The 60948-nt window shown below is 45.9% G+C and overlaps 3 protein-coding genes across 3 annotated transcripts; 2 read left to right on the top strand and 1 right to left on the bottom strand.

Moving 5' to 3' along the window:
- Positions 1 to 3713: 3713 nt before the first annotated feature.
- Positions 3714 to 6709, top strand: LOC133901225 (cyclin-D4-1-like). The gene is made up of 6 exons (XM_062342515.1): positions 3714 to 4168; positions 4261 to 4347; positions 4460 to 4558; positions 4680 to 4881; positions 4982 to 5097; positions 5344 to 6709. Exons 1-6 carry the CDS (start codon positions 3884 to 3886, stop codon positions 5608 to 5610), a joined length of 1056 nt encoding a protein of 351 aa, XP_062198499.1. The 5' UTR covers positions 3714 to 3883; the 3' UTR covers positions 5611 to 6709.
- A 5948-nt stretch (positions 6710 to 12657) lies between these two features.
- LOC133901824 (GLABRA2 expression modulator-like) lies at positions 12658 to 14153 on the top strand. Its single transcript, XM_062343335.1, has 4 exons — positions 12658 to 12919; positions 13026 to 13127; positions 13235 to 13512; positions 13601 to 14153. Exons 1-4 carry the CDS (start codon positions 12658 to 12660, stop codon positions 13787 to 13789), a joined length of 831 nt encoding a protein of 276 aa, XP_062199319.1. The 3' UTR covers positions 13790 to 14153.
- Positions 14154 to 36691: 22538 nt separating this feature from the next.
- Positions 36692 to 38174, bottom strand: LOC133901230 (zinc-finger homeodomain protein 1-like). Its single transcript, XM_062342519.1, has 2 exons — positions 38004 to 38174; positions 36692 to 37908 (listed from the first exon to the last, which is right to left on the bottom strand). The coding sequence occupies exon 2, from the start codon at positions 37857 to 37859 to the stop codon at positions 37020 to 37022; it is 840 nt and encodes a 279-aa protein (XP_062198503.1). The 5' UTR covers positions 37860 to 37908; positions 38004 to 38174; the 3' UTR covers positions 36692 to 37019.
- Between the last annotated feature and the right edge of the window lie 22774 nt (positions 38175 to 60948).

The raw sequence follows: 60948 nt of genomic DNA, 5'->3' as shown, positions 1-60948 counted from the left end.
CGTTCTGCTTACTGGGGATCTGTGATTATACAGGGCCTGGCATTTCAAGTCAAAGCACGAAGCATCCTAGTATCCTTACTATCCTAGCATCGATCGCATCCGCACCTGCTTTAGAAGCAGTTCTGTCTTGTAACATGTGGCAATCGCATGCTCCTCTGGTCAGCTATACTGACATATGGGCCATACAAAACTCGTGAAGGAGTATCAGTTATACTTTCTTCAGCTACTATACTTGCTCCTACGATGTAAGTGAACGGCCATGATGGAGAGAGACATGGGCCGTACGTTGGGTCTGTCAAAGAACTCTATCTGGATACCGATCTACTTTTGCAGCCGCAGCCGCAGCCTTGCGGAACCGATAGAAATAGCGTGAACCGACCACCATGGCAGGACCTGCACGGATTGCAGCCCGAGTCGTCGTCACTGGCCGGCACATCAGCAGCGCCACTGTTTTGGACTTGCTAGCTTTCTGCGTACACACTGCGTACACGCTGTAGGAATGAGATTGAAGAAGGAGAATAAGTTATTTAATAATTTTTTTACAAAATCAATGTAATTCTTCTATTTAGATCAGCTAGTGCGTTTAAAACTTAAGCGGAAATAAAAATAAAAAGTTTTAACAAGAGAAAATCGAGACAACACAACTCTACGAATATTATATGAATCATATGTTACATTTAAGATCAATCCATATGTTTTAGCACTTAAAAGATCATAACTTGCAAAGAAATAAGAAAAGATAAATACCGAACAACGAAATTCTCTAAGTTGATTATCTAGAGTAAAGAGAATTCAAGCCCCCATCACACAAGTGTGCGTATGTGAATTTTATACCTCTAACAATAAGAAGAATGACCTCATAAGGTGCTAAAATTTTAACCAAAAAATTCAAAACGAAAATCAAAACCAGAAATCGAAAAACTTGTAAATTTGAAGGAAACCAATAGGGAGAAACTAGAATGAAGGGAATTTAAATATATGCAAAAATATAAACTTCATTAATAAAAAAAATCAGCTCTATTTTAATCGGATTACAAAGATTTATCTTTCAAAACTCTCATATATTATATAGGCTAAGCATTTATACTTCTCTCCTCTAAAACACTAGCTCTAACATTTTAAATAGGTGGCACAAGGAGGCTCAAGTGACTGGTTCAAACTCTTTCACAGCTCTATCCCTCTATTTATAGGTATAGGAAACTTGACCTTTAAGATTCCTAGTTTTTTTTACAAAATACCCTATCTTGCAGTACACTTATACTTAAGGATATTTTGGTCTATTTTTTCTTCATTCATCGAACAGTTGCGACGCCTCCATGAGACCATGACTTAGATTCGTCTCGACGCAAACTTCACGATGGTGGCACGTACTCCTCCAGTCATCTCACGATTTTGATGCCAAACTGCAAAACCGCATACACGCTTCTCAAAACGTGACTCATCGCCTTGCTTACACCTTAAACAAACACTTCAATGTTGACGCATGTACTCTATCATACGATATTGACCGCCAGTAAATTTCTCACGCTTCTGATCCCTCGAACCGCCTTGTCACTTACAACGACATCCCCTTCGCTTGACTTTGTCAACATACCGTTTACATCCGCCTTTCATGCTCTGCATGACCTCCATGTGTTCAGCTAGAACCACTCTTGACTCCGCTCGACCTCCTTGATCGTCCGACACCAAACACTCCGCTGAACTCCGATCATCCTGCATATCATAAGACAAACGAACATATATCTTCAACTTTAATTCTAATTACTACATAATCAATATGCTAAAATAAAATCTCAAATCAATTTAAATCACATCAACACTCATGTAAAATCGAAGATCATCAAACCAAATAAATACTAATATCAATAACTCATCATATGTAAATTAAAATATATTTCAACTTAATTTTTCACCCACGTATATACATGGCGGCGCCGTATTACAAGCATCTGCATCAAGCTAGCGCATGCCGTGAGTGGTCACCGCCGACCCCAACCCGGCCGGGCGATAAACAGCGTGCTGGCAAAAGGCGTCCCTCGAACCGTCAAGCGGCCGTTTCGAGAGCTCGGATCTCAAGCCGCTGACGTGGTCTCCGTCATGGACCATCTTCGCAGCGACTCATGAGCAAAGTGTGTGTGGTCGGGAGGACCTCCGGGAGGGACATGATCACTGTGGTCACCTACTCGTGGACCAGGCGTCCAGTGAGACAGATCGATTTGACCGTGAGAACACACATCGACGTCAGTACGGATACACAGGTCAGTAGTCCTGCGGTCCTGCCCCGGTCGGCAGCTCACTGCCTTGCTCTTGCCGTGACTCCCTTCAATACGTACACCTGGACCAGTGCACGTCGAACATGTCAGTAGGTTGACACAACAATGGCCACAAATGCCGCTCCGGCAAGACGTGTCCGTTATAGGACGCGCCACGCGGAGCCCGATCAATAGCACTACGCCCTCTGCCGTGCTAGCCGAATGGGCTAAAGGTGAAGGCTGTCGCGTGCGTGCGTGAGCGATCGATCGAGCGGGAAGTCGGCGAGGGCTCGCCGGAACGGCGGAACCCGAGACGGGAGGGGAGACGGCGACGCGGAAGCGTACGCGCACATAACACTTTGCAGCCAGCGCGATGCCTTTGGGACGACGAGTGAACAGTGCAGTAGCCAGCGCAGGGGATCGATATCGCAGCACGTACAGCGTCGGCGAACTGCACGGAGATGCCGACAGAGGTTGGTCCGAGCTTAGTAGGTCGACGAAGAACAGGCTAATTTATGTCTGCAAAGACAGATTGAATGCTCGTGGTGTCTCATGCGTGAAGCGCACCTACGACGCTGTTAGATGGCACTCAGATCCTCTACATTAAAGAAACTAATGAAGAGGAGGAACCATCATCTACATTAGCTCCAATTTGAAGCGTCCATTTCACGATCGATAGGTCAGATCAGTTACTACATTAATGCTATAGTATCAAATCGGGTATACAGTAAACTGGAGAACGGTTTTCACAGTAAAACGATTAATTAATACAAAATAATATAGCATCAGACTTCTTATTTCACTGTATAAACAACGATCCTGCATTAATCCACTGTTAATACAGAGGAGGATGGTATTATCTCAATTTTTATTTACTTGCCATCAGTTTTTTACTATAATAATTTTAATCTTATATTTTTTTATGAAAAATTTATAAAATTACAAGTATATAGTACTAATGAAGTAGATTTAATGACGAATCTAATGATAAATTTTTTTAAATATCTATAATTTTTTCATCGAAAGAACGTAAGGTTAAAATTGTTACAATAAAAAACTAGTGACAAATAAACGAGAAAAAACGTAGTATAATTTTTAGTGATAATAAGAATTAAAATTTCACCCTGAAAGTAGTACATAGATAGCGCCATGTTTCTTCAACGCTGAGATCACTCGTTTCTACTGATAAGGTAACTGAACTACCAAAGTCAAAAGGGGGGAAAGCAAAAAGATAAAAAATAGAACACGAAGAACCCTAAAAACCATGTAATAAAAGGTCTAGAAAAGTACTTCTCCTCAAAGTACAGACTACAAAAGAAATGAAAACGAAAGTGTCCTGGAAAAAAATAGCGTGCATTTTTCTAAGCACCATCATCTTCCTTCCTTCCCGCTTCCCTTGTCTTCGCTTTTGCTTCGTCAGCTCTTTGCCGAAAATGCCCTCCCCGGTCTGCACGCTGCTCTGCATACAAAGAGTCCTCATGGAGCCCCTTCCTCACTTGGCCCTCCTCCTCTCCCGCTCCTCGCTAGCAGAGAAAGAACAAGCTCAGCAAGAGGACGAAGAGGAGGAGGAGACCAATAAACCAAGGCCCAAGCCAATAGTACCAGATCATAGTACCACAGAGAATTAGGCAATGGCTCCAAGCAGCTACGACATGGCAGCCTCCATCTTGCTCTGCGCCGAGGACCGCAGCAGCATTCTGGGCCTTGGAGCGGAGGAGGAGGAGGAGGACGTGGTCGTGGGGAGGACGAGGAGCGGGGAGGCCGCCATGGATTTCCCCGTGCCGTCGGAGGAATGCGTCGCCCTCTTGGTAGAGACGGAGACGGAGCACATGCCCAGGGAGGACTACGCCGAGAGGCTGCGCGATGGGGTCTTGGATCTCCGCGTCCGGATGGACGCCATCGATTGGATTTGGAAGGTGCGTTCTTGATCAATGCAAGCTATATTCTCTCTATCTTAGTTCCGTTCTCATCGATCCAGTGACGAATCTGGCTGTTAATCTCTCGTCAGGTTCACACGTACTACAATTTTAGCCCCCTCACTGTTTGTTTGGCCGTCAACTACTTGGACCGCTTCCTCTCGCTCTACCAGCTTCCGGTAAGAGTCGATCCTACGAACTGAAGCAGTACCACCCTTTGTTCTTGACAGATAATGGCAAGCCATTTCAGTGTTCCAGTGCCAGTAATCATGTGTGTCTCGTCATTTTCAGGAAGGCAAGGCTTGGATGACACAGCTGCTGTCCGTGGCGTGCTTGTCCCTGGCTGCCAAGATGGAGGAGATCTCTGTTCCTCTGTCTCTTGACCTTCAGGTGAGAGACAGTGAGATCGATGCAGAGATTACATACACGTTTCAGTGCGCCCGGATCGTATCGCGTTACGTCCATCAGATCCGAAACTTTGTTCTGACCACTGTTGGATCCTGTCGATCAGGTCGGGGAGGCACGGTACGTGTTCGAGGCGAAGACGATCCAGAGGATGGAGCTCCTGGTCCTGAGCACGCTCAACTGGAGGATGCGAGCGGTCACTCCTTTCTCGTACATTGACTACTTCCTCCACAGGCTCAACGGCGGCGATGCACCGCCCAGACACTCCGTCCTGCGATCTGCAGAGCTCATCCTGTGCATTGCTAGAGGTGAGCAAGCAGGAAATTTCGGGTCAGAGTTCTATCAGAGAAGCTTTGATATCGCTCTGTATCGATCTGACATCTTTCTTGATGTATGTACGCATGGCAGGGACGCAGTGCTTAGATTTCAGGCCCTCGGAGATCGCCGAGGCCGTGGCCGCCGCCGTGGCCGGAGAAGAGCACGCTGTAGATATCGACGAGGCTTGCGCCCACCGTGTACATAAGGTACGGTACGCGTGTGACTGAGCCATGCGATGTTCTTGCAACTTTTGTCGTAGGCTAACAACAACCGTAGTTTGGACACCTGTACGTTACGTGCATCAGAGTCTACGTAGGCTGCAACCGTACTTGTCCAGACACTGCGACGAACTGAAGAGATGCGTGAACCGCATTTATATCTGCGCGCGAGCAACTACTCGTAAACTTGGCGCGCGATTAATGCTTTGTTGCTTTCTGCTGCTGTGGTTGCAGGAGAGGGTGTCGCGATGCCTTGAAGCGATCCAGGCCATGGCCCTGCCGGGCACCGTGCTGCTGGCACCTAAGCCTGAAGGCCCAAGCACGAGCAGAGCCTCTTCCTCCGTGCCACAGAGCCCTACCGGGGTGCTGGACGCCGGCTGCAGCCTGAGCTACAGAAGCGGTGACACGACTGTTGCCGCCTCACATGCAAGCTGCTGCCGTGATGAGGACGAGAGCTGCCCGGTTGTTGTTAGCAGCAAGAGGAGGAAGATTAGCATATGATTAGCCCGATGATGGACACAAGTCTGTTCTGATCACCATCTCCTTCATAAAAGTCGAGTGGTTTTGATCGCACTGACTGTGGTGGGAGCTTTCGACGCCAAAGAGCCTGAAAAGCAACCAAAAGCAGGGCATATTGGATATGACGATTGAGCAAAGGCGCTGACGAATAAAGAGGGTCGATCTGAGGTAGAGAAATGTGCCGATTCATGTGCAAGAGCAAAGGTTCTGCAGATTGACAAAGCAGGCAGATAAGGTGATGGTGACACAAGGCAAGAACTAGGCACTGACCTGCGTTTGTGTTTTAGCTCTGCTTAGTTTGCTTTGTTCTGTAATTTGCAACCAAATTTCCTTTGTGAAGAAAAGTCCAAGAGAGAAACAAACAAGCAATTCTTGCGTGGAAATAATCGTTACCCGATTTAACTCCAAGAAGAAGTTTCTTCAGAAAAAAATCCAAGAAGAATCAAATCAAAGAAATAAAGACAGAACCCATAAGAACTGGAAGTGGGTTTCCTTCAGGGGTTATGAACTATCAACGTCGCCAATTATCGGTTTCTTTTTCTTTGTATTCACTATTAGTACTTCGCTGCCACCAAACATTGTTTGACCGCTTGTCTGCTGCATATATCATGAAATTCGCCCCCTTTTAGAAAATAATAAAATAGAGGTGACATTGTCTGAAGAAACCTCGGGAACACAAGCATAGATAAAAGCAGTGCTAGTGCCATACAAGGAGTGCTTGAGAATCTGCCCCAAAAAAATTATCTGTTGATGCAAGCTTATGGGCCTTTCTTAATTTGGAGTAGTTATGAAAGGACAAGCAGGATTATTCCTTGATGAGTTGGATTTCTTTTCAGGTGACAAAGCATTTGTTTAATCCTGTCTTGTTCAGTCATATATTCATATGTTGCAAGCAAGGACACCTAACTACTGATAATGCAATACTTGCAGACAGGCATCACTGTTGGACAACAATAAGCTACTGTTCAATGCCCACTTGAAGCGGGAAAGACGCAGTTTGAGTGTTTGACATTTCTTATCCGGAATTTAGAGCGTATAGTTTGTGTATTTATAACTGAAAAAACGCTCATCTGAGTATCTGACCTGCAAAAATCTGAATTTATAGCTATATTTGTACGCAATTTGATCTTCTGGTTTTGGCACGATTGGCAGATTCATATAAACAAGAATTCACCAAGATCCACTTAGGGGCCATCACATGCGTATATTTATGGCCTTGGTCGGCATTGCATAAGGCTGTGATCTACGGTTCATACCACCTAATCCTTGGTCAAGCCTTGGATGAATACACAAATCAAATGGTCCATCAGGCTGATAAGTTTTCCTATCTCTGGCGTTCCAACAAAGCTGAGTGCTTAAACTATATCCACCGTATCCACAGACAGTCACACAGGACAAGGTCACAAGGACATGCATTTCTCTTCGCTGCAACCAGTTGCATCGCGTATAGAGATACGAAATGTTACCATTTCTTTTTGTTTACCTTCTTGTTTCAGAAGCTTCGCTGCTACAAAAATTGATCGAATCGGTGGTTCCATCGGTGGATGCACGTCTGCCCCCACGAGACCCATGGCCATGGGCATCACAGTTATTCTGTCTGGAGATGCGAGCCAACTGCGACAGTTCATCCGCTTTGGCGGTAAATTCAGCAGCCAAAACCCCCACTCCATGGACAAATCAACAACCGAACAAGACATATGCAAGCACACCACGGAACAGACCAAAGCGCGAGAATTTCCCAGCTCGCGCGGCAAAAGCATATGCCAACACCAAGTTGCTTCCCGATCGATTTATCTTTTCCTGCCGAGTGGCCAGGGAATAAACTCACGCCGCGCCATGACGCGCCAGCTCGAAGCTACGTACTCCGTCCCCAGCCCAACTGTAGGAAACGTTTCATCTCCTGCAGAGTGCACCAGACTGCAGCGTAGCAGTGGCGGCAGTGCAATAATCGGGTAGCCCGGTAGCCGCGCTCGGCCAAAGATTCCAGCGAAACTTTCAGGCCGAGATGGGATCGCGCGCCGAGACTGGTCGTTTGTCGGTGCGGCGACGCCCCATACCCTCGCTTTGGACGAGTCGTCCCCGCCGCGGCTGACGGCACAAGCGCACAGCAGATGGTGGGTCTGGTATCTTCAGTTGTCAGTGTGGTCAAATGCCGGGGGTACCAGTGGCTGATAGGCCACAGTAGTAGGTCCATTGTTAAGCTCTAGCCAGAATGAAATCGACAAAACAAAATGATGGATGGCACATTTCACATTGTTTGATCATCATGGGACGCTGGGACCTGAAAGTTTGGATCCATTGGGACCGAGCCTGGGTCTGGTGGACCTTAAAAAACTCGAAAGATGCGGCAATTTCGTGAACAATAGTGGTCGAATGGTCTGTTCTTTTTATGACGCCGGAGACGCTGACAAATGACTGACGATGGATTGAATTGTGCAGATAGGCTTCTGATCGCCTGTATTGATTCGACAAGAGCTAGCAGATTTCACGCTAAGGTGAAAATTGGTTTTAGAGTTTTTGGCATGTATACCACACTAGTGACTTGTAATTTTGTATGGTACTGCAAGCTATCTAGCTTGCCACTGGAACTGCTAGAGTGCTTACACTGTTTATTTTAACCGTTTGGCGCATCGAAAGGGCTATATCTATAAAAGCATCTCCAGCGGAGAAACTATCACACTCGTCATCACCATCCTCCTCGCCATGTGAAAAAACAAGCCTCCAGCAATCTCGCTAGCAGCCTCGCTAATACTATAAACTCAAAATCACGGTTCCCTGGATCGGCAAATGTAGCTGGTCGCAGTTGTAGGGATCGGTCACGTCTAAGAGGAGATGAATTATGACACTTAAAACTATTTCGGCTCTAAAAATATCACAATATAAATCTATATCAAATTTTATCTAAATATGTTCTAAATTTATCTAGTGTGTCTATTCTATCGATTAAACTTGCAAGCTATCTAAGAAGGTAAATTGCAAGTAAGTAAATACGAAAGCGTAAATAAGGTAGAGAGAGCAAACTTGGTACAAGAATTTTTTTCCTATAGTATCGATGGCATGAATGCCACCCCTAATCCACGTTGGAACTCCACAAAGGATATACTTTCGGTCGGCACCTAGTCACGACCTTTGAGCTATGAAGTTAAAAAGAAAAGACATTCACCTGGATGAGCCACCAAGCTATCAATGCAAGGTCTCACCACTAGCCTCTCTTCCGGTTCCTCGCCATCGTAATCCCTTCAAAGTTTGAGCTACAAAGGCAAGTGTCCCCGTGTCCCCGCACAAGGGCAAAGGCCTTGTCGCCATTCCACATCAAGTCGGAGGGTCAACAAGCTTGCTGACGAGGCACCAAGATTCCAATGTGCCTACGTACCAAGAGGTATACGGTTAGATCACTCCTTGATGCACTCTCTAGGTAGCAATTACCTAACAACTCACTCTCTATACCTATAAGCACTAATCACTCATTAATCTTGTGCTTAATCGCCTTGTATGATCACTTTAAGTACTTTATTGGCTTGGATGTCTTTTAGGTGTACATGAATTTCTCTGGACTCCAGCACCCTCAAATAACTGAGTGAAGGGGTATTTATAGCCTCAAACCCACACACTAGCCGTTTACCCAACGACTCTAAAAAGCTGTTAACACCGGATGATCCAGTGAGAACAATAGTATAAGCACCGGATCATCCGGTGAGTACTTCCTCAGAAACTAGCCGCTGAAACCTCACTCAAGCCTCTGTGAATACCGGATACTCCGGTGTATACTTCATCTTCATCACCGGACTTTCCGGTGAGTATACCTTAACCATTTGAGCCAACATTTTCTCTGTGTAAATTGCTTTGTTACCTTCTCCAGTGCTTGTCACATCATCACTGGACTATCCGATGAGGTCACTGCATTCTCCCCTTTTTCAACAATGCTCTAGTGCTTTCCTCCGATGTGTTCAAATCAATCACCGAACTATCCGGTAGGGTCTTCTGCTTCTTTTCCATCTTTGCACTGTTTATTGTTCGGTGTATTGTCCGATGTTGCCTACACTCGATCATCAGACTATCTAGTGAGGCTTTCATGCCTCTGCCCCCCTTTGACAGAGATGCTCCGGTGAGTGCAAATACCTTGAGCACCGGACCATCCGGTGTAGTCATTTCTCCTAGGACTTGTTACAATTCAACCAAACTTTATCCCGACTTCAGTGACTTCTTTATGTATTACATCCATTAGACCTACTAATATATATTTTTAACAAACATGTTAGTCCCAATAATTATGTTGTCATTAATCACTAAAATCACAACCATAGCCTAATAGGATCATTTTTGCTACAGCAACGCCTCACTATCTCAACCTCCAAGCGCGCCCACCCTCCGTTAGAGCAACTTGAGGTGTTTTGCTTCAAAAATACATTTCTTCTCCCCATTTTCATAAATTCAAAATGTGACTTTATAGAGCTCCTAAAAGTATGCCCATTTTTTTGCTAATAGAATAAATAACAAAGAAACCATTTTAACTAGATTTAACTAAAAATCTCTTACAAATATTAAATGAAAATTCCGCAATTTAACAGTTAAATTCAAATAAGTTAAATCCAAAAATAAGGAAAAAACATATCAATTCATGTTAACTAAAGCACTAATATACAAAATTAATTTCCACCCTAAGTTATATAAGGAAATTGAAAGTTCCTTAAAAATGCACCATTTTGACTTATTTAAAGAATTCAAATTTGAACGCAATTTCCTTTATCCTGTGCACAACAATCTCAGAAATGGTGCACATGAAGCTCATGAGTGCTTAATGACATGCATGCTGAATTTGAGATGTTACAACAGCCGTTACAAATAAATTGGATACCAATAAAATATAGGTAAATGAGATATGAAGTGTGAGATTTGACTGTTGTAGTGAAAAAAACATAGAGATGTAATCTTTTAAAGTGGATAGTCAAATGAAGATATAAATGATAAAATTTAACAGTGTGTTGGAGATGCTCTAACTGTCTCACTTGTAAGTGTAATGTGTAAATAGATGCGTTAGAGTATCTAAGGGACTTAGCAACACAATTTTGTCTCAAGGCCACGGTGATCAACTGGTTTTCAAGCCTTCTCAGCTAATGGTCCGTGTGGAAAGCCGCCCACTGGCCAGGTGGGCTTCATGTACATGTTCGAACGGTATTCTTCGTGTTCTTCTTTCAAAACCAAAGACCACTTTATGTAGCAGTTGTAATTAGGGATGATAATGGGTAAAATACCTACGGGTAGATGATATCCAGATCCGTATCCGTGAGTGAATTTCTAAATCCGTGTCCACGCCTCGGGTAAGAGATGTTACCTGTGCCCGCCACCCGCGGGCATCTCATACCCGCAGGTGCATCCGTATACCCGCCTGCTAGGATAATTGGAGCGGGTTTATGAGTAATTAGAGTGTATGGGTAATTAGAGCAGGTTTATATACCTAGTGATGGCTTGGGCCTACATATAAAATGATTGGAGTGGGTTTACGGGCACGGGTATGTATTTTTCTTACCCGTGACCTTTTGCCCATCAAATTTATGATCAAACCTGTACCCGCAGAAAAACGTTGAAACCCAAACCCGTACCCGTCCGGTTTCTTATCCACGGGCACACAAATAATTCCTACCCATTGCCATCCCTAGTTGTAATAATTATCTCTGTATATATTCCATTAACCTACACAACTGTAATCTGGCGTCCACCAAAATAAGTGTTGCAGATGATTTCTAGTGAAGTTTCAACCAAGTTCCGAAGCAATAATGTAGGCTCAGGTAGTTTCAACAAGTGAACTTGCAAAGTTGTTCATGTTATTAGCGTGACTATACTTAATACAATATTTTATTATGATAATATTTGATTAATTGTATTTTATAGGTATTTGATTTTTTAATAATTTGATTTTTCTAAGTCTATTTGATATTGAATATTCTTTTTTTATTCCAACCTTAATTTTAATTATTATGAATTTTATTTTATTTAGACTTTTTATTTATATATTTTGCTTCTCAACCCATATGAAAATTGAACGGTTAATTTTCTATAAATTTTAATTCCGAATTTAGCTATTTATTAATCGTATTTTATATGAGCTTTTCGGTTTAATCTAGATCGATAGATGTTTATCGTAATGAATGATTTAGATTTTTTCAATTAATGTGATGATTTTGTGATTTTAAGAGCAAACTTAATGACTTCTTTTAATACTCAAATAATAATATAATAGATTTCACTTTAAAGCTTCAAGTTTTAGAAACCAACGCTGGATTGCTAAACCACAAGTAATCACTAATCAGTATATATGTAATCCAACGAAAACCATCAGAAAAAAACAAGTCAGATGGGATCCATATGCTTGTCTTGCACAACAGGATGGTAAAGAGATTGGCCCATGAAGCCGAAGCGAGACTTTCTTACAGACGGTGGTTTTAGCTGCTTAGCTAAAAAACTGAATGTTGTTGTTGAATTTTGATTATTGATTTTTATAATAATTTTTTAGCTTCTTAAGATATAAAAAGTTAGAAAACCTCATTTTAATTTCTTAGCTTCTAATTTATTTTAACCACAATCACTTCCTTAATTAGCTAAAACCACCGAAACCAGGACAAAAAGCTAAAAAAACACCTATCCAATGTGGTGGCGCTGTCCACGCTCCGCACCGTTGCATTCGTCTCGGCCGGCGCCGATCCTTTTTTAAACGAGGAGCCGTGCCGTTCCGGCCCGGGCCGGGCCGGTGCAGCTGCGCCCGTCACGTGGTATCGTACGCTTCGGTCTTCACTCCCTGCCCCTCCCCGCTCCTGTCCGAACGGCTCCGTGCCAGTACGTCCCTCCGCTCCGGCCGGTACGGGCTCCCACTCCGACCAGAAACGAACAACTCATGTAATCGCCCCCTCTTTCGCTGACACCGGGGCCCAGTACCACGCGCAATTATCGGAGTCGGTGCAACCGAAACGTTGCGAGGAGACGGGCAGGTGGGTGACTCGTCGCGCTCAGTGATAGGAGTACGAGCATCCTACTATGCTGACCGACCAATGCGACCAGCTGAGCTGTTGCCGTCGAGCAGAAGCAATCGGCCCTTTTCGATACTCGCGAGGGACGAGAAGTCGGCAGACAAGAAGGGAACATTCCATCTCCCGTCCTAGAAGCACGGCGCATTCTGAGCTTTCCGAAAGCTCAGTTAATTTGGCGATGCAGCCGGCCGCGAGAGCTTGGTCGCCGCCGGCGGCAACGGAGGCCAACCCTTACGCGACGCCTTCTCCGGTGCAACCGTCATCCAAGAGTGCGTTCGCTGTGGCGTACTGGCGCCACGAGTTGCTTCAATTGGAGGTCTCGCTGTTCGGTGCTTCTTAGTAGTTCTTGTATGAGTTGTGTTGTTCCGCGCGCAGGCACGAAGGAGACGGTGAAGAATGCGCTGTCGCGGTGGGGGCGGAAGGTCGGGGAGGCGACCAGGAAGGCTGAGGATCTGTCGCGCAACACATGGCAGCACTGTGGGTGCTTCTTCGTCCACTCTCTAATCATCGCTATTACCAAGCTTCAATTTTCATGAATTTCCGCTGTGAGGTATGGACTTAATTCCTGCTGATTTGCTGGCCAGTGAGGACGGCGCCTAGCATCACGGAGGCGGCCGTGGGGAGGATCGCGCAGGGGACCAAAATCCTGGCGGAAGGCGGGCACGACAAGATATTCCGGCAGGCTTTCAGCGCCCCGCCGGACGAGCAGCTGCGCAAGTCCTACGCGTGCTACCTCTCGACGGCCGCCGGCCCGGTGATGGGCATCCTGTATCTCTCCACGGCCAGGGTCGCCTTCTGCAGCGACAGCCCACTCTCCTACGAGGCAGGCGGCGGTGACAGGACGGAATGGAGCTACTACAAGGTATGACTGTCCTGTCCTGTCCTGTCGCATGTAACTGCGTGTGAGGTAGCTCGGCGCGATGTTTTCGCTGAGACGGTGGAGGATGCAGGTGTCGATCCCTCTTCACCGGCTGAGGGCGGCGAGCCCGTCGGAGAGCAAGCTGAAGCCCGCGGAGAAGTTCATCCAGCTCGTGTCGGTGGACAAGCACGAGTTCTGGTTCATGGGGTTCGTGAACTACGGCAGCGCGGTCAATCACCTGCAGGAAGCCCTGACCGGCTTCCACAACTTGCAGGCGTGAAGACGGCAGCGCATGAGCGATTGCACTTGCTCGTCAGGCGTCAGGAGCGGATCTCCTGCTGTGTTTGTGTTGCCGTACTAGTATTTGCAGCGTGTTGTTTTAGTGGTGCTCACCGTCGGTATGCAAATATTTGTCCGGAAATACACGGTATCCTTTGATTTGGTTGCTGATTAGCGAGAGAATGATGAGGGTCCTTCGATTCGGAGGAGAGATCATGATTCATGAAGAAAATTTGCATGGTTACGGAATAGCTAACTTATGGTCTTCATGTTTCTTGCTTGAAGTGATTAGGAGGACTTGGTATGAGGTGCTCATTTTCCAACAGAAAATAGAGTGCCAAATGCGGAGGTATGTTTGAAGCTTGTTCCTGACCCTGCTTCACCTTAATTGTTATTTGAACAAAAAGATCACAATAGATCAACTAATGCAAGTTGCGAAGAGCAACCTCACAAATCACAGATGGCTTCTTGATTTGGGCCAAATCAATTCATTGTTCTGATCGATCGAAGTTGGGCTATCTATTTTGCTGCCTTGTTCCGTCCAAGGCCCAACATGTCGTTGCAAGTCAAAGAAAAGGTGGGCTATGTTGTGTTCATTCAGTCCGATACTCTTGCGCTGGCCACAATACTAAATCGATTATTCAGCCTGATTACACCCCATAGGTCGGCGGCCTTCGTGATCTTGGAGCCTGGGCTGCATCTCTGCCTGCCTCCCTATTACAGAAAGCCCACCAGAAAGAATGAAAAATATTCTATCAACGAGGCGTCTTCCGCTCACACACGGTGGCACTACCAAACTCTGGACTCTGGTACGTACTGGTCGCCCACGGTTGCGTCGGCAACCAGTACGTACCAGAGTACCAGGCGGGCCACGAATCCATGATGGCTACTACATAAAGCCCTGACACGCACGGCCGGTCCACATGCGATCAAGGGCCAAGCAAAAGCTGGCGGCAGACAGAGCGTAGAGGAAGCGGCAAGCAAGCAACCAGCAACCCAACGTCGGGCTCGGCAAAGCCGGATCGCAAGGCCGGGTTGCATGTGACGCCCCGCGGCCCCTGGCTCGGCCTCTCTCCCTCTCCCCGCGATCGCGCCGCGCCGCGCCGCAGCCGATCGAGCACGGCGCGTCGTTTTGTCCCGTCCACGCGCGCCTTTCCGCGCCCCACGATACGTCCCGATCAGAACCCACCCCGCGGGGCCGCCCCCCGGACCCTCGCCCGATCGCACCACCTCCGCGCGGCGGATCGTACATGCCCGGTCGCGCGGCGGGCTCTTCGGTTCTTTCCTTCCTGGCCGCTTTCCGCTTTCGGGAGGGGAGGGCACTGTGCGGCGTGGGTGGGTGTGCCCGTTCGGTCCCGTCCAGCCCGTCTCGCATGTGTTGCTGCTGGCTGCGATCCTGGCTTTGCCGCGGTGGGGCGCCGTGCTTCTCTGGCCGACGACGGATCGTGATCATGAGAGGCCGCAACCGGGAAAAGATGGATTATTTGGCCTGCCACCGACAGATCTTACCGACTCCGGTCAATCGGCACGGTCAAGGGCTCGCAGGATTGGGAGGTTGACGCATACCCGATCCGGTGTACCGACCTTGATATAGGATTGGGTGGTTGACGCATGCCGATCTCACATGGGGATACTTCTCCGCCGTAGTGCCATGCCGACAAATGGGGCTAGCCGTGCATGATCGTCGGCAGGGCACGCTCTCGCAACGCGGCATCTCTTGAAGGCCGGATGCTAAAGCTGCCTTATTTGCCAAAAATCTTAACCGGACAACAATAAGATCTATGGAGATGAAGCCTTGTTGAAACATGCCACATATTATTATAAAAGACCTTTTTGGTATTTCTTCTAGCAATATGCTTTCTTTGAATCCCTCTTTATGGTCGGATATGAAAAAATTAAATAATGGTGATAATGATCAGTTAGACATGCCTTTATCTGAATATGCAATAAAAGAGCTCCTTTTCAAATGGAGGTTAACAAAGCAGCTAGCCCTGATGGTTTTCTCACTGAGTTCTTCCAGCATTGCTAGCATATAATCAAAACATACTACTACCAGCTATTTCATGATTTCTATGAAGATTTCCTGGGTGTCAAAAGATTCAATTATGGAGTTATTACCCTTCTTCCAAAAATAAAAAAGGCTGAAAGGATCCAACAATTTTGCCTTATTTGTTTGCTTAATTGTTCCTATAAATGGATCACTAAAGTCTTAAACAATAGGCTAGAACCTTTTATGGATAAGCTTATTAGTCCTTGTCAGAATATCTTTATTAAAAATAGAAACATTATAGATGGAGTTATGTCCTTACATAGAATTCTACATGAAACTAAAAGAAAAAAGTAAATTGGTGTGATTTTTTTTTAAAAAAAACTTGTGATAAAATCTGCTGGAACTTCGTTTTCCATTGTCTTGATACGAGAGGGTTTAGCCTTAGATGGAAAATATGGATAAAAAAAGTAGTATGTGATGGAACTTTGAATGTCAAACTGAATAATCTCATAGACCTTATTTTACGAGCCATACAATGGGTTAGATAAGGTGACCATTTATCTCGCTTTCTTTTAAACCTCGTGGCCGATTGTGTGGCTCTGCTGATCAAATCTATACAAAATAAAGGCCAAGTGACTGGCTTGATATCATATTTATTTGATGGAGGGATTGTTATCCTACAATATACTGATGATACAATCCTATGACTCCAGCATGATTTTGAAAAAGCAAATAACCTTAAATTGCTTCTAGATATGTATGAGATAATGTATGACCTTAAAATTAATTCCCAGAAGAGTGAGGTTATAATTTTGGGTGTGTGTGTGTGTGTGTGGGGGGGGGGGGGGTGATCATGACCTTACTGTCAAATATGCTGATATCTTTCATTGTCAAATTGGGTTATTTCCTATTAAATATCTTGATGTTCCTGTTAGCACTAGTAGGCCACATCTTATAGATTGGATAAAAGTGGAAGAAAAAGTGTTCAAGAAGCTGGATATTTGAAAAGGTAACCTACTCATTTTGGGTGGTAGGCTTATCCTTATCAATGCTAGCCTTTTCAATGTCCATATATATCAAATGTTGATGTTCTTACTCCCTAAAATAGTCCTTAAAATAATTAACTTTGCTAGAAGGAAATTTTTTGGCAAGATGGTGGCACCAAGAAAAAGTACCATTTAATTCGATAGGAAAAAATATGTTTACCTAACGAAAAGGGTGGTCTTGGCATCAAGGACTTGAGCAAATTGAGCATTTCACTTATGCACAAATGGTGGCGCAAAATTGAAACTTATGGCATGTGGTAATCTATTGTCCATAAGAAATATCTGCAACATGCCTCAGTAGCCACTGCCAAGCATAAATATAATGACTCTCCTTACTGGACTGACATGCTTAAAATTAGAAGCTTTTATCTTCAAGGGAGATTTTTTTTGATTGGTAATGGCAACATGGCCAAATTTTAGGAAGATGTGTGGATCTCTTCTAGCCCTCTTTCCTTGACGTTCCCAACTCTTTATTCTATTTGATAACAAGAATATATCTATATATGACTTTCATCTCAGTTGCATTGGGATCTTACCGAGATGGCTAACTAATGATCTCCGGATGCAATGGTCCTTGATACAGGGTTGGTTGGTGAGTGTTCAACTGGGTGCTACTAATGATGTGGGTTCTTGGTCCTTTGAAAAGAAGGTACATTCAGTGTAAAATCGATGCATAATTGGCTGGTGAGAGATGACCCCTACTAGACATATAAGCATATATGGAAAGCCAAAATCACTTTGAAGATTAAAATCTTCCTTTGGTTAATGGAACAGAACTTCATTCTCACGAAGGACAATTTGATCAAAAGATGATATAGTGGATACCCCTCCTGCTACTTTTGCACCTAAAATGAGACATGTCAACATCTCTTCTTGATCTGCTCTATTACAAAAGTTGCTTGTGTGTTATAGCTATATTCGTTGTGGCTGATACTATTACTACCTCTCTGCAACAATATTATCAGTGGAATAATGATAATTTTGCAACTGAGAAGCCTTTTGCCACTCTTAGATTAGCTGCTATTTGCTATCCATATGGAAAACTAGTAATAAGTCATACTTTGACTAGAAACTTTCAAAAGATCCAACAGACATTATTTTTCATGTTTTTTCTTTTTTAAATCATGGGTGAATCTGCTAAGTGAGATGAGTAAGGAAAATCTCCTGCGTGATGTGAATCAACTCTTGGCTAGGCGTCCGGCTCGTCCTCGCACAGATGGCCAGCTGCAATTGCTCCCCCACTTACCTCAGGAAGATGATGATCAGCAACAAACTGAGGGAGTACATGCAGGGTGATTAATTCATGTTACTTGCTCACAAACTGAAGAATGCATGCTTTTGTTATGTCAAACCGACCTAATGAACTTTTGGCTGGATGCCTCAGCGACGAACTATGTTCTTCCTCCCTTAGTTCTCTAGTTAAACTTGGTTGTTGACATGAGAGCTAATAGGTTTCCTCGTTGGCTATATCGAACTCCTTTTCTTTTCTCCTCTGTTGCTTCTTGGATCTGCAGACTCTAATTTCTGACACTAGGAGTAACTTCAACTCATTTCTTATTTCTGTTCTCTATTATCCTGAATAGAGAATTCTCTATCCAGATTTCTTTCCCTATTTTTCAGTAGGCTCCAACCGATTATCTAAATTTACCTCCCTATAATCTACTCACATCTATTTTATTAATATTTTACAACTAACAAATAATTATTTTATATTTAAACGGTGTTATTTTTTACGGTTATATTTTAAACTGCTCCTACAACGAGTATGCTTATATGGTAATTGCTCTTACAACATGTATGCTTGTGTGGTAACTGTTCTTATAAATTTATATAACGTGTACGCTTATGTAGTAACTGCTCTTACAACGCGTGTGTTTATATGGTAACTGCTCTTATAACACGTGTGCTTATGTGACAATTGATCTTACAAATTCTTACAACACGTGTACTTATAAGGTAATAACTCTTACAACATGTGTACTTATATGTTAACTACTCTTAAAACGCGTGTTCACTTGTCAGTCCTCACCTGCTCTCTCTCCCCTTCTCATCTTCTCACATGCGCAAGAGCAACAACAGGTGGATATATAACCTCTCTCATTTGCTAGATGTGAGGAGCAAGAGAGGGTAAATAGGGAGAAAAAATAGTATGTTGGATAAGGAACCGGTTGAAGAGATTTTTTTTTTATTACCGTTTTTGCTAAAATTTAGGATAAAAAGAGGAGTAGTAAGCCATGAGAGTTGATCTAAGATACACTTATTCCGTTATCATGGTAATGGAAATAGGGTTTACCCGTTGTCGAGAAAAATCTTAACGGGACCTTTTGGAGCCTTGGCTAGCGCTCCGATCAGAACTCATCAAAAACTTGCAAAGAAAGGGTCATACAGGCATCAGGCATGTATGAGGAGTCCATGTCTAGTGCCCTCACTTTTCGTCTCTAGTTGCCCTCGAGGCATCGCATGCAAGCTGCACAGAGAAGACGCTCATCATTCAAGGCCGTGCACGCACGCACCTGCCATGTCCGTGGCAGCGTCGCCTCTGCTCTCACTTTCGCACTCCGTCGACCAAAAGAACAAAAGAAGAAGAGGCCATGCATGCATGCATAGTCTTTTGCACCGGCAAAGTTCCAGTTCTCAGTCCTGCATTTGTCGCCTCAAAAAGACGTAGCAGCCGGTTAGTGTATATATAGCTGTCGACATCTATATCTCTTTAAGTACCAGAGTTTGTGTCTACTTGACAAGAAATATTCGGTATGTATGGGTTCAAGAACAGGTTAATGGCTAATAATGAAGGCCTCTGAAAACCTTTTGTTAAGCTTGTTTGGATAGGTACGCTGCAAAGTGCAAACCGCATTGACTTTCAATAAAGAGCCGAGTAATCTCTTTTCTTAAAAGAAAAACGCTTACTGTCACTGAGTCCAATCAGCTGTTGGTATACTAGTATCGTATTGCCACCAAACATTATAGTTAAACCGAAAGCATATCAACAAGCATCAGAGATGGCACTATCCATCTGGGAAATGGCCTATGATGAGACATCTCAAACATGGTGAGAGTAGCATCCATATGCACCACAGCAATAGTATAGTACTCCAGTATGACAGTATCCACAGTTCCACACACCATCATAGTTGACCAGCGCAGAGCAGTTGACTTGGTTCTACCCCGTTGACCAGCGTGCAGCACAGCCGCGGGCCACGGTCCAAGGTTCAAAAGTCAAAGTCCAGGCCGGTCGGTACCAAAGAGGTTGGGTTTCGGGAGGTTCGTCCGAATCGAGCTTTCGTGCCACAGTAGTGCTACCAAATGAGTGTGCATGCAGCGGCGCCTCGCGACTTGCACAGAAGTGGCAAGAAACGACGCGTGAGTGCGCGCGTGGCCTTGTGTTCTTCCGGTTCTATCGTGCTGTTGACTGAGCCTCAGCCGTTGGGTCCTGCAGGAACAGCGTCTTTGACTGGATCCCAAATTCTATCGAGTTGGTGTCATGCACAAGACGACGGCTTAACAGTGGCGATTAACAGCGCTTGAGGTGTGTGTCAAGTCCTGGGTCACGTCACATGCGTCATGGCATTGTTAACCTGGGTGCATGCATGCACTCTTCTTGTCACAGTCACAGACGAGAACAGCTAGTAGCAAACTGTATTGCAATTCGTTGGCTCTGGCTCTGGCCTCAGGCTGCCTACCTCTGCCTATACTAACTGCTGGCATCCATGCATGCAGATTGGTCCACATGTCTGATGGAATGAGGTCAAGCTACTGAGCCACTGAGGCCATGAAGATCTAGCTACCAGTGCTGCAAAAACAGGCAGTGCATGCCCAGATCTCAGGCTCGGAGCTACACTTCTTCTCCAACTGTTGTGTGGGTTCGAGATGTTAATTTGGGGAAGAGCTGACCTACACATCCTTCTCAGCTGGGCTTAAGGTGATGGGACATCACTGCATCTCTTGCCCAGCTATGGCCGTGCATTACTGCATTTCCTGCCGCTCCTGCAAAAAGCGTGCGGTAAAAGTGGACGCACTACTGACTAACCCCTCCAATAAGAACTGCACGACGCGCGTGCATGATTGCAAATAGTTCAAACGGTGGATAGTTCTAATAGTTCAGGTTTTTTAGTATGCCATGCAATGAGATAGTGGGTGGATCCGATTAACTTTTGGGGAAAATGCAAAACCCCAAAAGTCATTTGGATTTTGATTTTCCTCTCAAAAGTTATTTTATTGTAAAAAACCCTCTAAAAATTTGACTTTGTTGCAAAAATCCCCCCAAAAATTCAAAAAAAAATAAAAAAATTAAAACAAAATTCTACAATAACACTAGAGACAATTATAAGACCTTATGTGAAATTTGTTTTCAAAAATAATATCCTTTGCATCATATTTTATGGAGAGGAAGTTTGGAAAAAAAGAGGAAAAATGCACAGCTCATTTATTAACTCATGTTATTTTAACTTTGTTATGTCTAACATTATTTTTCCTACACAAATAATTGTTTAAGTAAACTAATAAAAGTGATTTCACTAATTTTGGAGGTGTTATGGATTAGTTATGAATTAATCTATCTGCAACACATTTACTCAATCCTGCAGGTTACAATAACTATTTCAAGATTCATGTATTTTTAGACGATAGAGGATAATGTAAGAAGACTAAAAAAATTTATTTCATGATTTTTGGATTAGTAAATAATTAACTATGCATCTAACTCGAATTAATAAATGAGCTGCATGTTTTTCTTTTTTTCTCAAACTTACTCTCTATGAAATATGATGTAAAGGATATTATTTTTGAAAACAAATTTTACAAAAGGTCTTATAATTGTCTCTAGTTTTTTTTAGAATTTTTTGTGATTTGTTTTATTTTTTTTTAATTTTTGGGGGTGTTTTTGCAACAAAACCAAACCTTTAGGGTTTTTTTTTCAACAAAACAACTTTTAGGGGGAAAGTCAAAATCCAAGTGACTTTTGGGGGGGGGGGGTTGCATTTTTCCCTTAACTTTTAGTATGTGGATATAGATGTGTATAGCCGTGAAGAGATTCAATCGGTCTTAAGTGTTAGATTGGCTATATAATCTGTTGCAATTTAGTCCGGTACATCAGCGTTTGACGATGAAGGTTCTAATTTCAAGATGTCGAGAAATCAACTGGCAATGGGAACTCTTGGAGGTTATATGTTTGAAGCAATGATAGTAATTTGTGTCACTGGGTTGAGACGGGATTTTTTCCATTGCATCCTTGTAGAAGCGAGTGATATTGGGGGACAGAAGCCATACCTAGCACCGTAGAAGCTGTTGGTGAAAATGATATCCATAGGAGATGCAGGAGAATGTGGTTACGTAAGTACTCCTGCAGACTAGTGCACCGGTTGAGATACATAATGCAAGAGAATAACGTAATGATGGGGAAGAAAATCAGGCCGTGATGCGTGCTGATCAGGGAGAGAGGGACGGGGCAATAGTGGATTAGAGTTTTGCATATTTGTGGACTCAAGTGCAGGAATGCCGGAAGAATTGATGGATTTTGCATTGGAGAAGTTGACGGTGAACGATGGACATGAGTCAGTATGGGAGTATGATTCAATCATGATGAGCAAAGGCTAAATGTTTCATGATAAGGTCCATCTGCAACATACAGTGATGAGATGATGTTTCTCAGAGAAGAGGGAGTTTAAGGTGGTAATATCTAATCTATGGACATACAATGTCAAATATTTACCTGAGGGTTGCACTTGGCGAACTCATGGATTCTTGCCGAGGTGTGACACAGTATGGTTAGCGTCTATTGTTGAGCCGCATGGTTGTAACTTGAGCCAACCTATACGCGCGCGCATGAACATGAGCGCATATTTTGTTGCAAATGTGATGTACCCAAAGATTATAAAGAAGACTAGTATATCTCCGTTTAGAGTTATGCATGCTATCAACACTAGATTTGGATACGAGATTCCATATGACATGGCATAGAGAGCGAAACAGAAGGTGTTAGTGAAGATGTTTGTCACATATAAGGACTCATAACACAACTTAACTACACTGCTAGAGGTTATTCAAGGGAGCAACCCGAGAACATGCATTGCTACTCACAATTCATCAATCAGATTGGAGATCGAGTCCTTTAGCGAGCATTGTGGTCGTTCGACTGTATGATCGAGGCATTCCATCATTGCCAGCCAGTGATGTACGTGGATGGAACATTCCTCATAGGAAAATACAGGGGCAGATACTCATAGCTATTAGGGTAGATGGTGAGAACCAGGTTGTTCCTTTGGCTTTTGCATTCGTCAAATGTGAGTCTATGGATAGTTGGTTGTGGTTCTTGCAGTGGGTTAAGAGAGGTGTTATTGGTAACAAACCTAACTTGTGTGTACTCCATGATCGTCATGCAGGCTTATTGAACACTATCAACACATTGCAGAGTGGTGAAAGCAGGGTATTGCCGTGGCCAGATTTTTATAGCTATTGGTGCATCCGACATCTCGAAGCAAACTTCTATAAACAATTCAAGAGCACAAGGTTGTTGGATATTTTTAAGAAACTGTGCAAACAAAACCAAAAAAGGATGATCACATCGATATCTCTGAGAGCGTTACAGTAAGGCTGCGATACATATGGTCAACCCACAAAAGGCGTACACAGAGAATATAACATCTTACATGGAAGAGAAGAGCAGGAAGGGCCAGTCCCACATAGTTCATGTTGTTGGTAATCGTCAGCATATCTTTGATATGATGTTGTGTGACAAGGGTGAACTGGGTATCAGAAGGCAAGAAATTACAATAGAATGTAGGTTGTGGCCAGCGGACAACAAGTGTGTTTGCACTTGCAACAAGCCATCACTGATGCATTTGCCTTCCTCTCATGTGCTAGCTTGTTGTGCGAAGGGTAGCATAGAGTTGGAGTATTTTGTGTCGTCGTATTACTGCAAGAAAGTTGTAGAAAGTACTTGGTCCGATGAGTTGCTTGGGTGGAAGGAGGTGAAGGACTTCATGAAGTTGCTTGAAAATGGTCCATATTGAATTCCAGATCCAAACAGCAAGGTTGACACAAAGGTGCGACGCAAGACTCGGTGTATCTGGAACGATATGGACGATATTAAAGGAGCACGAGCTCGCAAGGAGTGTCTGGTATGTGGAGGTCCGTATTCGAGGGGGCAGTGCGATCAGTATCCAGTGGATACTATAGCGATTAGTATCAGTTCACATGGGGGCCAAGTGGTTCGACTGGGTCCAACCTCAACCATTTGACAAACTGCTCAGTCTACCGCATCCGTGAATGAGCTTGGGGGCTATTATCGGTGTAAAGAATAGTGGGGTCCCCTCGCAAGTCGACCCAGACCGATAAAATATTAGCAGGTGCTGTATGCCACGTTTGTCCGGAACCGTGGTCAACCCGCGTGACCAGTCAGCGACCGTACGATCAGCCAGCGACCATGCAACCACGCTCTCCGACCAAGCTCCGCGACTAGTCACCAGGTCACAGGAGCAAACCCCGCGACCAGTCTCCTCTGGTTGTGGGGCAAGTATGTGTCTAAATAGTCTAATCACAGTAAATATTTTTTCACTCGAGTATTTCCCTTCCCCAGATCCTCTTTCTGGTCAACCAAGGCGTGGTTGGCGCAGAGCTGCCATGTCCCATCCCGTAGCATTAAATGCTACAGGATGGCCTGACAGGCATGTCAGGAGGTTTTTTGCAGGTGTGCAGGTGGCGCGTGGGGACAGGACAGGGCAGTCCAGGCGACCGGGATGACGCAGGTGGTGGAGCGATGGGACATGCTCTGTTGCGCCGTAGAGCAAGTGTGATACATCTGCTCTTAGTAATGATGGGCCTAGGTGGGAAGCTCTAGCTAGGCCTGGGTCTATATCTTGACTAACGCGTAAATCATCCCTCTCTCTGATGTATAAGGGGAGGAGTACCAGGCTTGTAAAAAAGGGCGAAGAAGGCTGGGCATGAACATCATCTGTAACCAACTGAGACCAAAAGAAAAGAATACACAAGATGTAGGGCTATTACCCCAAGAGGGACCTGAACTTGGATAACCCTAGGTGTTCTTGAGTCACACACACACAAACAAATTCACTAGGCACTCCCCGAACTAAGATTGCGCACCCGTCGTCCGATACACCCCGGAATAATGCTCAAGGATTTTTTTCCCTGACAAACACATGGATTTTTCTTTCTGTCTACTTCTTCTGCAAGCTTGAGTATCATCTCTAGAAGAGGCTCTCGCCGTACTTGTTCGTGAAAGACTTTTTCTTTCACCAACAACGCACTGTTCGTGGGGACTCAAACATAGAAGAACAAAGAGATGTAGGATGCCACCCGAAAAGAAGACCATCAAGGACGCAACACATTCGGCCGACTCCCTGTCAATGCCTGTGCGAGGGTCTACACGATCACCATAACTATGCAAGCTATGTACACCCACTAATTTCTCCACCGAACGGAGTGGCGACCCTCCAGCCACCACCAACCCAGCGGTGGTCCTGGCCTAGGCTGGCGTGAAGGCCTCAACCAATGTAGAGGCTTTCCAACAATGGCGTAGAGAGGACCTCACAGCACCCCAAGGGGTTACGATTCAGGCCATGATTGTGCAGGCCGCCCTTCAGTGGTTCTAGGCGCTTTAGCATAAGGGCACTTATGCCTAGGCCCACCCTCGCGACGTCTCTTGTGATGGCGCCCAGGACACCTTTTTTGAGGCGGTGTCTTATGAGAATCTAGCTATCGAACAGCCTCCTCTACCTCCCTTGATGAAAGGGGGCTCCGGAGAGACCACAAGCTCTAGTACATGCAGATCCCGCCCGCCTTCGATGCCGACCACGGGCTCCGATACGATAGGAAGGGTACTAGTTCATCCACCACAGAGCCAGGCCTGGCCATAATACTGAGAATTCTCAAAGCATTATAGCCTTTTGGACGGAGTACCTAGAGAGGAAGGCGGGATGCCTGGCAGGGGAAAGAGTCGGTGATAGGTAGTCCAGAAGTCGTAAAAATCGTAACGGGCCGTTGGGTAGGTCTCCGGACCTTACCAAGCCCTCCTCGGCCTGCTCTACCTCCTGCTACTCTATCACCGATGGTACAATACCCCAACAACGATGATTGAGTCATACTAACAATCCTAGTCCAGTAGGTCCTTGGCGTAGGTGGAACCGCATGAACCACCAAAGCAGTTGAGGTCTCTGAAGTGCCTTCCACGCCAGGTTCGATACTAGGAGAGTTAAACGACATAGGCCAGAGAGACCAACCCTTTCCCCGCTAGGAGCTACGAGTTCTTTCGGGCATCCAACCTTGCCAGGGAGGCATTATTTTGGCAAAGGTACACCCATAACCACCTAGCAATAGCTTTCCTAGCTGGTTAAATTTTCAAGACAGAAGGTGCAGTGTACTTTGAAAGTAGTTAGCCTAAATGTTGAGGGCTCCTACAATAGATAACTATTTGGTAATAACAATAGACAGTAAAACTTAAGCTATATCTCTATTCAATAGTAGACAATAAAGCTTAAGTTATATCTCTGTTCAAACAATAGTCAGTAAAACTTAAGTCACACATTTGCTCAAATAGCGCACAACACTTGAAAACCTTCACAACACGAAGATGTTTTGAAAACCTCCGCAACACAGAGATGTCTTGAAAACCTCCACAATACGAAGATGTTTTGAAAACTGTCGTCAAACGGAAATGTCATGAAAACCTTCGCAACACAGAAATATTTTGAAAACCTCCGCCACACGGAGATGTCTTGAAAGTCTCCGCAAAATGGTGATATCTTAAAAACCTCTGCACACAAAAATATCTTAAGAAAACCCTCCGGCATCTTGAAGGCGATAGCCTCCGTACCAGACAAGTAAGAAAATCCTCTGGCATCTTAAAGGCGATATCCTCTGTGATAGAGAGGTAAGAAACTCTATGACATCTTGAAGACGATAGCCTCCATGCCGGAGAGGTAGGAAACCCTCTAGTATCTTGAAGGCGATAGCCTGCGTGGCGAATAGGTAAGAAACCCTCAAGCACCATTTTAGGCCAAGCCTAAATGCCAAAGAGGTATCGCCCCGCTCGCATCTTGAAGGCATAGCTTCCATGCCGATGAGGAGTGGACCCAACGGCATTGCTACATTGTGGAGATGCATGGAACAAGCAAAGCCTCAATACTGTTGAGATCCCAGACCCTCTGGCATTGCTACACCGGAGAGGCACGGAACGAGCATAACCTCAGTATCGTCAAGGTCCCAGACCCTCCGACATTACTACATGCCAAAGACGCGTGGAATGGGTATATCCTCAGTAAGAGTTGGGGTCCCATACCCTTCAGTACTGCTACATTCCAGAGAGGCATGTAACATGCATAGCCTTAGTACCATCGAAGTTTTAATCAGCTTATTGATTAACCCCAAAATTACTTCATTTTGTACACACATACATACATGCATGCGCAAGTATACACGTGTGGAATACACAATAATGGCACTAATAGAATGCATCTTATGTCCGCTCGTGACCATAAGACGCAAGGGGGTCGGAGGAATAATGTTCCGTGCAATGCACAAAGCACGAAAGGTGCCAGACACGCCCTCCGTTCGATCACCACCAGAAAAAGCCTAGGGGCTCGTCGACTACCTCCCTCGACCTAGCCATCGGTGTCACCTCTTGCAATTGGCACATAGCTCTAGATAGCTCTGCCTCTGGAGCCTTGCCACGATTAAGGGTGGAGCCATCGGCGTCACCTTAGGCAACTATTGCCGAGCTCCGGATAGCTCTACCTCTGGAGCATCGCCGTGATCGGCGTCACCTTCGGCAATTGCCGCTGAGCTTTGATTAGCCCTACCTCCGGAACCTCATCATGGTTAAGGGCCAATGGGTTCGCAAACTACCTCCCTCGGTCTAGCCATCGGTGTCACCTCTGGCAACCACCGCTGGACTCCAGAGGTAGGGCCATCTGGAGCCTCGTTGTGGCTAAGGGCCAAGGGGTCGCAACTGCCTCCCTCGGCCAAGCCATTGGCGTCACCTCCAGCAACCGTCGTTGGGCTCCAGATTGTCGTGCCTCTGGAGCCTCGCCACGGTCGGTGTTACCTCCGGCAACCACCGTCGGGCTACGGATGGCCCTGCCTTCACAGCCTCTCCGCAGTCGACGTCCCCGCCAACAACCGCCATCAGGCTCTAGATGGTCCTAGCTCTGGAGCCTCGCCGCAGTCAGCGTCACCTCCGACAACCACCGCTGGGATTCGGATGACCCTGCCTCCGGAGCCTCACCACGATTAAGTACCAAGGGGGTCACGAACTGCCTCATGGCCATCCGGAGCCTCATCGTAGTTAAGTGCCGAGGTGGTCACGAACTGCCTCCCTGGGCCACAACCATCGCTCGGCTTTGAAAGAATTGCTTTGAGTTAGAATCGAGAACAAATTTGAAAGGAGTTTGTACTGATATAATACAGAAGAATGTTCATATCATGCTGGAACCTAGCTGCAACCAGGGCTGAGGGGGTCGCAAACAGCCTCGCTCAGCCTTAATTGTCGGCTTCGCCTTCATCCACCGCTACTAGGCTCCAAGACTACCTCACCTTTGTCAAAGAATTCATCTCATGCCCCCACAGTCGTCCGCACACACCACCGCCAGGAATGACAAGGTCCATATCCTCCGCCAAAGGCATTGAGATCCAAACCGTCTGCACCTTAATAGCACCTGCCACGATCGTGTTTAGGCCTACAGTTGTGTGAGGTTTCATCGCTCCAATTGCACCTAGCACCCTATAGTCATACCAGCCATCACACCCTCTGTCCTCCAGAAAACCATAGTGTGCGAGGGGAGAGGGTTGGGAAGGGTGAGGCACGGAGGCTTAGGTGCACATAAAAATATGAAGGGCTACATGTGCGGAGGATCTCCATGCATTCTGACCAAAGGAAAAACAATATGCAGCTCCAAGGATTCAGTCATGTTTATAAACTTTACATTTAAAAGATGCTTATATGCCCTTTTAAGTTCTTGGTATCCGTACTACTCAGGGCAAGAAGAAAGAGCACTGACAAATATGAGGAAGAAAACTAAAAGCCCTAACAGTGGTGCATGAAGCGGCGTATGCACTTCATCTGTGGCCTACCGTTGTGGAAATTGATGCAGTAGCCAGCCCCCGAGCTGTCAGAGGATGAGGATGAAGAAGAAGAGGAATCCTCCACAACCTTCTCTCACTCCTCCTTGGCCTTCCTATTCCCCGCCTGAGATGCCTCCTTATTCGCTTCCACATTCTCCTCCTCGTCAATCTCCTTCTTGAAGAGATCCCAGTCGACCTCCTCTTCATTGTCGAAAATATCAATAATCTTGACTGGTGTGATCCACAGGACAGAAGATTAAGATGAAGTGGCAGGGGGCATCTCTCTCTGCAAGGATGGAAGCACGAGGGTCACCGGCTCCAACCTTGTAAGCATGCCCACGGGGCCACTCGCCAGTCAAAACCGTCGACATCTCCGGAGTTGAGGAAGAGGATGCCACGATCAAACTAAAGAAGAATCACTCCCTTACACAACGGTGATGGATCAACTGGGTAGACCCGAGTTTTTATAGCCGGGCCAATTATTTGTGCACACCTAAGGAAGAAAGCGAAACTGCCACAGGTGCCGTCCCGCCGCTTCCCAGTTGCTGCTCTAGGGGGTCATGGCCATGCCCCGGTTAAATCCGCGCGCACGTGGCTACTCCTTGCGGTGGCACCCTAGTTTTTTGCATACACGTCTCGTCACATTTATTGCTTGAGACCCTTTTGACGCACGCAAGGGCAGTTGGCACAAGACCCCAAGTGAACCAGCCCATTACCCCATCGGACGCACTACTGCCACCACACATCAGTAAATACTTGTACCAAAAAATGAGGAAAATATCTTGCCCCTACACATGATCTCCATCATGATGGTTTGAGAGGCAAAAAGACTGGCCACCAGAGGAGCCGAGGGGTATGCTCATCGCCACTGTCATAATCTTAGCAGTCCTTAGCTCCAACATCGGCTACACCATCAACCTCCGTATAGGCTCCAAAGCGCGTTGCCTCTATCAAAACAGTGGCATCCCTCAGATCCAACATCGGTTATCCCTCCAGCCTCCGCATAGGTTCTGGAGCGTGTTGCCTCCATTAAAACTGTGATGGCCCTCGGCTCCAACATCGGCTATGCCTCCGACCTACTCATAAGCTTCAGAGCTCATTGCCTCCATCAGAACCGCGGCGGCCCTCAGCTCTAACATCAGCTATGCCTATGGCCTTCACATAGGCTCCGGAGTTGCCTCTATTAGAAGCGCGGTGGCCCTCAGGTCCAACATTGGCTATGCCTCTGGCCTCCATCTGAACCTCAACAGCCATTGGCTCCAACATAGTCGTCGAGCCTCACTTCGGCAAGACACCGAGGGGGTCATAGACTCTCCCCCTCATCACCTCCACCAAGCACATCACCCTAAGGGTCAGACGACGATCACACCTCAGGCCACCACCGCCGGGCTCTGGACTGCTTCATCCCCATCAAAACCTCATAGGAACCACGAAGACACCTTTGACTCTCGACCATGGGCTCCGGGCCATGCAATTTCCTCCGGTTTACAATGTCCGCATTATGCTTCATCATCGCCGCTTGCTGTTGTCATTGGAAAGGCTCCCCAAAGGAAAAAGGTTATGTTAGAATGTCTTAACTATGAGGCTGCGCCGAAGCTAGTTCCTTCGGCATCCACTCACCCCTCCGCACCTCGGGGCCAACAGATGAGGGGGTACTGTTGGGGGAAATATCCTAGCCCACACATCACTAAGGAGACACCATAAAGAGCTCATTCGGAGCCCTTAGGCTCCGGATTCCCTGAAGAGGCTAAAAGTTCCCGGAGGCCATGCACCCCTCTGGCCACTGCCTCTCAAGATAGTAGAAGAAGCTAGCCTTCGGAGGGAATATCAGTAAAAGGAGAACACCAACTACAATTGATATAACACACAGTGATCGACAGTTAATGTCGATGCAAGTGGTGGCTTCCATGACATCCCGGCAATTGGAGGCCACTTTGACACCCAGGACAGTACGACGTTGCAGTTTACGAATGGCCAAGCCCCACTCTTTGGGCCAGTTCACACCACTGTATTTGGCATTGTATATAATATCTTTGGATAGGAGTAAAAGTATTCTACCTCGACCTAGGTTGTGTGATTCAACTGGTCTAGGTCTCTGTGATATAGTGATAACTTGTGTCACTATCCCTGTAAGGTGCATACTTGTATACTTACATCCGATATGGCACTATAAATACAGACTTGTGGCCATCAAGCCTAGGGGGACCAATCTTTTAGCAAAAAATACATGGGTTTTCCTTCCTCTCCACTCCTTCTACAAGCTTGAATCTCCTCTCTAGAAGAGGCTCTCACCGCACTTGTTCGTGGAAGAATTTTTCTTTCACCAACAATGTTTTATTCGAAGAACTTGATAACTTTTGTATTTGGTGTAATATTTGGACCACATTGTAATATTTGGACAGTTTGGGTTATGCTATATTTGGACTATTTAACTCTTTGTTGTAAAATTGTGAACTTTTGTACGTACTCATAATTCGTTGCACATAATTTGTTGTAGTATATGATGTTTACGAACAACCTGCTACGTTTCTCCTCATATCAGCCATGATTTTATTACCAGTGTTCTCGTTCCATTTTGAAGCGTAGCATCGCGCAATCTTATCCGCTTTTGAACATATCCGTGTGCCATCCTGTCATGCAATAAACTGGTGGCTTCCAACTTTCCACATCAAAACCATTCGAATTACGAACCCCACCACTATTACCGTGCAAACAAAATACAACATTACCTATGCCATGGTTTATTGATGCAAACTTGTTTTCTATGTTGTTCCATTTGCAAAGATTGACTTGTACGATGACCATTTCATAACAACAATAATAAACATGTCGGCCGAACGTACGTTAGCATATATGATAGCCGTAGTGGTGTACCGTCGCTTCATCTAACATGCCTTAGGGAATGAAAAACAGTACACATTAAATACGAAATCAAATCCTTTGCCAACTGCTAGAACACTTCGATATTACTCCTAGTTGTTCCCCGACCCACCATGCAAGGGGGGATATTACTCCTAGTTGTCTCTTGGCGTAATTGTTCATTTAGTTCTCAATGATGACGTGAAGGTGACAAATGTATTTTTGAATGTGTGGTTCTATGCGTGGGTCAATCTAGTACTGGAACCCATAATCATTTGTCTGTAAAAAGTCATATATGAGATAAGTAAATGGTTTTGAGAAAAAAAGAAAAAAAAAAGTGAGTATTAATTGTTTGTACTATGAAATTTGGACAACGGAAGAACCGACGTCCTATGTCACCAAAATACTCATAAACTTGGAATACAACATCATCTCCATGTCGATACGGCGGCCAAAACAAGCAAGGAAGAGCATTGTGACTTTCGTAAAAATCTCTAAGGGTGTGGAGGTGGTGGATCGATAGGGCCATCAAGAGGATAATGATATGCCATTCTCTCGAATCAATTCGAGGTCAAGAGATGTGTGGGTAGAGAATTGATTGGATTTTATTTATATACAAGAAGTCTAATCGGTAGTGCTTAGATGCGGCAGCACTGAAAAGCCTATTGGCTAGACTGCACTAGCCTATTAGAGGTACCATTGAAAAGTCCCCGCCTTTAATGTCAAAGTAGATCCACATTATGAAGTCACAAAGCCTAATGGACGATTTATGCATGAGTTAGTTACTATTCGGAACACAAGTTGATAAATCATGTGAAATATTACATAAATTAAATACTCCATGACACACGGAGGAAGGATCAATGTTTGAAAACTAGAAGAATCTCCTTCCATAGGTTTCAAGCTCATGGGATACCTTCATTTCGTATGCAATACCCCACTTGCAAAACGACGATGGTATAGCAAACGTAGGCATACCAGAGCTCGCCATCTCTTTACTTCGTCTTGTATTTGGAGCACGGATAACATACGCAATTCAACATTGTCTTTTATAGTCGTTCTCAACATCAATTGCATACACAAACTGCTGCAACCACACCCTGCTTCATGCTCATCGACTATGTCGTGAGTCCAGCTTTAGACAAGAAGTGACCACACGACTCAGCTTTTAGTATGAAATGACAACACCTTATTGCAGCACAACATCTCTATCATGACTCACACTTTAGACACGAAGTGACTACATGACAAAGCTTTAAGCATGAAATGAGAACACATCTGTCGTGAATCAGGTTTTAGACATGAAGTAACCACATGACTCAACTTTAATGATGAAATGACAACATCTCTGTCTTGACTCAGGCTTTAGAAATAAAGTGACCACATGAAACAGCTTTAATCAGAAATTAAATGACAACACATCTTTCCTGACTCAGGCTTTAGACACAAAGTGACCACTCGACAGAGTTTTAACCATGAAATGACAACTCAGGGGTTCATTTGCTAGAAAATGGTAGTAATAAGTATCAGATGCCCCTTTCTTTCGAGAGGTATCCCAATACATGCATGTGCTTTTAAGGGTAACCCAACCATGTTGCCCTTATACCATTGATGATTAGTTGATATTGTTCCTGCACGATGAAAAAAGAACTACTCCATGTTGTCAGCAAAGAGGAGCTGGAGTTAGAGATAGAATCGCACGAGTGACGCATGACACTGTGCGACTGCGTTATAATAGCAAGCCATGCCCATGCAAAATCAAATGACCACACCAAACAACAGCTTTCACAGGGAATCTTAGCATTGACACGCTATTAGGTTTGTATTTATGCGTACCGTACATATCAATGTTTCTTGTCATTATCTCTTTATTGATATCAACGTATTTAACCTCCGTGCATGGTTCTGTGATAATTGTGCTTCCCAACTACTATTGTTTGCAAAATTATATTTTGTATCCTCCTTACGTTACTTCACTCAAAAATTACTCACACAATTTTAGATCTACTAAATCAAGAAATATCGATAAAATCACATCGAACCAAAAATAGGAAAAAAAATAAACAACTATGTGATGCCATTAGCCTTAGCGTCATTAGGAAACATCCATACGCCTAATTGCCTCATCTTCTGTGTAGTCGTTGTTGATATTTTTGTAAGTGTGTGAATTTTTCTATATGATATACACTGAGTTCTGACGGTGCCTCATTGGTATTTCACTAATTATTATTAAAAACTAAATAAAAAGAGACGTAATATGTCGACAGTCACGTTGATAATCATATTACCGACATCTCTGTCGGTATTCCATGTACTGACAGGCATATCGGCTAGCAACTAGACTGACACTCATATTGGTGTCTACCCGAGGGCCTATCGTCACGCGGAATGCGGCCAAGCCACATTCCGTGTGCCGACAGGCCCCCGGGCCCAGTGCCACATAAGCTATTGGTATTCAGAGTACCAACATGTCTTTTATCGTTACTCCGTGTGCCGATAAATACATATTCTTGTAATTTTATGAATTTAGCTATTATTTTTATAATTTTCTAATAAAATAATATTATTAAAAATCGCGCATCCACACAATACGCCTATAATCATTTGGTGTCGACATACGTATTTGATACCATGCATGGAAGAAAATCATCGTCCATTTGATTCATAATGCTAGCTTATGACCTGAAACTGACAGCTTCCCATGCATGAGACGATCGATGAACCAGCTTTTGTGTCCACAATGACCGAGGGCTTTAACACGGGGTTTGCATGATACTGTATCACCTATTAGAGGATTATTTGCACCGAACACCCACTAGGCTAAAACTTGCAAGCAATTTTTTGCGATTGCTCACTGAACGTCACGAACATATTCGCGACTCTGCGTCTCTTCATGTCCTCTGGTCTGCGGACATGGGGTATAGTTTCAGAACGCAAAGCATCGCTCCTTTCCGAGGACTTGAGCAATTCCATTTTAGTTTCAGAACCGACGTGTTCAAGGACCACAGCAGTTGGATTCCATGAATACCTGTGAACGTCCACACACATTACATCAGTGAAGCTAGCGTACGTACCATACAGAGCTTGGACCAGAGTGACCACTGACCACCATGGCCAAGGCCTGAAACCATTCGACCCTCAGCTCTTCACCAGCTGGACGGACGAGGGTATGCGACGCTGCACTCTCCCTGCCGGCTGCACCGCTGCAGCATGACCCTGCATGCACCACCGCATGCTTTCGCGGCGCCCGGTGGGCACCTAGTACGCTCGCCCACCTGTCAGTGGCCAGCCAGGTGGGCGCCAGTTATGCATTAGAGAACAAAAGTTTGCGACGGCCTCGTCAGATTCTCTTGCGCCCACGCCTAGCCTATAGCCTAGCCTAGCTAGTGGCAACTCTCGGCGCCGGACCATGCGTCCGGCAGTCGAGGCAGGCATAATGGGGGGGGGGGGGGCTAAGCCGAACGGGAAGAAAGGCCGCTGCATTTTCGGCCACTGCGTCTGCGCCCTTCCTCCCTCGCCGCCCCAGCCTTTGCCGTGCCCTGACGGCAGCGGGCAATGTGCACGCATGCATGCAGCGCAGCATCCAAAAGCAAACTCGCAACTATGAACGTACCCGGCCTCTCCTTTCCATCCCGGACTTCCATATGGCGACTGGCAACCGGCAATGCTGCCAGCCTCTCTTTCTCTCCCGTTACGGCGCGGTCGTCGTCCTCCTTTCGCAGCGAGGCACAAAAGCTCGCTGCACCACAGCACGAGTACGTTCTATACTCCTACCACTACAGTAATACTCCGGCTCGGTTGTGCCCAAGCGAGAGCTGAAAGAGTATTGCACATTTGCCTGCACGGCGAAGTTGTCTTAAATGTGCTGGGAGAGGTCGACCGAGTCCATGGCGCCGTGGTCTCGCAACGAATGCAACAACCGCATCACGGAGTAACAGAATTGAAGGCGAGGAGAGGAAGGGAGTAAAAGTGGAAAGGCCTCCAGGAAGTGAGTAAATGGCACGAAGCGTAGGGGATACAGGCCAGCAACACCACGGCGGGGCTGGGGCTGACACACGCCTAGCTCCATAACGTTACCCATCCCTTCGTGTCAAAACAACCTTAACATTGCTCGTGAAACGGGGGCGGAGTTAACGCTGCAGATAGAGCTTCCGAGCAAACAGTTGAAGGCATTAAAGAACCAAGTTGCAAAGGCCAAAAAGACAAGCGAAGAACACGTCATGAAGTTACAGTACTTGTGCATCTGTGAATGGATCAAAGTAATGAGGCAGAGTAGTTACCTAGCTAGTTACTCCATAATTCTGCAGACCACAGTAGGAGTGGTAATTTGGAAGTGGAAGGCAAGCTGCAAGCACAGCACAAACTAAACTACTCTATGGTCCGTGGAAGAAGAACTATATAAGTGCCATCGTGCCGAGAGCAACGTTTACAAATGCGTTTTACCTCTAAAAATCACAGGTCAATTAACAATTTACCATAGATAAAAATAGACTTCATTTATTTGCCACCCAACTCTACAGTCATAGACTCACGAGGATCTATTTGTCATTGGTTTTGATGGCATTGTAATTAAAGTGGCTCAAGTTTTCGGTGGCAAATCATCAATTTCTCCAAAAATCGTTCGGTGGCGGTAACCGTGTAGTAATTCAAGAAGCTGATCAAATTTCATCAATTTTTAAAAAAATTGAATTTTAAATTTAAGTTTGATCGGTAACTGCCGGTAATAACCGAGCGGAGGGGTGGGGAGAGAAGGGAAGAGCAGCGAATGCAACAGTTGCCTATCTTCTTTAGGAACAGCAGTAGCTAACCTAGAAGAATGGCGCGACCCAGGGTAAAATTATCGATCCCACCGCGCGTGTCCCGACCACTGGACACACACGGGATCCATGCAACCCCAATCCGCAGATACATTTCTTGTCCAGTCGATCAGGTCATCAGTTGCAACATCAAGTACATTCCCATGAAGAACGTAACCAAATCGGCAAATGGCCATGCCATGGGGATAGAAGAACAACACGAACAAGTACAGTTGAAGGGAAAATAAAATAAAAGAACTGCCTAATAAAGCCAAGAACGAACCGCTCGCTACAAGTTACTAGCTACTAACCTACGCCGCCACGAAGGCGCCGAAGTCGAATGGTAACGAAGAAGATGCAGGTGCCTACCGGAGCGCTGGCCATGGGCACCGTTGATGTGATCGAACAGCTGCTCTGGGATGCATGCGCGCGTGGAGTTTGTTTCGTGCATGCGGAGGGGGTCAGGTGCTATGGCTTCTTGCCGAGGGTGTGCTTGTTGTTGTGCATCCACACCTTGAGCACGTGGCGCTTGACGCAGACCTCGTCGCAGAACTGCTGCACGGCGGCCTCGTCGTGCTTCTGGATGCGCCACCCCACGCGCTCCGCGAACGCCAGCATCTTGTCTTTCTGCTCCTGGGTGAACTTGGTGCGGAACCGCTTCTTGCCGGACCCGGACCCGCCCGAGCCGGAAGGGCCCGCGCCGCCCAGGGACATGCCGCTCAGCGGCCCCACAAACGACAAGGGCCCCGCCATCCCGGACAGGTCGTCGCCGTCGTCGCGCTCGCTGTGGGAGGTGGACGGGAGCGCCAGCGGCCGCGGCGTGTGACCTGCGGCGGCGGCTACTGCCGCCGCAGATGCGGCCATGTGGTGCTGCTGCTGGTGGAAGTACCCGGCCGGGGTGCGGTAGTACGGGGAGAACTGGTGGTGCGGAGTGGCGCCGTAGGCGACAATCGCGGCGGGGGAGATGGGCGAGCCCTGGGTGCCCGGGGACTCCTTGCGGTGGAAGTTCCGGTGGCAGTTGCACGCGGCGCAGCGGAGCGCGTCGAGGGTGCCCTCCTCGCCCGCGGCCATGAACTCGCCGCACCCGTCCACGGCGTGGCCCCCGATGCCGACCGCGTGGTTCTTGAGGCACTCGCGGTACCTCCCGCCGGCGCCGCTGCCCGGGGCCTTGGCACGGCCGCCGGGCTCGCCGGTCGGCCTGGGAGCCACACCGCCAGCGAACCCAGCTACCTGCTGCGGGGTCTCGTAGCTGGAGCTCATCACCGGCGGCATCTCCTCGTCGCCGTCATCGTGGTCGTCGAAGTCCATGGTCGACCGGCGACCGGGCACCGGCGGGCAGGTGTTTCTTGTGCCTTGCCTGTGCGTGTTCTGGAGTTATGGCAGGCGAAGCTAAGAGGGGCTTAGCAAGGTTAAGAGCGGGATGAAGGGATAAGAGAGAGAGAGAGTGGACACCGTCTGGCTGCCAGTTTTGACGCGCCGCTGCAGGAAGGCTGCAAGCCGCTGGCTGCACTGCGTAGCTTGTGCCTAGGTGATGATGTAACTCTGTTTCTCTCTCCCACGCACACGGCACACTAGCACTCTCTCTCTATCTCTGGTTTCTCTCTCTCGCTCTTTCGCTCGCTCGCTTTCTCTTCTGTTCACCGCTTCCCTCTCAAGTTGCACTTGTCCGGTCCATGTCTCGACGGGGCCGTGAAATGTGTTCTTTTGCTTCGCGGCTCGCGCTCATGTCCTTGCAACTTTGTTGCATGGCTGTCCCTCTCCCTACTGCTCTTTTCAAGCGATTTGGCTCCAACGCCTTTTAAATTGCGGTTTAGAATATCTGATCGTGACACCCGGTCTTTCTTTTTTTTTCCCCGCCTTTTGGCTCGAATCTATGGATGGTAGCTTCGATGTTTTAACAAAGACACTTGTGGTCAGATGCGTAGTACCGTACCGCGACTTGTGCAAATCAAGGAATGTCTATTGGGGTTGCTGTTTTTGGCACATCAAGATTAGCCGCTTACAGTATAGTGGATCCTGCACACATAGCCACACAGACCTATCAAGTCAAATCCTTGCTGTTTTGAGATAGTTTTTCCCGTGCTAATTGTGAGTGCTTTCCATAATGCAGGCGCTTTCAGTAGCAGATGAAGTGAAATCATGCAACTCAAGTTTCCCATGATCAAATCTAGCCAGACAGCATCAAGTCGTTAATCGGCTGTTTTCAGTTGACGTGATGTAAGCAACGTGCATTAGGCTTTCCCGGAGCATCGAATTGTGGAACGCATCATTTCCGAGGACTAGCTAATCGATGACAAGAAAGACAGCACCAAGTCCGCATTATTGCTTGTGACATGTATACTAACCTTTTTTATTTCGATATAACCTTTTATTTTCTACTACTATTTAATTTCCATAAATTTTATTTTCCATGACCCATTTCTGGTTCAAGTCTTTAATACGGACTATAGTACTCCCTATCTAGGGGGAGCTCAGGGAGTCTTTTTATTTTACTTGCATGCTTCCACGCAGCTAAGCAAAGCAAAAGGACCCTCGTCGAGTCAGCTCTCCAACACAAAACGACTCGAAACGACGGAGGAATAAACCAACCCATCTCGACCAAGCGTTGCGTCCAAATTTACAGCTTGTCCGGTGCCATCCAGGTGCCATCGGGAATAGCAACAACTAGGTTACCTCCCCTACCTCCCCTACACACGACCACCTGCGTCCGGTGCCATCCAGGTGCCATCCATCTATCCTTATATAAGAGTTAATCCAAATACACTATATTTAGAGTACGAACAATTATAAATTAATTTTAACTTATCTAAATTATCAAACTAATATTAAACTTGTCACATTAGAATATTTATACCACATAGATAAAAATAGAAACACTAATAGTCCGAATGTTACACTTTCACTATCTCCTCTTGAGAGTTGATTTTGAATACCACCGTCTTTAAAATTAGTTTATAACTCAGCCTAGTGGGCTTGGATCCGTATAGCAACCTGCTTACACTTTTATCATGTTTACTGTAAAAGAAAATATGCTATGTTTAGAGCACAAACCTCCTCAGATGAACGCAGGCTATCTCGGTCGGCAACTCACCCCGTCCGTATACATACATGGTCCGCACGCTGGCACGCACATTTCTTTCGGCGCTGGCCTGCCGCTCAACAAGATGGCGTAATAGTCTCCAATTCCGACGACGTAATCGCCCACCTTAATAAGCCACGCTGCTTGCCCCATCCGGCGGCCGCCCGCGGCCATGTCGTCACGCGCGGCGCGGCTCGGATGATGAGCGCCCCCGGTCTGGTAATCGCGGCCGTTTCTTGAGCCGTCATGCAGCCAGGTGGTTCACGGGCAAACACACGTGTTTAGGCCCGTGCGCTCGGGGCCCTGCATGCATGCGCGCTGGCGCGGCGTGTCTCGCTACTTACGAACGTCACCGGCGCGGCCTATTGCTGTGCGTTTCTTCGAACGGCAGGATTGAACTCAAATCGGTCGAACGGGAGGGGGGGAAAAGGGTGCGGAATTAAGGCCTCGTCTCGGTCTAAGGCCTTATCTGGTGTGATAAGGTCGTAAGAGTTTAAGCGCCACTGGTGTCTACAGGCTGCTAATCCTGCTGAACCGATCGGGGGTCACCATCGGTCGCTCGGAGCCGCGAGCTGAGAGCGGCGGTGGTCCACGGCGTGGCGTGGAGCCGCTGGTTGCTTTCGGTGGCAGTTTGGATATGGCGGTCCGGCAGTGCAAATCCTGCGCCGAATCCAGTTTGTGATCTTTTCGGTGTGGGGCTGCGACGTGCATGGTCGTCGTATAGTTCTGCAAGAGCCGTGAAAGATAAATAGTAGGTTAAACTGATGATGCAGAGCGCTATTTTCCTCCTAAATCTCAGATGCTTAAAATTTAGGAGATGAGATCAGACGATGAAGGACGGCCACCGGCGGGGTTAGGGTTAGGAAATTGGGATTTGGTGAGTCTTCCATAGCTGCCAGACTTAGAAGAGGCTTTAGGGAGGAAGGTAAGCTAGGTGGATGAGGCCGGCGTGGGGGCAGAGCGGAAAGACGGCGAGGAATTCGCTGACCGCGGGTAGCGGAGGATGACTGGTGGGTGGTGCCAGTGATGGGGGAGGTAAGGATGTGGCCCGGTAGAGCTAGGTTAGCGTGGCAGTGGGCGATAGGCACGGATTTGACGACGAAAGAACCGTCGAAGACTTTCGACTGGCGAGGCGGGGGAGCGCTATGGGAGCAGGAGCTGTTGCGCAATGGGCGGTGAGAGGGGATGAAGTAAAAAGGTTAGCCACCAAATCTTCGTCGGATAGCTGATATTGATTGTCTGAAGAAAAAGAAAAACATGCATCTTATAAATAACGTCACTCCTATTTTTAAGGCCTAATTCTCAATTAACCTACACTCTATTGTTCGCAACAATGTTTTCTGACCTGTGCAATCTAACTTTTGAAGTGCATGTTGTGAGCAGTGGAAGAATAGATGGTCAATGCGATTTCTTAGCAAATACTAATGTAGCTGCACGCAACAAAAAAACTACATCGGACGATATATTTTTCAATTCAGATGCTGTATGCCCTCGGTCGTTGACCACCAGATCTACACGATCTGCCTCCTTCCCGGCCATCGGACGCAAACAAATATACGTGGTGCTCTAGGTCCGCTCACGCTGCAGAGGACCCAGCTGCGTGGACCAAGCAAACAACACAGGTGACCCTATACCAGCAGCGAGCAGGCAAGGATTACACTACATGATTGCGTCAGTTCAGTACACATACTAGTTTTTCTGCCCGTGTTTTGCACGCGGTGGGAAACGTTGCGGGGCACGGGTGCGCGTGAGGAGGCACGGGATGCGGGCTCACGCGGGAGAAGTGAACGCGCGAGACGGGTGGACGGCATCGCAATTTCGCATGCGTTTGCCTCCGTCGCGACGAGCTAGGAAAGAAAAGCATTGAGCCGAAAAGTGTACGAACGCAGTGCAGCTACAGTGTTGGGCCAGCGAACTGAAACGACGGGTCACGTATGCAGCTAGCAAGGGGCAGAGTCGTCGACTCGCCGTGGGTGCATGCATGGACGTGGAGGCAGTCATGCGTGCAGCGCAGCGCAGAGCAGGTCTCAAATCATGCAGCCATGCATGATACACCCGTTAGGTGAGCAGGGGGGACAAAACGCGGAAGAGAACAAAAGGGCCGCGTTACACAGCCCTACCATTGGCACGCACTCTCGTAATATTCGAAGCGCACGCAGATGATACCAGCTGCGCTGCGGCAACGCCAGGAGCAGCAAGCAATACGTGCATGCATGCATGATAAGATCCGGACCAGAGAGAGACGCGACGGTGGGGCGGCCCGGCTGGCCAGGAGCCGGGGACCGAGCGAACGAACGGGAGCAAGTTAAAGCTGGTGGTTTGGACGGGTGCCGGGCGGCCCGCGGTGCGTGCATGTCTGTGCTGTGCACGTACCGCCGCTGCGATTTGCAGATTCACGGCTCTGGCCTCTGGGCGTGCACTGGGCTCGAGCGCGGCAGAGGCAGAGCAGGCGGCCGTCAGCTCGTCACACAATGCACCTGTGCCAGGAGGAGGCGAGACCATGCCGCCATGGAATAGTATCCTCTGACTTCTTCAAGTGACTGACTTTAAATCTTGGAGAGCCATTGAATCTCATAGATAAAATTCCATACTACAATATTTTTTAAACAGTGAATCTACACTGTAAAGAATAAAGAGGTTACTTATAAGAAGGACGAGAACCGATAGATGTTAGCTAGTATTTGATATTTTTAAAAACATGACCCTCATGTGACCTTTTGAGGCAACTTTTGGTGTCCTGCTGTTGACCTTAGGTGGCCATTATATGGTCGTGCTACTCGATTTGGGTATCACCTTGATAGATCAGATCTTAGATTACCTTCAGAATCAAGTCATCTCTGACAATAATGCGTTAGCAAAAAAGATCACACGACAAGCTCGCAGATAATCCCTAGTAAAGGGACGCTTTTACCGCAAGGGGGGCAACGAACTTTTACTAAAATGCATCTCTCAACAAAAGGGGAGCACATTGCTCTCTGATATCCACGTAGGTATATGTGGTAGTCACGCTTCATACAATATTTTGGTCGAAAAAACGTTCCAACAAGGATTCTATTTGCCCACGGCCTGTCAGGATATTGACGAGCTGGTGAAACGATGCGAGTCATGTTAGTACCATGGCCAATATACCAACCTATCAACCCAAACACTGCAAATCATACCACTCTCTTGGCCTTTAGGTGTCTGAGGGTTTGATATCGTGGGACCGTTCCCTAAAACCTCAAGCAGTTTTGCATTCCTATTCGTAGCAATCGACAAATTCACTAAGTGGATCAAAGTCGAGCCCGTCAGAAAAATCACTGCTGTAGCAGCGATTAAGTTAATACAGAGGCTGATAGTGCTGTTTGGCAGTCTAGATCGCATAATTACGGACAATGATACTCAGTTTACCAGTAGTACCTTCTGGGACTACAGCAAAGAGATCGGGACCAAGATTTGCTAAGCGTCGATGGCACATCCCAAAGCAACGGATAGGTTGAAAGGGCTAATGTGATGATATTTCAAGGGATCAAAACTCAGGTCTTTGATCGGCTTAAGAGCTATTCAAGACGCTGGGTGGATGAGCTCCCTCACGGTACTCTAGTCGTTGCGATGATGGTCGGGGCCAAGCGGAGTGCTTGGTACTGGATGATCAAGGAGGGTGAGCGGAGTGAAAGGTGATCTTAGCTGAACACGTGGAGGTCAAGCAAAGCATGGATGACAGATGGAGACGACGTGTTGACAAAGTTGAGCGAAGGGGATGCCGGTGCAAGTGACAAGGCAGCCCGAGGGATCGAAAGCAGGAGAGAATTGCCGGTGGTTAGGATTGCATGAAGGAGTACATGCATCAATATCGAAGCGCTTGTTTAAGGTGTAAGCAAGGCTGCGGCAAGGCGACGAGTCACACTTTGAGAAGCGTGCATGCGGTTTCGTGGTTTGGCCTCAAAACTACGAGAGAACTGGAGGAGTACGTGGCACCATCGTGAAGGTTGCGTCGAGGCGAAGCTAAGTAATGAAGGAACCGTGGCCATCCGATGAATGGGAAAAAATGGACCAAAATGCCCTCGGTTTTAGGTATGTACTACAAGAGAGGGATATTTTGAGAAAAAGTTATGAAACTTAGGGTCAAGTTTTCTATGCCTATAATAGAGGGGTAGGGCTATAAGAGAGTTAAAATCCGGCCACTTGAGCCTCCTTGTGCCACCCATTTGAGAGCTTAGAGCTAGAGTTTAGAGAAGAGAAAGAGGAGTGCTTAGCCTATGTATTAAATAAGAGCTTTGTTGTTTTATTAGGTGCTTAGACTATGTATTAGATGCTTAGATATTTAAGAGAGTCTTGAATTCCCTTGCCTCTAGATAATTAACTTGGAAAGTTTCTTTGCTTGGTATTCATCTTTTCTTGTTTCTTTACAAGTTCTGATCTTTCGAGTGCTAAGACATATGGATTGATCTTAAATAGAACCTATGGTTTATATACCATCCGTGAAGTCGTGTTGGCTCGATTTTCTCTTGTTAAAAGTTCTCTCTATTTTTGCTTATGCTTAAATTTAAGGTTCGTTAGGTGATCCAAATAGGAACAGGTCATCGATTTCGCACGAAATTTGTTGAGGCGCCTATTCACTCCCCTCTAGTCGCTGTTCTCAGTCCTAAAATTGATATCAGAGCTGGTTTGATCACTTTTTGACCTTAACTAGTTTTGTGATCTGTAGGCGATATGGAGAGAAGTGGGAAGATTCCACTGTTTGGTGGCCGTGATTTTTCATACTAGAAGGTGCGTATGGAAGCTTAACTTTTAAGCCAAGTAAGTGCAATATGAGAAGTAGTTGATTCCAAGTACGAGATCCCTCCTGCTCGCACGACTCAGGTTCAAATCGAACAGTATGAGACCAATAAAAGGCCAGAAATATTTTTTTTCATAAGCCTGATTCGGAATGAATTTAATAGGGTTCAACACCTCCGTACTGCCCGTGAGATCTGGACTATTCTGAGTGTCTTTCATGAAGGCACTAATCAGATTAATACCAAACGTCAAAGCACATACAACCAAGAATATTAAATGTTTGTGCAAGGCTCCGGAGAGTCTTTCGATGCCATATTTGCTCGCTTTGATGGAATTATTAGTAATCTTTGATCAACTGGTGTTTTACCCTATTTTGACCAGCTTCTGTGTGCTCTGGATCATAGCATATGGGAAGTAAAGATCTCGAGCATTAAAGAGTCATCAAGTTATGACATGTTAACTTGTGATAAACTCTTCAGCAAGCTCAAGTCCACCGAGATAGCCAAGACGGCTCGGATTGGTCTCGGAAACCCCTTGTCTCAGAATATGGCGTTGGTTTCTGGATCTAACGATGGCAACTAGTTTGGAGTTGGTGTTTCTTGTGCTAACACTTTATCTGGTGGTTTTGCTTTATCTTCCTTGGTCTCTATCACAGAGGAGCAGATGAATGTGATTGATGATGAGGATCTTGCACTGATCAGCGAAAAATCAGCACTTGATGCGACTGAGGAGGTAACCACTGAGACTAGAGGAGGGGTAGTTCCCGTGTCTGCTTTGAGTGTGGTAACACCACCCACTTCAAGGCGGATTATCCCGTGCTTAAGAAGAAGGAAGACCGTGACCATGACTACAACAAGCACAAGAAGAAGAATAGGAAGCACTTCTTCAAGAAGAACTGCGATAAGATCGTTAAGAAGGCGGCTTCTAGGGCGTTCGTGGTAGCTCTCAGCGACATCGACACCTCTTTCAGTGAGGAGGAGAGCTCAAAGGAGAATGATCCTGTCGGTGACACAGGAACCAGGGGTCCCCGAGTCCCGAGGCCAGATCAGCAGGTTGCCACGTGGCGCCCCCTAGCGGGGATTATCTCCCCGATGCGCGAGAAGACTAAGTCCCGGGAGAGGGTGCTCGGGGCCATGAACAGTAGTCCCCGAGTACCCGAGTTCCCCGATAACCCGAGAAGACCAAGTGCCAGAAAGAAAGTGCTCGAGGCTGCGAACAGTGGCCCCCGAGCACTCAAGTCCCCCGACGACATGAAAAGCTAAGTACCGGGAAGAGGGTGCTCGGGGCTGCGAACAGCAGCGCCCGTTGAAGAACGGTATGATGACGAACAAGACCGGATGGGGTGCATTTTCAATTCTCCATGTCACCTCGTGCAGCAGCCCATGATGGTTGCTTTCCATTTATGGTGCCTTAGAACTCGCGCCCTCCCTTTCTGGGAATGCTACCGCCCCGGCGGGTATTTAAGGTGGGGCGGGCTCCCCGGAGAGAGGAGGGGTTCGGACCAGATTGAATCCTCGGCAACCGGCGATGAGCACAGATGCTTAGATCGACCGAGGAATAAGGAGCACGAAGCTCTAGACTAGACAAATATTCTTGTAACCCAACAGAACCTCTGAGAGACATTCTCAGAGCATTTATAGCATACACACAGGAGTAGGGTGTTACGCTCAGTGCGGCCCGAACCTATCTAAAAATCTCCTGAGCATTTACTACCTCCTGCATCCGATCATTCCTTTCCACCTGCATCGCATTTACACCCATTTATTTCACCCGCAAAACGGATTCAGAATCATCCATCTGGCCGAATCTCAAAGGGGGTCCCTCCGGATCCCTGCTAGAGGATTTCACCCTCCGACAGAGCTGCAAGCAAACAAAAAGAAGAAGACCAAGGACTTTACCAGCCTCTGCTTCATGGTGGACGACAACAACGACGATAGCGACCCTGAGCTGGATCCTTTCGAGGTATTTCCTTCCTATGACTAGCTTTCCATCTAAGTTTATACCTTGAATGATACTCTCGTTAGCCAAGATAGATTACTTAAGAAAGCTGTGCATGAGTTGAAGGATCTTATGCCTAAGTATGAGTCTGTCTCTACTAAACTTGCATTGCTTAGGTCTAGACCCGATATTGAGGAGTGTGAGAGTTGCCTGATTCTCATGGCTGAAGTTGTTGAGCTTCGTATTGTGCATTCTAAAGTCACCAGTCAGCTTGAGAGTGCCAAGAAGAAGCTCTTTGATGAGGAGTCTAGGTCTACTCTCTTAGGTGCTTGTTAGAATTGCGCTTCGCTTGCAAAGAATGTTGAATTGAAAGACAAGCGCCTGGAGGAGCTAGAGTATAGATTGGAGAGTGCTGGGAGTTCTAAGAATGTATAGCCAAATTGTTCCACCTGCACCATCTTTCAGGACAAACTCAGTTAGGTTAAGGGTAAGTTCAAAAGCTTTAAACTGAGAATGAATATCTTCTTTGTCTGGTGGAGAAGTACTCAGAGGGCAAAGAGAAAATGAATTTGACGGAGTACAGTGTCAACATCGAAGCACTTACTTAAGGTGTAAGAAAGACGGTGAGTCACGCTTTGAGAAACGTGCAGGTTGTTTTGCAATTTGGCCTCAAAACTATGGAGGGACCGGAGGAGTACACAGACCACCGCGAAGCTTGCGTCGAGGCGAGGCTAAGTCATGAAGGCACCACGATAGTCCAATTAATGAACAATAAAATGGACCAAAATACCTTCGGTGGTAGGTAGAAGTATACTACAAGAGAGGGGTATTTTGGAAAAATGCTAGGAAACTTAGGGGTCAAGTTACCTATGCCTATAAATAGAGGGGTAGGGCTATGAGAAAGTTTAAAACTAGCCACTTGAGCCTCTTTGTGCTACCCTTTTGAGAGCTTAGAGCTAAGATTTTATAGGAGAGAAAGAGGAGTGCTTAGCCTATGTATTATGTGAGAGCTTTGTGAGGAAAAATATTTGTAATTTGTCTAAAATAGGACTGACCTCTGCTGCAATAAAGTTCATTTTTCTTCATTTTATTGTCCTCATCTCATTCTAGTTTCCCTGTATTGGTTCACTTGCAAGTTTGCAAGTTTTTCGGTTTTTGAATTTGATTTTATTTTAGTTTTTAGGCTGAAATTTCAGCACCTTACATGTCATTCTTCTTGTTGCTAAAGGCGTAAAATTCATATACACATGCTTATATGATGGGGTCTTGAATTCCCTTGCATCTAGACAACCAACTTGGAGAGTTTTGTTGCTCGGTGTTCACCTTTTGTTGTTTCTTTAGAACTTGTGATCTTTCGAGTGCTAAAACACGTGGATTGATCTTAAATAGAACCTATGGTTTATATACCATCCGTGGAGTTGTGTTGGTTCAATTTTCTCTTGTTAAAATTTCTCTCTATTTTTGCTTCCACTTGAGTTTTGAGGTGTGTTGGGTGATCCAAATAGGAGAAGGCCATTGATTTCGTAAGAAATTTATTGAGGTGCCTATTCACCCCCCTCTAGTCGTTGTTCTCAGTCCTACAGAATGCCTGCGGCCCGAAGCAGTGAGTCAAAGGGGGTGAACGCTTGACTTTGATGATCGTATAAACACGCCGCCGCTGGACATCCTCCATCATCACTCGCTCCAAGTCTCTCTTCACCTCCAATAGCTCCTCCAGATAAGTTGGTCACGGAATATGTCACAAACCACGTAGGAGTCAACTAGTCGAGCCTCACATGGCTAGCCTAGGACTAAATGTGGCTTAAGGGTGGTTGGTCCAACACACCTCAAAGATCGCTTTGCAGGATCTCTCGTTTGAACGCAAACCTAAGCTCACACTTGGCCACCGATTCCAAGTTGCGTTGGTCGTCAGTGTTATCAATAGGCATGGTTTGAGGTTCGAAGCAAGCAGGAGGGGTGGTCAATTCTGGGACTCTATGATCATAGTAGCGATATAAGCTTATCAGAGAAATTAAAAGCTTCATTCATGCATAATACAAGCTTAAATTACAATTCAAGGTTTACTCTTCTTCTATGGCCTCCTCGATGGTCTCCACATGGAAGATAGACCCCATGAAATCCGTCAAGCCTTGAAACTCCATCGCCAGCCTCTCCATTGCTGCGAGACCAGAGGTCACGACCCCCTCCCGGATGGTCTCAAGGTTGAAAGTGGGGTCGCGATAGCAATAGCACTTCAGAACGTACGCCATCACGACTTTCATAAATGTCATCACGTCCTTCGAGGTCCTTATCACCTGAACGCCTAGGAGCTGGGCAAACCTCTCCGTCAAGACATGGATGGTGTAGGTCCAGCCCAGGATGGCCCTATCATCCTTAAGATTGGTGGCGTCCAGCTCGACGCTTCTCTGGGGTCGTCAGATTGCTTTAAATGCTTCCTCAAGAATATCATAGGTCTTTCGCTCATCCTTCTTAAGCTAATAACGTTCAACAGTGAGAGCGATATTTTCATGTTGAACCTTGGCATTTTCCCGCTGAAGCAAGCGCCTTGCCTCCTTCTCTTTGTCCATCAGCCTCTCCAGCTCGATGCACCTGCTGTCCACCACCTCCTTCTTAGCGATCAATCTTCAGATAGAGGCGGGAAGATTAATGACCAAGGAAAGCAGGTTAGAGACCAAAGCAGACTCTACAACTGGCTCCATAGGTGCAAAGGTCACAGCTAGTGCTCCCGGTGTCGGAGCTACTAAAGGCTGGGGGGCTCGAGCATCTTGCTAAGACACCGGAGGGGGAGTTATGATCAAGGCCTTTGGTAGGGTGGAGGACCTATAGCAGCAACAAACTACGGAATCAAAAAAGAAAGAGAACTTCCAAAGCATTTACACCTAACTAGGAAAAACTTACTGAGTGGGCGGAAGGGTGAGCACGAGCCTTGTCCTCGTGAAGGAACTGATGACTGCTGTCCCACGGGCACATTTGGAAGATTCCATGGAAGCCAAATCCTTCTTTGCTCTCTTCCACGATGGCGTAGGGCCTTGGCCAGTAGCATCTTGATCGCCCCTCGGCCTGGTCGGAGCGTGTCTGGTCAAAGGAGGTCTGGTCAATGCCAGCCTGATTAGAGCGGGTATGGTTAGGGCAGGGTTGGTTAACCCTCTGCCATCCGGTACTGCTTACAGAATCTTCACTTGTGGTCACTAGCAGGCTCCAAGCAGTTTGGTTGTAGCCAGGACCATGTTGTTCTATACCACAACCAGATGGGCGACCGGGCGGGGTGGTGCTGGGCGATGGGGCAGTCGTCTGGGCGACCGGATTGATGTCTTGAACGATCTCCATGACCGCGTCTACTATCGGACACATGACATTAACCTCAGGAAGAGGCTGCAGCGACCCAAGTCATAAATCCCTTTTCCCAGGATAAGGATTTAGGACGATGATTGTGGGGAGAGGCCGAACTTAACAGTCTGAGCTGAGCCCTCTATAACGAAGGAAGGTCACAAAGCGGAGGAGCGCCGCATGAAGGGCCATCTTTTCTTAGGGCAACCGACATTAGGATTCAGACCCACAAATCGGTGGCCTTATTGGTGAGATATGGACATTAGAAGTATGTAAATAGTCATGCACCTAGCAAAAAAGAAAAAGAAAAAATGGCAAAGAAATGACTGTTATGTTACCCATGGAGCTCTCCCATGCGTCGTTGTCACTCCCAGTGTACAAAAATGCCGGATGAGCTCGCCTCCGCAAGGGGCACAATTGGCGCATGGCGAAATCACGGACGACGTCTGATCCCGTCAGCCTAGCTTCCCTAAGTCGCTTGACCTGAGTGGCGAGGGCCAACAGCTCTAGAGTTATCTTTGGGGCGCTCCTCCAGTTTTTAGTGACCAGCGTTGGTGTGCTAGGCACGCGCAAGTTGTCCAAGGTGTTGTCTGCTGATAGATAGAACCAGTCCTCCCTCCTGCCTGACCACAATGATTTGGGGCCCATCTCAAGATAGAAATCTGTGATGCCATCACAAAGACGGAACCCGCAGCTCTCGGTGGCAGGTCTGGTCACCGATTGAGCCGAGTAGAAAAATCGGAAGAGATCGGGACATTGCTTGACCCCAATGAAATTCTCGCACATGTGAGCAAAGATGCTTAGCATGATAATGAAATTGAGGTTAAGATGAAGGTGGTGGATGTCATAGAAGGTAATGATGGTGGTGAAGCACTTGGAGAAGGTCGACACGAGGCCGACTAGGAAGAAGGAAACAAATATGACGACCTCTCCCTGGTAAGGAGTAGGCACGCTCTCCCTGGAGCAGTATCTACAAGACAGGCGGCAAGGAAGCCGACTGGCCTTGTGCATCTATTTCAGACTCATCGTATTGCACTTGAACTTTCGGAAATCTAGCTCATTGCTAGTGCGCGGCGCCATAGTGTGTGTAAGAATAGGGACGGAGAAGAAGGGTTCTGAGCACAAAAGGCTTGGAGGCTATGTGAGGTGACGAAAGGATAGGAAACATTGGGTTTTTCCAATTTATAGAGCTGGCACGAAATCCCAATTGCCGCGGAGTCCAGTCGCCACGAAATTCATAAGGATGCGCGTGAGGAACTGATATTCCCTTAGGTCTGGCTACAGTTAATGTTTCTCTCTCCCATGATCCTCTCTCACTCGCATTTTTTTCTCTCCCCCATGTTTTCCCTCTCTCTCTCTCCAGATGTTTAAACCTCCACTCGGGATGAAGTTTCCTAAATCAACCACAAAAGTGGGCCGCATCGACGGCCACTCCCTAAGCGAACTTATGTTCACATGGGGCCCAGGTGATTCGACCAGGCCCGGCCACAGCCAAATGATGTCAAGCGACCTTAGAACCATACGGTAAACCACTGAGTCCACCCCATCCGCAGTGGAGGTTAGGGGCTACTGTCGAATTAAAGAATAAGGGGTTCCTTGTGAGAAGGGTCCAAGCTGGTAGATGCTAGCTGACAGTTGATATTTCAAAACCATGCCCCCCACGCGACCAGGCAGACTTCGCGCAACCAGTCGTCTTATCGTAGATGGAAATCCCATAGGGGTAGATACTCACGTAACCAATCTAATAACATTTAATGACATCCACTCATGCGTTTTCCTTCCCTATGCACTTTTTCAACGAGCGAAGTCATGGACCAACGCAAAGAGAGTGTGACTGCCGCATCGACGGCCACTCCCTAAGCGAACTTATGTTCACATGGGGCCCAGGTGATTCGACCAGGCCCGGCCGCAGCCAAATGATGTCAAGCGACCTCACAACCATACGGTAAACCACTAAGCCCACCCCATCCGTAGTGGAGGTTAGGGGCTACTGTCGAATTAAAGAATAAGGGGTTCCTTGTGAGAAGGGTCCAAGCTGGTAAATGCTAGCTGACAATTGATATTTCAAAACCATGCCCCCCAAGCGACCAGGCAGACCTCGCGCAACTAGTCCTCTTATTGTAGATGGAAATCCCATAGGGGTAGATACTCACGTAACCAATCTAATAACATTTAATGACATCCACTCATGCGTTTTCCTTCCCTATGCACTTTTTCAATGAGCGAAGTCGTGGACCAATGCAAAGAGAGTGTGACTGCCGCATCGACGGCCACTCCTTAAGCGAACTTATGTTCACATGGGGCCCAAGTGATTCGACCAGGCCCGGCCGCAGCCAAATGATGTCAAGCGACCTCAGAAACATACGGTAAACCACTGAGTCCACCCCATCCACAGTGGAGGTTAGGGGCTGCTGTCGAATTAAAGAATAAGGGGTTCCTTGTGAGAAGGGTCCAAGCTGGTAGATGCTAGCTGACAATTGATATTTCAAAACCATGCCCCCCACGCGACCAGGCAGACCTCGCGCAACCAGTTCTCTTATCGTAGATGGAAATCCCATAGGGGTAGATACTCACATAACCAATCTAATAACATTTAATGACATCCACTCATGTGTTTTCCTTCTCTATGCACTTTTTCAACGAGCGAAGTCATGGACCAACGCAAAGAGAGTGTAACTATCCCATAGCATTTAATGCAACGAGATGGCTTGGTAGGTGGGCGTGACGAGCACACAACAGGTATGACGGTGATTGGCGGATGGGATAGGACGTGTAGGACGATCAGGCTGGGCCAGGTGTGCCCGCCCGCCGTAATGATGATATAGGAGTAGCTATCTTTGTTAAGTATAGAACAATCATCGTATTTTGGCACAGTCTATTCGTATGTACATTTCGGCTCCTACTATATTTAGGGGAGGATCGAACATGTAAAAAGGACGAGTTCATCATCCAATTTATAAAAAAATACACATGACGTATGCCTATTATTCTGAGAGAGATCTAAACCTGAATAAATCTTGATGTTTTTGAGTTCATTTGACACACGTACTCATGGACTGTTTCTAGAAACACTGCTCACACATCTATCATTTGGCATACTTTGAATATATTGTTATGAACTAACCCTGATATATACCCTGTGAAGTTAAAGTGACTGACTGCAAATTATTGTATCATCTCTTAACGAATATTGTTTCTCTCTGTGAAGTAAGAGGATTTTGATCCGCCGTCTGGCTGTATTTGCAGGTGCTTTTCGTGCGAACGGGCCCATTGTTCTGTCACCTGATTGCTGCAAATCGATCAATCTTGTTGTTTATCTAGGCAAGTAGACAGATAAACATGGCTCTTGTGTAATGCCAGTATGTATCTTTTTTCTCATGACGAACACTAGGTAGTGCAATGCAGTAAGCCTTTGATCTTTCTTATCCCAAGACAAAAGTAAATGGGTCAGCGACACAGCGTGGATCGAAGTTACACATGCTGAACAGTACGTACGTGCGCACTGCTCCACAATTAGGACCCAGTTAGGACTTGCTGTGTGGGTCATTTGAGTTGATGTTTCTTATGTCAGTAACAGGCCGCGCAAAACGTTAGTGGACTTGACTAGCCCTTTGGCACCCCCATGTCCAGGTGAATGGGCGAGGTGCCTCTCTGATCACATGCATCAATGCATGTCTTGTTACGTACGTGGTACATCTAGTACCCCGAACCCCAGCCTTAAGATGCACGTACGTACGTACATGGCGTCCTTAACTGAAGCAATTGCCGGTGCCCTGCTGGCTCGTCGCTAGAACACGGATTTAGTCTACCTTTAATATATACTTCAAAATTTTATTTTCTATAATACTATAACAATATCCTCTAATATTATTACAATATCTTTATTTTATTTTTTTTATCTCCAACAGCTACCTTATTTTCTAACTTTCATTATTCTATTCCTCCCTTCTGACCCGCAGTCATACACATGCCACAGTGATGCAGATCGTCCAGCTCGGCAGCAAATTTGCCTCCGTCCTGGTGGTACAGTGTCACGGCAGCAACACTGTAGCACCGGATACGGTATCCGTTGGAGGGCGATGCAGCCCTGGCCAAGCGGCAAAATTAGCGTGCAGTAGATGCTGATTCCAAAAGCTGGCTCTATTGGAGATACCCTTAGGCTGTGTCATTCCTAGCCCGATCACGATATGAGTATTGATAAGGTTCAAAGTACGATAGAGTATCATATCGAATATGTTAGATTAGACTAGCAAGATACGAACATAAGGTCTATGCTTTGCTTAGGACTTAAGTATGGTGGGTATATCGGTATGGTACGATAATTTAGGTCGTGCACGTATCGTTATAGAATGAAAAGGATACGACGCAATCTATAGGAAGATTCTTTTGTATTTATTCTCTAATCTTTCTGATACAAAGTGTGAGATATTAAGAAAGAGATATAAGTATACGAGATTTAAGTGTAAGATGATAAGAGATAAATATGTAAGTATTGTCAGATAATATGGAGCATGTGTGAGAATAAAAGACATAAATATAAGACAGTAAGAAATAAATATGTAAGTATTGTTAGGTAATATAGAGAAAGGTCATGCCTAAACAAACATGATACGATAATGACACGACGTGCCAAGAGCTATGTTTGAATCTTTCAAAAAATTGACTCGTATCAATACGGCATGATACGATGAGTCCAACCTAACTAATAAACATGGCAAGGCGTGGCACTGGCACGACAAAGCCTGACCGTGCCGACACCACACCGCCAAATCCCAGCACTAGTCATCACAGGCCGGCCAAAGGCCCGCAGTATCGATCAGACCAGAGCGTGCATGCACGAAGCGCGATGATCGACCGGCTGCATGCCGGTCCCAGCCTTGGCCGTCCGTGTTGCTCTGACACGAGCATCCCTCCCCGATCCGTACGTACAGTCGTCTGGCCCAGCCGTCCCAGGACTGCGAAACGAAGCACACGTCCGGGCGTCCCCTGCACGAGCTACAAAAGTCTTCATGTTTCAGAGCTCCGATGCCGAAACGAGAGAAAGAGTGAGAGAGACGATGATGGTCCAGGAAGACGACAGGAGAAAGTGTAGGGGCGTGGTACAGCAAGTACGAACGTACATGTGAGGCCATGCATGGCGCATCGTCGGGCGCACGCACACGCTTCGCAAAGGGCATGCAGGTTAGAGGCCAGTTGGAGCCGCTGCAGCAGTGCATGGAGACATGAACGCGCCAATCTATCCAGCCAGTCCGGCTCCACAGTAACAGACGTGCACTGCGCGCGATCGTACATGCTTTTCCGTGCTGCCTTGGCCGTGCGCTTGTGTGACTCCACGGCCAAAGTGATTTGAGATGGGATCGGTGTGTGTGTGAGAGCATTTTGGGGGGAAAGTGGACGGGAGACGGTGACAACACGAGAGGTAGGTCCGTCCGTGATTTCCATTTCTGTTTTCTCTGGCGCCTTTTTGTTTTGTGTCGCTAGTTAAGCTGAATAGAATTACAATGTTTGAAACTACAAACATCAAAGTACTAAAAAAATTGAGGCCTTTTTGGGATAAAGGTTATCAAAATACAAGAATAGGAAAAACGTAACATTGAAGTTGTCTAGCGTTTTGAATTCTTATGAATGAAGAACATAGAAAAACTACAAGAATGACCGTTTAGATGAAACGTAGAAAAAGCATAGTAATTTAAGGAAAAATAAAGATACAAAGGAAACTTTCTAAGAGGTTGAAGATCATATTAGATTTACTCCAAAATTCCTATAAATTGAGGCATTCTATAGGAATTCATAGGATTCTACCATACTCAATCTTTTATTCCAAAGTACCATATAGGAAAAAATCCTATAAGATTTAAATCCTAAAAAATTTCTTCAAAAATCCTTTGTTCCAAAGGAGTCATGAGTTTCTAAGTTGGAAGGTAAAATCTTTGAGGTGTAAATGAGTTGAAGTTTGAAATTTCACCTAGTGACCATTCGTTTTATTTTAAGCGCCGAGTTTCTAAACAATCACTAAGTGGTTTGCTGAATATTAAACTAAAATTATCATAAGAGTTAAAACAAAATTTAAGTGGGCACAATATGGAAATTGCAAATATATATGTTTCCATGTTCACAACAGTTAGACCTTTTGAAATAATCAGAAACTAGGGACTAAGTCTTATGATATCTTGTGCTCGTGTTTCTTTTGATGAGTTTTATAGGTACTTAAAAGGATACTGATGTCGTCAAGAGGAGGAGGGGGTGAATAGGCGTTCCTACAAAATTAGAACTTCCTATCGGATTATATAGAATCCGGAACTTCTGAGTTTAATCTGAAACTTCTAGGTTCAGAGCTTTGCAGCAGATTATACAGAATCCGAAACTTCCAGTTTAGCTCAGAATCTAAACATGCTGGGTTCAACTAGTGCTATAACACCCTAAACGAAGCATGATGGATTGAAATACTTGGGTGATAGACACACATAACAACTCTAAGCAAGATATGCAAGAGTTTAGGAATTGATATCACAAGTATAGATACAAGTATGCAATTCAATTCTACACAAGATATACAATAGGACATAGAACGAATTGCGTCTAAGCATATAGCAATTAAGCACAAAAGTAAAGGAGACCCGAAGAAACTTGATTAACTTCCATTTGTGATTCCTACGTATCCGTTGAGGGGCTCGGTCACACTTGAGCTTGGGCTTTTACTCTTGATTTCTTTCCTTGCGAAGGTGACATCTAAGCCTTCACAAACTTTTCGTGGCATACCACAATCTTAGGTGCTTGCCAGCACCGCCTAGCCTCCTAGGAGCTTCTAGCTTCAAGATTAACAAATTTCGAACCTGCGCACGATCAACGCCAAGTGCTCAAACACACGAAACCTATGTAGCAATCTGTGGGCTACCAAAGCACCACACCCTCACACACCTCTCTCTACTCACTAAGCCACCAATACTTGATTCTCACCACATCTTGTTAAAGAGGGAGAGAGAGAGCACTCAAAGATGGAACACCAAGTTCAAAACATCTCATATCACAAGCACAAAGCAAACAAAGTAACCTCCTCCATCTATGAGGATAAGGGGTATTTATACCCCACTATAAAAACTAGCCGCTGGATAGATTTTGCATAACCCGAAACTTTTGGGTCCCTAAAATCCCAACGGTCAGAAACTAGCCGTTACAAGGCATTCTGGCCTAGCCCTAACAAAACCTCGGCAACCGAGAACCCCAAGCCAGACTCCATCCGGAGGATCCAATGCAGGATACCATAATCCGAAGGTTCCAGATCAATTCAGAACTTCTAGGTAAAAATAAAAAAAACCCAAACTGAGCATCCTTGCCCATAACTTATCTGGAGGTTCTGGTTGCCCGGAACTTCCGAGTTCAACACAACTGATCCTCTAAAAAACGGTATTAACTTTTGATCCGAAAGTTCGATTTTGGCGATTTTGGACTCTACGGATAGCTTATTCAGAGGGCTATTTGTCCCAACAAAAATCATGATCTCAAACATATTGGATCAAACTAGGAAAACTGTAAAATCTAATTTGGACACTTTCACATTTTTGATATTGGACTCCTAAAGCGAACTCTCAACATAAATCCATCCCGTACTAAACATATGGTTTGAGCATTCGACACAACAATTGAGCAATGCTTTTGGCAGTCCCTCTTGATAGTACGACATATCTATAACCCGGTCTCTCACCAAACTCCTTAAGACCAGCAAAACTAGAAAACCTATTATAGTTATACATTTACCTTGAGCAATCCCATTGGACTTGACGAATACATCATCCAAATAACGATGCTTCTTGTAGCTCTTCTAGGATTGTCATCAACTTTTTACTTAAGAATGATGACGATGTTCATCCGCGCTTCTCTTCTTGATCTTCATGTGATTGATACGAATCACCCATAGATTCCCATGATATCGCACGGTCCATTGGCTCACAGCCTTCACTCACCCTTCACCACCACATTAGTCCATTGACGTCAAGTTATTTGCTTGCCCTTCACCACTGGATGGTCCATCACATCCGATTATTGCTCGGCCTTCATCATCTTGTCATGGAAAGCCACTTTGTATTTGGTATCTTCATGCTCTTCACTTTTTTCACCACCGAGACATGAACCGTAAGCATTCAAGTATATAAGTTGTCAACTAAGCTTGTCTTGATCTTGGTCTTACAACTTGACATAATGAATATCTCAATTCAATCATGTCTTCTTATAGAACCTAACCTTAACTCACCCTTAAGCACAAAGCATATGTGTTAGCCCATAGAACCTAATTGACAATTTACCTTAAGTTACTCGATTATCACAACTTGCCCTTCACTCTTATTGTCAATCTTCACATAGAATCTAACCCAACTCACTCTCAAGCACATAGCACATGAGTTAGTCCATAAAATGTAATTGATAATCTCATTCCTTTAGTCACTTAGTCTCCATAATTGACTTAGCATTCATGCATATCGTCAATCTTCTTAAACTTCTCATTCCCCTCATGAGCATCACATAGAGCTCATTGTTCTTGATGCATATCTCTCGATGTTCATGTCATTCCTCAATGAATTCATTCTATGAGCATCACATATGGAGCAACCTACTAACAATTCTCAATAACATTGTTAGTCCACAGGTATTATCATTAATTACTAAAATCACACTTAAGCGCTAGATACACTTTCAATACTGTCGGTGACATGGGAACCAGGGGTCCCTGAGTCCCGAGGCCAGGACAGCAGAAAGCCACGTGGTGCCTTCCCTCGGGGACCATCTCCCCGAGGACCGAGAAGAACCAGTTCCGAGAGAGGGCGCTCGGGGCCATGAACAGTGGTCCCGAGTACCCAAAGTTCCCCGAGGATCTGAGAAGAACCAGTTCTGGGAGAGGGCGTTCGGGGCCATGAACAGTGGTCCCCGAGCACCTGTAGTTCCTCGAGGACCCGAGAAGAGCCAGTTCCGGAAGGGGTGCTCGGGGCCATGAACAGTGGTCCCCAAGTACCCGGAGTTCCCCGAGGACCAAGAAGAGACATACCCAGGAGAGGGCGTTCGGGGCTATGAACAATAGTCTCCGAGCACCCAGAGTTCCCCGAGAACCTGAGAAGCCCCTTACCGGTGGACCCCACAAGGACTCAGCGGTGAGGTGTCAATTGGTGAGAGGCCCGATGCTGCATTTAAGAGGGAGCGAGGCCTGTCACTTCCAACCACTCCCCCCCACGCCTGTCGTACTGAGTACGTAAGTCCCTGCCACAGCTTGGCAGGAAGGCGTGGGGACATTTAATGCGACGGGTCCTATCGCGCGTCACTCTGCGGGGCCCATAAAGAGAAACAGTTTGGAGAGATCGTCGCTGGGCTCGAGGCATATCGCCTACCCCCCTGCTGTGTCAGACCTGCTCTGACCAAGCGCGCATGCGGGGTTGTTCGGCGGCTGCCCGGTGGGCCCTCCCCCTGTATCCACTAAAAATGGGCGTAATGGGCGACAAGACCGGCCGTGGGCGCATTTTCAACCCCTGTAACATCAAACTGCAGCCCTATAATGGTTGCTTTCCATTTATGACTCATGGGAACTCGTGCCCTCTTTTCCGGGCACGCCAAGCCTCCCCCCAACAAGATAAAGGGGGGCGCACTCCGGAGAAAAAAAGGTTTTTAGAAGCTCGAGAACAAGCAAGAGACCCAGCACATAAGTCTGAGAAGCTGAGCAGAGGTTCACCAAGCTCGAAGCAAGACCGAAGCTTTAGATTTAGACAAAAAACCTTGTAACACAAGAGATCTAGAGAAATGCATTCCTAGAGCATTAATAGCATACACACCGGAGTAGGGTATTACGCTTCGTGCGGCCCGAACCTGTCTAAAACCCCTTGAGCATTTACTCTCACTAGCTGACGATCATCTGTCCCACCTACATCTTATATATTTGCATTAAATTCACGTACGAGGTAGATTCAAAATCATCCCCCGGCCGAATCTCAAAGGGGGTCCCCCAGGATCCCCGTTTGAGGAGTTCATCCTCCGAAAAATACCCACCGATATTGGTGACGGGCAAGGGTAGTGCGAGCTACTTGTGTGATGTTGTTTTGGGATAGTGCCTCATGGCAAATGGTTCCATCTATCTTTTATTGTTAATAAATTTTATTTTCTACTGCGTAGTAACTCTAACCGGCTAAGAGATGAAATTGTTCTTTTGTCCTCCTAGTGTTCATTTTTTTGTAAATAGTCAAAAACTGTAATAACTTAATGACTTATAATATATTTATATTGCTCGCTCTTTACTATGCATTGATGTGATAAAACTTGTTATAAAGGCGCATTCTCCGATCTTGGACATAAAACACATGCCGAGACTACCGAGATTGGATTCTAGTTAATCATTGTGATCGTGATTATGTAAATGATCGTTCTAATGATTAATTTGAATACAATTTAGATGGTTCTTCATAGCCCGCCTGCATGAGTAGATGCATAGCATGTATTCGGTGGGCCAGGCTGCGGAGTCAAGCTCGAATGAGGCCGTATGTTTGCGCCCACCGGACTAGAGTGCAACCGTGGATACATGCAACCAAACAGATTTCTTTTTAGAATTCTACAGATCTGCTAGGCCAGAAAATAAAAGATGTGGGGAACCAAACACATCCGAAGAAGCACAACCATCTCTCACCAACTTCTCCAGTAAATTGGCTTTTACATGTGAATAAGTTGTACCAAAGATGATTTTAGAAAAAAGTTTTTCTGGTGTTATTTTCTGCTAAGATTGTTTATTTGTAAGGCTTCTAAAATCTATTATATTATGATTTGATGACAAAAATGAGAAACCACATTCTCTCAAGGTCGTAAAATTACAAATTAATCAAAACAAAGAAAAGAATGTAGACCACTCATTGTTATGAACATCTAACAATTTATGTTAAACCATAAAACCCATATCAAATATGATTAATAAATAGCTAAATCTGAAAACCAAAGGGTTCATATCAAATACGATTAATAAATAGATAAATTTGGAGTAAAAAATTGTGAAAAAATAGATTTTCGATTTCCATATGATTTGGGAAATAAAATATCTAAATAAAGAGTGCAAATTAATAAAATTAACAATAATTAAAATTGTGGTTAGAATAGAAAAAATAATGACCCATATCAAATATAGTCTTATAAAAATCAAATAAATAAACAAAGAGTCCATATAAATACAATTAATCAATAACTAAAAATCATAATAAAAAAATTCACAATTCAAAATTCTTATTAAGATAGTAGATTAAGAAGCACCATATAGCTTAAGGTCATTACATCAAA

This window comes from Phragmites australis, chromosome 20, assembly GCF_958298935.1.
Source record: "Phragmites australis chromosome 20, lpPhrAust1.1, whole genome shotgun sequence".
Lineage (NCBI taxonomy): Eukaryota > Viridiplantae > Streptophyta > Magnoliopsida > Poales > Poaceae > Phragmites > Phragmites australis.
Note: the sequence above shows the minus strand (reverse complement) of the source record. Positions and strands in the feature narration are given on the sequence as shown.

What these genes read in the sequence shown, in the direction of transcription:
- LOC133901824 (XM_062343335.1), top strand. Translation starts at nt 12,658, where the DNA reads ATGCTGACCGACCAATGCGACCAGCTGAGCTGTTGCCGTCGAGCAGAA. An exon ending in GGTGCAACCGTCATCCAAGA is followed by an intron (nt 12,920 to 13,025) that starts GTGCGTTCGCTG and finishes TTCCGCGCGCAG; the next exon opens with GCACGAAGGAGACGGTGAAG. An exon ending in CGGAATGGAGCTACTACAAG is followed by an intron (nt 13,513 to 13,600) that starts GTATGACTGTCC and finishes TGGAGGATGCAG; the next exon opens with GTGTCGATCCCTCTTCACCG.
- LOC133901230 (XM_062342519.1), bottom strand. Translation starts at nt 37,859, where the DNA reads ATGGACTTCGACGACCACGATGACGGCGACGAGGAGATGCCGCCGGTG.
- LOC133901225 (XM_062342515.1), top strand. Translation starts at nt 3,884, where the DNA reads ATGGCTCCAAGCAGCTACGACATGGCAGCCTCCATCTTGCTCTGCGCC. An exon ending in TCTCGCTCTACCAGCTTCCG is followed by an intron (nt 4,348 to 4,459) that starts GTAAGAGTCGAT and finishes CGTCATTTTCAG; the next exon opens with GAAGGCAAGGCTTGGATGAC. An exon ending in CTCTGTCTCTTGACCTTCAG is followed by an intron (nt 4,559 to 4,679) that starts GTGAGAGACAGT and finishes CCTGTCGATCAG; the next exon opens with GTCGGGGAGGCACGGTACGT.